Genomic DNA, 60,948 nt, shown 5'->3' on the forward strand with positions numbered 1-60,948 from the left:
CAGCACTTAAGGAAGCTGACGCCAGGCCTTCCAGATAAGCCGGAGATGTGCTCCTGGCTCAGGACTCGGCGCATACATAAACACACACACACACACACACACACACAAACGTGGAGGAAATAAAATACATGCATCTAAAATCATGCATGGAGTCACCAACATGGATATAAAGAATGGCACTGAAGAGCAAAGAGCAAGTAACAATGTGTACAACAAAAAGTCCAGACCAAAACAAATATAAAACTAACAAAACAAATACAAATGCAGCACTGAGGTCTCCGGTGGACCGAAACCATGCGCTCTTCAGCTGTTAATGTGGGGGAAAAAAAACATTTAATACTACTGCTCATTTACGCCTTGAGCCCAGAAAAAGACCTCATTATCTTATCAGCTTTAGGAATACACAGAAGGGCAAAGTTACGATTCTCCCCTTTTCTTGACAACAGAATCTGATCTTGCCTGCAGTGTACAATTAGTGAACAGAGTGACCTGTGGAGGCCTACTTGAAACAGGCTGTGCGGTCCGCGCTAATGACCAAAATGCTCTGCAAGGGGCTGGCATCGTGCCCCTCCATCAGCTCTGGCCATCTTAAAAAGATACCGCTGTTGAGAGAAACGAGACGAGACTCCTTTTCTTTGCTATTATAAAGCACTCACATCATTGCTGTGCTTGGGGCTTGTAGGGCACTGGCAGCTCAAGGTGCTGCTTAAAGAAGGGAGAGCTGGTGTGTAACTAGACCTGATCAGTATCAGCTGTGGTCCCGGCTGCTTGGATGCTGAGAGCAGTTCTGGGCGAGTGTGATTGCTCTGAATCGTCATGTTAGAGTCAGCTGGTGGTCTGTATTTTGATCACCTCTTTAGTTTTAAGCTAGCCCTCTCCTACTGGCCTTTGCTCTCAGCTGGAAAATCCTTTGCTGCAGATGAGACATAAGATGGGGAAGACTCGCCACTCCACGATTCTTCTCTGCCTCTCACTCACACAGGCCAATTTATAAGGTACACCTTTAAACTCAATTGCAATCACACAAGAGCTTTTGCATTAATTATGTTAATTCTACTACAGTGAGGTGACCTTCAGCTACCTCGAAAGGACTTGCTCAAACAGAACATCTAAAACTAGAATCTATATATCTGCATTAAAAAATACTTACAAACAGCATTGGCCAAGGCGAATATGGTTACCACATAAAAGGTTTATTAATTTTAAGCTCCAGCGTATGAATAGAATAGAATAGAATAGCCCTTCATTGTCATTGCACATGTACAACGAAAATATGGGTGCTCCACGCCAACTGTGCAGGAATAAATTATAAATACTAAAACTGCAGAAATAGATACAATTCAAGAGAAATATATATGAAACTAGAGAAAGGCAGGGCATCCAAAAGTTGTTCTAAACTTCTCAAAATTAAGCCCATCTTGAAATTATAAAAGCCATTCTCAAAGCAGAGAATGACTAAGATAAGCAGACTCAAAATTTGGTTTGTCTCTTCCTAAATTGGATCATTTGATTTAAAAAAAAAAAAAAAAAAAAAGATTAAAAAAAACCTAGAACAAAGGGAAAAATTAACATTTTCAGAGGTACATTTTTGCGGCTCTGCTTTGTACCTTTGCTTGCAGCTGAACCATACCAACCTCTGGATGGCACTCTGCAGCTCTATGACACACTCGCGGAGACTTCTTACAGTCCTCTACCAGCTACAGAAAGATAATGGATGGCTGTCAGTTACGCACCTCTGTCCTCATCTCCCCTAATCAGCTCTCTCATCTCATGGAGCCAGAATCCCGGAGTTTCACGAAGGACTAAGTTTTACAGTCACGTTCCATCTTAACTCCGTGGCGAAGATTTTAAGCACATAGGTGGGCAGATGAAAGATACCCCTTATATGCATGAAAGAGATCAAATTGGGATTAAGGAGATTAATTTCTGATGGTAATTGAGAGAAAAACTTTTTCATCAGATTTATCCAACTTTCCAAAAGATGTCAAATGTGGTGTGATTTAATTTGCTAACAGATGAATGGTTGGTAAATTGCTGTGCTTCAGGCTTGTGTCCCTTTGGTTGGTGTTAAATCATATATCGTCAAATTTCATGACTTCAGAAAATCTGACTCATTTCTCTTGGCTTCCTCTGGGGTTAAAAAATAATTACTAGTTTTGAAACACAAATTCAGACTGAAACTAATTCAATTTGGGAGCATGGCTGGAGGGTGACTGTGAGTGGTGTATAAATGGTTCTAGCTAGGCTTCAATCAGAAGACGAGCATGGGGAAACAATCCCCCTTCAGAGATCACAAAACGACCTTGGAAATCAAACAGTGCAGACGCTTGGAAATCAGATCGTATGGCTCACCATATGGTGAACGTCATAAGCGGATAAACACATAAATACAGACAACATTGTTTTCTTGTCACAAAAGTGGTAAATTGTCAGGACTAATGTCTCTTTATGTTTGCAAGCACTTAGATTCACCGATGGTGTTGGAGCTGGGACATTGTCTGAAGTTGCGACTTGCTGCCAATATTGCAACAAGATCAGCTAAGTCATGTTACTGCAAAGTGGAAGTGAAGCAGCAGTCCACAAAAAGTTGCAGAGCAGGCTTATAGTGTGTAAAAGTCAACAATGCTCTGTTGACTCAATATAACTACAGAGTTCTGAACCTTCTCTGGCATCAACATCAAACTGTATGCCAGGAGCTTCACGGCAGATGTTTCCATGGCTGAGCAGCTCCTCTATGTGTAATAAGTAGGTCCAGTTCTTTTGTCCATATAGTGCATATCCTGTACCATTGAAACCTCATATTGTTCCAGTAAAGAGACACTAAATGCAAACCAAACAGCTCAACTCCAAATCATTTAGTTTTTAACTTAAAATAAAAGAACAGGCCATGAAACTGCTTTTTAATTAGATGGCAAGTTACTTTTTCAGGCCTAGAGATAAAAATGTTTAACTTTTAAACAGCTAATGGAATATTTCTGGTAAACCCCTTTAATTAATGTCTGCATTTCAATTATGTCTTGGTTGTTTGATTTAAAAATACTACGGTACTCTTAAGTCCTAGTAGATGTACCAATGGCAGGAATTTTAAAATCCTGTGTCGCTTTATTCTGAAGTCATTACATTCACAATGATTTTCAGAAAACTTGACCTATGACTTTAAGGTCGAGGTCACTGAGATTCACACTCCTCTGAGACTTTTAGTGGATGGACCTATTGTCCTAGGTGACTTGCTTCTCGGGTTATCACAAACTTGGGTGTCCACGCTGCCTCCCTGCTCGCTGAAAGTGATTTGCTCCTCACATGTCGCATTGAAGCTGACAGCTGGATAACTTTGGAGGGGCTCCGAATGCCTAGTTAATCAATGGTATCCTGCACTGTCATTGTTTATTCGCCTGGAAGTTGAGAAAAGTTTATTTCGGTTCCCGCCCACTTTATGTTGCTAACAGTTATTTCGCCTGCAGCCACTTGAAGTCACCAATATGATTAACTTTCTTCTGTGGCTACTCGCCTCATTGTTGTGACTTGGTCCAGTTTGGATGCAGCTTTAGCAAACAAAAACTTGATAAGTCCAGTAAGACAGTACATAAAGTCACTGTCCTCTTCATTTGTCCCTCTGACCCGTTATTCCTGTTGCCTGGCTCGTTTTCAGTACATAAGTACATCCTTTAAATTTAGAAACAGCATTTGGATTAAAATGATTTAAAGTAATTGTGTACTGTATGTGGAAATATCACAAGGAACTGGAAAAAACTGGGAAAAAATTGCACACATTACTGAAAGGAAACCCAAAACTAAACACTGCAAAGGAGGAGTGATTCAAATCCACGGTTCAAAAGCCAATATTGCCACAATTAATGGAGCAGAAGAGGAAAAAGATTTAAATCCTGATAAGATTCCAGCAGATAAAACATGCACAGCCAAACCAACTGTGTGTTTACAGAGCAGTACACTGAGACACTTGCTTCAATCAATATATTGATGCTTTGTAATAGGCTCTAAATGACTCAGGCTAGAGACTGCTGGGCAGCAAACCTCACTGCTTCTGTTTCTGCACTTGATTTCAGCACAGACATAAAAGACTACATGAAATTGCTTTGAAATACTAAACATTGTCAAACAGCAAATTACAAAAAAAAAAGTTTGTTGACTCAAATTACAAAAATGCCAGTGGCAGAGTGGAAGTGTCACAGACTGTCCCATAACACACTGCAAGTTGATTTGATTCCCATGAGTGCCATACTGAACTGTGATTGGTTCTCTGTCAAACTGATGATAGCATAGATCCTAACTGTCATGCACATAGGATGAGATTACTTGGTCAATCGTTCAAAGTGTGTCTGACAAAGGTTCTCCATGATAGACTAGCAACATGTCCAGCCTGTACCCCACCTGCTGCCCTATGACAGCAGGTACAGGCTAAAGCGATTAAGAAAATCGATGGATGAAAGGTTAACATTAAACATGTGCCATTTCCCTGCATGAAGACAAACTTGAGTGTGTCCTAGTTGCTTAGGTATATTGTCTTTCGCTGAAGTTTCTCTGTGGTTGGTCCCTAAAAAGGATGCGACAAGATGCTTCTAATGTGAGCTTAATAAACATTGATTGCAGTGAATCCAGACTGTAAACACTAAACAGTATATGAAAGCAGCTGCACAGTTTATTGTTTTGTTATATCAAAAGGAAGGTAGACAAACATTAGGACGTCTCAATTTTTATACACAGGAGATCAATATTTTCACTGGATAAGTACAAATGATCCCTCGGAATTAAATAAAACGTCATTTCACCAGAACTGAGAATGCAAGCTGGAACCTGCACATTCTGTGAGCTTTACTGGAAATTAATATGATGGAGCAAAAATATTTTAAGCGGGAATGTGACCATAACTCTTAGGGTTAGGACAACAGCTATTTACACAAAAAAAAACTAAAGACAATAATTTCTTTTCAACAGTAAGCCCAACTTTACTCAATACTTACAAATCAAGATCTTAAAATTAACTTCTTTCATGCATCTCTTAATTGATTTCTTCTCTATTGAGCCCAGCCACAGGAATTAAGTGCTTTAAGTATGTCGTGCATGGAACTAAATCAATACAGAGCAGTGTGTGCGTGTGTGTGTGAGTGAATGAGACAGACAATGTTTTAACATTTATTGAGTCTTTTAAATAACTCTGCCCATTATGATATTGTGTACCAGATGCATGCTATTTTTTGATGATGATGTGTCACCGGAGCAAAGGTGATCGAGGCTGGATTAAAAAAAGTATGTGCAAGTGCTCTGACCAGGGTCTCTTCACCAGGTGAAGAAACTAATTAAATATAAGAGAGTATGCAAACTCAGTGGCCTCTCTCCCTCCAACATGAGGACCACAGAGACAAATCAGAGCCCTTAAAAACCCACAGAGACTAATTTTGAGGAAAAAGGCTAGTGAACCTTCTGCAAAGCCCATTTCTGTTTTCAGCTTTACTTCTAGATTTCCTATGAGATATCATTTAGCTATGGAGGAGTTTAGAGAGCACTTCTATCACAATATGCTGTGTCACTGACCGTGTACGCAAGTGTCAGGAGCTACTGGTGGTGAAGGATACTCTGGGAAAAGCCTGGAGCTTTTCCAATGCTCACCTCCCTGTCTTCCATTGACAAGCGAGGTGAAGTAACAGCTAATCGATGGTTAGTGAATTCCCTGTGCACCCCCCTCGCCGAGCTGATCAATATTACTGGCAATTAGAATCCCCTATCTGCATGGCTGTAGGGACCTTGGGGTGGCTCACCAGCCCACAAACACCCAATTTAGTCCTCAGCCTATCACTTAATTACTAAATCCTTCTTAATGCCTATTGGCAGGTGGCGAGCATACTCACAGCAGCCCCGGTCGGTTGATTGAACACAAGACCTTTGGCAAGGTGCTGGTTAAGATGCTCGTGTCCCCCTTCAGCCGGCCAGTTAAACATCTGATTTCACACGGGGCCTCCGACCTGAAATGATCCGCCTATTGAGTGACTGGCCCACACATGTACATGGATGGTTTGGAATGGGATGAATGGGGGGGAAAAAAGGGAGAATGGGGAATATTATGAGTCACAGTGGTAGCACATCAGTCTGCCACAGGTCCGTGAGATCCACAGCAGAAACCTCAAGTAGTTTACAGTAAGATCATTTCCTCCTGCTTTTCTTACTAAGTAGGAATAAAATAAGATATAAATGAAATGTAATCTCAAGATAATACTGCATGGAATACAGCATACCTGCAGCTTTGCAGTTAATGCCCTGGAGCTACCCAGTTGTCATAACTTCTGCCAGCTCCTCCTGTGGCTGCTGATGCTGACAACAAAGACCTCTCCACCTGTCAAGCAAATCCCTGTTTAGATGTACATCTACAAAAGAAATGTATACAAAAAATGATGTATAGAACCTTTCACTCAAACACATATCCTAGATAAACATTTGTCACTGCTGGAAACCTTTTCTTGGATAATACATAAAAAGGTGGTTCCCAAAGTCTTTACAAAAAATTCACTGAACTGTTTTAAACAGACCCCCAACCCGGTGCATTTACCTTTTGAAATAATTCGGTATTTCTGTTTGACCACAGCTTCAGTGTCTTTATTTGCATATGTATTTTTTTTCCATGTGCACCATTGCATTGGGAGGATAGGCATATTTTGTATGTATGAAAAATGCATTACCTAAAAAAGGCCCCAACTGAAACTCATGGGACATTTCCATGCCAGTGATCAGCTGGGGCAACTGCCATCACTCAGGTGAATGTTTCTCACAAAACATTAAAGCCAGGGTTGGAGACAAGCTGAGTGGACACAAAACTTATCACTGTCATTCGCGTCCCTTATGCCCAAGTCCCCAGCTTCTAACATAATCAATCATTCTCTCTGTTTCAATGTCTTTGTCATTACTTTCTTTGGGAGTTTAATAGCTTCTTTTAAAGGAAAACCTCTCCACTAAGACAGGATAGTAAGTTATTGATAGAAATAAGTTACAGAAGATCTAGAACAACATGAAATGTGATGTGTCACAACTGACCTAAACACATAAGCACCACTGCAGATTTGACACAAACTACTGGGAACTATATGACAACATTTTCTCAAACAGTTAGAGAAATCAGCTGCACTGCCTTTCCTGACCTGGGTCTTTGCAGGGGTCTTGTCTGAGCTTCTGTGTAAACCTCAGTGGGTTGACAGTAGAATATGTTGTGCCACTGTCTGTTGCATCAATGGAGTACTCCCAATCAGGCTGTATGCCTCTTTACTTTTGCTACTGTGTAGCGCAGCTCTTTCCTATAGAAACCCTACTGTCTTCAACAGATCCATGAGCCTGCTCCCTCATTCCATCCACTGCACTCCTGCGGAGGAAGTGAGAGGACATAATGAGTATAGTGTGTCAGAGTGTATGTGTGTGAGTTAATTGCTCAATTCATTTGGAGGTAAGGTGCCCAGTTGGTACCTGCCTCACTGGTTAGGCTGTTGCTCCTTGTGCTAACCCTCTCATCTAGAACTGTTACCTCCGTTTGACTGCGCTGCCCCTTAACAGGACCTCTGCCTGCAGCCGATCCCCTTTCCTCTTGAAGGTGCCTGAGCAAATGTAACCTCTTACAATTTTACAATTTGTGAGGATAGAAAGTAGTTCGATAAGAAGCTCTTTTTTTTTTTTTTTTGCAAATGTCAGTCTACCTGCCAGACAGCTGTCTTTACCTGAATCTGGACACTTCCACTCAGGTGGCCCCGCGTTTGCACGATGCGTACTCCACTGCTGGATGCCTTGAGCACACCTCTGGGGTAGAGCCTGCGTACACATGCACGCACACACACACACAAACACAAGGAGCTGTCACTTTCCTGTCACATAACCATGGAAATGGCCTGAGGTGAAGTGAGGACAGGTGCCCTGAGCTTTACAAATTCTCTTGAAGGACAGAGCAGAGGAGCGCCTTCCTTCTTCCACCCCCAAGCTATCTCCACACCTGCTGAACTGCACTCACTCAGTTGCCTGCCCCTAATTTGGTATTTCCACAAAGATGACATATGTATCAGGCAGAGCAGGAAATGTCCTGGGCAGGGAGAGAACAGCTTTCTGACAGGTGTCACCTCCAATCTGCACAGGCCTGCTTCTGATGTGTTAACTATTCAATTAACCATCACATCACACTGAGTGGGTGCCAGCACCTAATTACCTATGAGACCTTGCCTGTGAATGGGCTGAAAAACGTGTGTGCTTGTGTGTGTATGACAGGTCACATATCATGTTACTGTTAACCACCTCATGATTCACATAGAATATATGTAGATTTTTTTTTTTGTGTGTGTGTGTGTGTGTGTGTGTGTGTGTGTGTGTGTGCGCGTGTGTGTGTACACTCCTTTCCATCCTTGGTTGCTTCCCAGCCTCATCATCGTTACACCTCTTAGCACCAACTAAATACTGCAAGAAAAGAGCCTTTTTGCTCAGAGTAAAATATGAGTGCAAATATTAAATGAAAATAAAAACAGTATCATTTAGCCCGTGTATTAAAATTACTCCTGTCGTGTGGCCCCTTCATCTCACACCATTAAAATAACGAGGTGTCACCGAGCTCTGCTTCCACAGCTCCGATGTTGACACCCATCAAGACAAATCTATATTTCATGGCCACTTACAGATGTATAAATAGCCAAATGAGGTGTGCTAACCATCTATAAAATGGCACTAAAAGGTTGCCAGAAGATGGCGAGTGTCATGAGGCAGTTGCGCTGGTAATCAATCTGAGGTGAGAGGAGAGGAAAGGGAAGAAGAGGAGAGGAATGGGCTGCACTGCATGGCTATGAGCAGAGGCGCAAGGCGGCGCAACAAGCAGGGCAGTAAATCACATCTGCACGGTACGCTCGCCCCACTGACACACAGCCACTTCAACTGACACGGGGCTTGCTCGACAGCCTGATGGATCACCACACTACACTCCATTAAAGGCAAACGGGCACGACGAGCACTGACACAACAAACAATTAGTCACTGCTGTGGGCATGGTCTTAAAATGCTGAGGGCCTTTCCCAGTGATGGGCACAAACCACCCTTATTTGGCATGGAAGAACATTAAGTCCTTGTTATTGTAATATTAATAAAATAAAAGTGTTGGATAACGGTATAAAAATGATAAGAATTATCCAGTCATTCAAATGTGTTTCAGTACAAACAAAGAACTGGACTGTTAAAAAGAATATATGAATACTACAAAAGGAGACCAGACACATTATAGATATTACATCTATGGTACAGAGGATATGTTAAAGGAGGTATAGTGACAATAACTGCTATAATACAAACTTACAGATTGGTAAACACAGTCACTGGCCACTTCATTAGCTACACCTTGCTGGTAGCAGGCTGGACCCACTTTTGCTTTCAGATATTCCCTAACCATGGCACAGATTCAACAAGGTACTGGAAACATTGCTCAGACTTTAGTGCATCCATGATGCAAATTTCCCATTGGACACCAAAGGTGGTATATTGCACTGAGATCTGATGACTATGAAGGGCAATGTAGCACAGTGAACTCATTGTTATATTCATGAAATCAGTTTGAGATGATTTGAGCTTTATGACATGGCAAATTATCCTGCTGGAAGCAGCCATTAGAAGATGGGTAGATGATAATAAAAGGATGGACACTGTCAGCAGCAATACTCAGACAGGCTGTGGTGTTTAAACTATACTCAGTTGGTACTAAAGGACTAGCCAAGCAAATATCTCCCACACCATTGCATGACCACAAACAACTTGAACTGTTGATACAAGGCAGGATGGATCCATGCTTTCATGTTTGCACCAATGTCTCACCCAGCACCTGAATCTCACAGCAGAGACTGAAACTTATCAACCCAATCTTCTATTGCCCAACTTTGGTTAGCCCATTCAAATTGTAGCCACAGTTTCTTGTTTGTAGTTAACAAGAGTGTCACCCAGTGTGGTCTTCCGCTGCTGTAGCCCATCTACAATATTTAAAGGTTTGACATTCATAGATGCTCGTCTGCATTCCTTAGTTGTGACAAGTAGTTATTTGAGTTACTACTACAGCTCGAAGCAGCCTGGCCATTCTCCTCCTATCTCTGACATCAACAAGGCATTTTCACCCAGAGACCTGCTGCTCACTCGCTATTTTCTCTTTTCACACCATTAAACTCAAGAGATGGTCATGTGGGAAAATCCCAGCAGATGAGTACTTTCTGTAATACTCAGCCCGTCTGGCTTCAACAACCACACCAAATGTTTAAAATCACTTAAATCATCTTTCATTCCCATTTTGATGCTCAGTGTTGACCATGTCTACATGCCTAAAATGCACTGAGTTGCAGCCATATGATAAGTATCTGCATTAATAAGCAATTGAAACAGGTACATCTAGGTATATCCAGCACTCCTTGTGATGATAACAAAATATAAAAGAAGATTTTAACAACTGTGTAACTGTCCGTGTTGGATGTAAGTCATATGAGAACAAAGGAACAATGTTTCAGTGTTCTTAATCAGGTTTTGCATTTGATGGAGATATTTGGATACTATTCTTACAAGAAGATTCTATTTACTAGGCTTGTGGGTTAGAAGAAAATGACTGTGAATGTAAGTATGTGGGGAGCTGCAATTCCACACTTCAATCACAGATGGAGGTGAGCTCCAGATTAGACCTATAGCCACCTCCACCTTCTCTCCTACTGGTCTCTACTGGGTGCCAACACCCATTATTTATCAATCATCTTTCTCCCTCAGCATGACGTTCCACTTTAGACCATCTGTGCTCTGAGATGATGCCTCCTCGCTGTTGTCAGGAATAGAAATATTGTCCTGCTATTAGTTGCTGCTATTTTTATAATCATCATTAACATTTCAGTATTAATAGTGAGGTTGCAGTTAGATGCATTCAGATGTTCAAATATATGGTTATAGCCTTTATTACAGGTCCAAAGAAGAACCATTTTAAAGGGTTGAGTTGAATCTATAATTTAAAAGTTATTAATGCTTTTATGATCTCTGTGTAGAGGGCAGAGACAGGAAAATACTCTCTGTGCCAAAATGAGACAGGAAACGAAACGCGTCTGCAGAGCATGTTTTGCAGAAGTGAAACCGAAAGCAGAGTGACTGCAAGCCAAAGAGCAGGGTGTTATGCATGTATCGTTGATTAACACACACTTAGTTAGAGGAATCACTGATAGGGGAAAGTTCAGTTTAAGGTCAACTAAGGATCAGAAAGCAGATGCAAACTCTGCACGCACAGACAGACAAATAGTGAGAGGTCATGACACGTACGTAGCATACACTGCAGACACATACACACAGAAATGCAGAAGTGTGCCGACGTACTTAGAGGAAGTGCACCAGACGAGCGACAGCGAAGAGGGGAAGCACCGACCGAAGACAATGTTTTTAGAGCAATGTTAAAGGTCAGGGAACATTTTGTGGTTTGGATTGACGTAAGCTGTACTATTGTCTATTTTTGTAAAAGAGGGGGGCTTTGTTATTGTACCCATATAAAACCTTGTCTCATGATTGTAAGTTCAGTTCAACACTGATTGGGTTGTTGAACTCACACATGTGTTCATTAAAATGCCGTCTAAATTGCACACGCCTGGATCTGTGGTTTTATGGATTCTTCTCTCAACATTGAACCCTAACATTTGGGGGCTCGTTCCGGTGAGAGAGAGGAATGTTGGGGTTTTGGTGAGATCCGGGGTCCGTGGTAATTGGACGGGCAGACGGTAATCAGTGGTGAAAGTGAGCAGGCATTCCCGGGGCATTTAAAGGTAAGACACTGCCTGTTGAAATATATTTCCAAAAGGTGTCACATTGGGCATGTCAAATTAAAGTCTACTCACTGAAAATTACTGGTGAATGTCTGTTTTTAATTTTGGTGAAGTTTTCATGAAGTTTACCGGTTGAAGTAATGATAAGGAAGTATAAGTGACAGTACTGAGTAATGAGAATAAAGGAATGAAAAGAGAATTAAAGCAGTTGGACTGCGAAGTGAACTTTTAGAAGGATAGGGAATTTGGTCATTTTGTGGGTTCAAGTCCCGTTGGTCATTTGGTCTACGTGTGATGGTCATTTTTGTGGGTTCAAGTCCCCTATGTCCACAACGGGAGATCTGCCTCAATCTTAATCCTGTTCCGGATGTAGATTGTTGTTTCAAATTATTCTAAATTTTTCTAGGACGACAGCGGCGTCTGTTAAGAAGCGCATTTTCTCCTTGGTAACGCTTGCACTAAGGCAGGACGCTGACCTTAGACCTACTAGGACAGTAGGGATAGTACCGTCGACAGCGGGGGAGAGGTTGGGAAACTCCGAAATTGCTAGGGGTTCAAGTCCCCTATTCTTGCGCTTATTGGGCATGCTGGCAAATTAAGTTAGGTTTAGAGATCTGGACAGGACAGTCTGGGACCGCCCTGGTGAATTGAGCACAAAAGTCTGGGACTGATCGGTTGGAGCCGTTATGTTCTATTATCGAAATTACATAGGAGTTGAAAAGGCCTAAAAAAAAATCTGTGCAGTTGTAATTTAAGACGTCTGTAATATAAAATATGAGATCTATGAGTAGGATCAGTCTCTGTGTCAGTGATGCACAGCCGGATGTGCACTGATTGTGTGTGTAAATGCAAATGAGCAGCAGTGACGCGCAGAGAGGGTGGTTTCAGTTTTCGAGAGGACTGAGCTTTTTGCTAAATGCCTGTATATAAGAGGTTGGTTTTGCTTATTATGAGAGTATGAATACAGTTTGAATATATTAGTGTGGATGCATAGTAAATGACTGAATTTTGATAGATGTATATTTCGTGAGCCATAAATGTTGGTGTGTTTTATTTTTCAGTTATGTGTGTGGGAGAAGCCGTGAGGATGATGAGAGGTTTCAGTTTTCTTTTTCTTTTCTTTTGACTTGCTCTTTCTGATCATGGAAGGCATGTCCAAAATACTCGTATGAAAGCGTATTTCGAGTGATTTTAACTGTGTGAGTGCTGTCAGTATTTGATTTGAGTGACTCTGCGTGAGTTCTCTGAGTGAGAGAAAGGCAGTGCGTGTGAGACGATTTATGGCGTCTGAAAGAGGTGAGAACTTTTAAAGGTGTGTATGGAATAAAGGAGTGTGAAATATATTTCTTGGGTGATGAAAAAGTAGGATGTGCTAAAGTTTGAAAGTGTTTTTAATTCAAGAAAACAAAAAACAAAGGAGTTAGATTAGTTTGAGGAACAGGAAATATTGCTCTGTGTATCGGGGCTGCAGCAACAGGAAATAGTGAACAGGAACTGTGCATGCCCATATATGGGAACTGAGTGTGTGCAGAAAGAACACAGAGAGACAGACGAGGAAATGGGAGCAAATGAAGCCTTTAAGAAAAAATGAATATAATACTAATTATATGGTCAATACAGGTGGGCGTCTTTCAACTTTGCAACCTTGAGTTCAGCAGCAGAAAAGTAGATTAAAAGAATTGGGAGAATAAGCCAGTTTTGGCTCGAAATTGTGCGGCTGGATCTCTCACTTTGTCCCTGAAGCGGAGAAGAAGTTCAAAGGACAGTTAATCGCCTGATGAAGACCGATAGAACATCGTGGACTTGAATACAGCAGGCAAACGGCAGTGCCACTGATCCAGTAACACTGATGACGACTGACGACCAGCAGCAGCATGTAAGAGTAATGTAACATGTACTGTGAAAATACAGGCTGGGCAGTTGAACAGTGGGATAAAGAATTGTGGAAGAGCACTGGACATTGAGTGATATTTTGCCATGCTGGGACTTAATCTGAAAGAAAGACTGTAAAGAAACAGAGAAGAAGACAACAGCTGAGTTGAGACTGTGTTTGCTGGAGCTTTGAAGCCCGAACAGGACATTGTGCAGAGAGGACCAGTGAGAGATGAAGCTGGACGAGTTTGACTGCGAGAATATAGGATATAATTGGATTGAAAATTGAAACCTGAACTCATGAATTGTTTAGGGATGTCCACTACAGCATAACAAAGAGGTAAACATTAGAAAAGGTAGGAATAATGAACGAAAATAATTGTCATTACCTTAATGAATAGAAAACACACATACAAATTGTTACATGTGAGATTATTTTTGAAATGAATCAGAAGTGAGATAGTTTGAATCTAAAGCTCAGTGGTGAAATGCATAAATTAAATATGAATATATAGGATGCAATGAAGAAACAGCTTACACGTAGTGTACATTAACATGAATACATCACAAGGCAACGAAGAACTCAATGAATTAATTTAATGAAGAAGCAGTTTACACCCAATTAACATAAAATGCAGGGAAGAACACGCTTACATGCATGGCATAATTGGTGTTTCTGATCAGAGATAGAGAAATGGGTTATTTAACCACTGGTGATAATAATGAAAATGTCTTAGTTTGTTATTTTCAGGGGTAAAGCAGACCCAGGCCAATTCTCCAGATGCAGGAGTCTGAAGAAATTACAGGTTAACATGAATGGATATGTTAAGGCAAGTTTCTGGTTGAATTGTTCACAGCATGATGTGTCCAGGAACCTGAAAAGCAAGCCCCAGCTCCTGGCTGAAGACCAGGAGGGCGGTAATTTAAGGTGGGAAATCAAAATGTGGGTTAGTAACTCGGGGAAAAAGAAAACTGACTGCTTAACTGGAGAGTTGGGAAGAAGTCTGGGAGACTGTGAAGTCATAGATGCAAAATAACATATACCCATACACACACAAACAGAAAATGCATTAACCTTATAAAGACAAGCTCCTGAAGCTTAATGAACAGATATTGATTAAAAACCTGGCTAAGAACATAAGCATATGCAATGAAGATCTGCTTGCTGCTTGTATGAGTGAGAGAATGGTGTGAATGGTTAATACAATTGATGGAAAGATTTAAAATAGATGGAAAAAAACAAAAGAAAAGTGTCTATAAGAGTGACTCAGGAGTGCTCTTGCACTGATTTATCAAAGTAAGTGATTAGTATAGAAAGAAAATGAAAATAATTCAATAACGTGATAAAGTTTAAACATGTATTCCTCTTGTTAAGTTGGCTGTTGAGCTGTGGGTTTATGCAAATTAGCTGGAGCAGAGACACTTCCTGTGTGTGTGTGTGTCGGAGGCTTTCAGTTCAAGAGAGATCGGGGCTGTTGAAGGGTATTGGGAGAAATATATAATGGTAAAGTATCAGGATATTTGATTACGGTGGTCAGGTCTGTTCAGAGGGGCAGATTTGGACAGGAAATTTATAATTTAAGGATGATATGTGGTTGAAATTGGTTTTATCTTGTGCTGAATGAAAACGGTCTTTGATCTTTTGACGAGGTTTTCGTGTGTTGAACGGGTGAAATTTAAGATTGTTGAAGATTTTTGAGGTTGTTGTTTTATTTTTAATAGAGGGAGTTTTGATAAACATGGACATGTCTAAAAGGGCCCATAGTTTTTATAACAGTGCACTTAGAAAAAACCTGTCAGGTGATTTTGTTTTGTACTTTGAGGAGCTAATAATCAGCTCTCTTTTTTCATTTTTGTTCTAAGCAGGCCTGGAAGAGAGTGAACGGACGGCGCTGACAAAATTACCAAGTACGAAAATCAGGTGGGCTTTACAGAATTATAATTGATTACAATCAGAGACTGATTGGCGGCAAGTCTCTGTCTAAAAATGGATTGTATCGATTCAATCCAGTCAAAAGTATAGAGAACTATTTTCCTAAACAGGAAAACGAAATAAAACGAATGATAGAGCTCATTTTGCTGATGTGGAGCATCTGATGACGTGCGCAGGAGGCTGCAGATCAGCAAAAATATCATGTGTGAATGCATGTGAGTGAATGTGAGTGACTGGACTAAGGTGGGAATGAATAAATGTGGACAGATTTATCATGTGAGGAAAAGAAAGGGGATGCTTTGTTTTGCTTTTGCCATAGGCAGGACAAGTGGGAGACTTAAATCTGGGGAGGCTGATTTTGGGATGCTGATGTTTGCTTTGAGAAAATTTCTTTTACGGGGTTAGATTATGGGATTACATTATATTGTTGGGAGAATGCTAAATGCTAAAAGGAAACATTGTTTGATGAGATTCAAGTTACCATTAACTGAGGTAACTCAGGATTAATAACTGTTCTGTTCAAGTTTATTTTTTGTTATGACATAGACGGGATCATAAAGGGAGAGTTGAGTATGAAATGTAAAGTACAGGTTTTGTTTCCAGGAAGTTCCAAGGATCCAGACTTTGCATGGAGCAACGAGTTGGAGGAGATTTGACATGATGATTAAATTGATTTTGTTCCTTAAACACAGGTTTTCAGGGCTGGAGCAAAACACCGGAGAGGAGAATTGCTGAGCTGTTCTGAGAAATGAAATGACTAACCTTTTTTTCCTTTTAATTTGTTAAGCTTGGGTGGAGATGTTGAGTTTTTGCCACATGAGATGTGTCAAAAAGAGAGGATTTAAGATTTAATTTGTTTAATTTGAAAGGGTTTTACTAGGATTTTATAATGATTGGGGTTGTTTGATAATCTAGATATAGTAAAACTGAGGATTTGTTAAAAGAAAGGATTAAAATGAACTGAATTAGGTTTAGAAGATAAAATGCGGTGTTCATAAGAAGTTGTATACAAAACTTAAAGGGGAAACTGTGGGAATAAAGGATATGCTTTGGGGAAAATAGTGAACATTTTATGAGTAGAAAATGTGGGATTTTTCTTTTTGATTTTTAGGATAAGTTGTAACAGTGACATAATGCTAGAATGTTGTTATAAGGTAGGCTTTAGGGTAGAGGAGAGCTTTTATGAGGATGTTAAAAGTCTCGCTGACTCAAATGAATAATATTGGAGATTATATATGTAGAAATGATTTTCATACACATTGCATTTTGGTGCCTTTAACGGAGTTGTGGCTCAGAGAGTCGTCTCTTGAGGGTCATAAACTTTGGTTAACGTTATGATTAGCCAATCTACTGTGAGAATGACCTGAGTTTTGAAGGATTGCACACGCTTACAGACATACAGAGTTCATCAACACACAGGACAGTATTGATTTGAGGCCTAGGGCCTGAAATTCCTTTAGCTTTTAACTGAATTTGAGTTGGCCCAATAACAAATGACAGAAAGAGGAACTGAATAGGAGTTTTGCTTGTAACTAAACTGAGTGACATATAAAATATTGAGATAACAGATGCAGCTCTAACTTAGTCCTCTTATATAAAAAGCAGTTACAGAATACAGAAATACAGAAAACAGAAGCAAAGGGAGAAAGCTTATATATGTTGGTTAAGTCTGATAAAGTTTAAGTTAGAGGGAGTCATTACATTAAAAGCAGCAAAATGAAATAAAATGATATATTCAAACAGGTTATTACCCAGAAAATGGGAGTTCAAAATACTGTTAGAGTTCAGTTTTTAGCTATGATGAAGTTTATCTAGGAGCAATTAACTATGTGCTTACACTTAGTGATTAAAGTGGTCGTTTTTTCTTTGATCCTTTTAGTAGAATAAGCCCTTATAATGATTTTATGATGATTTTGCTGGTGAGAGGTGACTTTAGATGAGAGGCACTTGCAGCAGCAGGGACAGTTTTGTGCACAGGATGTTGATGATCAGATAAGGAAAAACAGGAAACGTATGACAGCAGTGCTGTAAGACTGTTAGAAAGCTGTAGATTGAGATGAGTGATGTTTAAGATTATATAGGAATAAAAGTCAAAACCAAATACGAAATTAGGTTCATGTTTTGAGAACAATCGAGGAACAGAGTAACTTAGAGCATAGTAGGGAGAAAGTGTTTTGTTTCCTTTGCAGGTGGCCAGATTTCCACCAGAGTGGGACCCAGAAGAGGAGCAGAGACCACTTAAGCATGAAGTGTTCTCAAGTGGGAGCGGGCATTTTATAACTAAGACCACCTAGATGACATGAGGTTGTCTGATTTGTTAAGTCACAGGATGCCAAGAGAGGGTCAGAGCTAAGAACAGTGATCCTAAATGTCCATGATGTCTGGGATGGACAGGGGAGCAGCTGAAGGGCCAAGGAGTGACCCAACACACAGTATGGTGACCTCTTGTGGTCAAGAGGTCAAGAGTGGGAGTGTCAGGAATAGAAATATTGTCCTGCTATTAGTTGCTGCTATTTTATAATCATCATTAACATTTCAGTATTAATAGTGAGGTTGCAGTTAGATGCATTCAGATGTTCAAATATATGGTTATAGCCTTTATTACAGGTCCAAAGAAGAACCATTTTAAAGGGTTGAGTTGAATCTATAATTTAAAAGTTATTAATGCTTTTATGATCTCTGTGTAGAGGGCAGAGACAGGAAAATACTCTCTGTGCCAAAATGAGACAGGAAACGAAACGCGTCTGCAGAGCATGTTTTGCAGAAGTGAAACCGAAAGCAGAGTGACTGCAAGCCAAAGAGCAGGGTGTTATGCATGTATCGTTGATTAACACACACTTAGTTAGAGGAATCACTGATAGGGAAAGTTCAGTTTAAGGTCAACTAAGGATCAGAAAGCAGATGCAAACTCTGCACGCACAGACAGACAAATAGTGAGAGGTCATGACACGCACGTAGCATACACTGCAGACACATACACACAGAAATGCAGAAGTGTGCCGACGTACTTAGAGGAAGTGCACCAGACGAGCGACAGCGAAGAGAGGGAAGCACCGACCGAAGACAATGTTTTTAGAGCAATGTTAAAGGTCAGGGAACATTTTGTGGTTTGGATTGACGTAAGCTGTACTATTGTCTATTTTTGTAAAAGAGGGGGGCTTTGTTATTGTACCCATATAAAACCTTGTCTCATGATTGTAAGTTCAGTTCAACACTGATTGGGTTGTTGAACTCACACATGTGTTCATTAAAATGCCGTCTAAATTGCACACGCCTGGATCTGTGGTTTTTATGGATTCTTCTCTCAACATTGAACCCTAACACTGTCTCACTACAGGCTTGTGTATGTGCAGATACTCCTACAGTAGATAAAGCCAGTGATGCATACAAATGTATGCACAGAAAACACATTCAGTCTCCATCTCTTATATGTTTTCAGCACATGCAGTTTAAGTTGTCACCTATAAAAACATTGTTTTCAACTTTTTGTAGCCCAAAGCCTTTCTGTAATACATCTCCATACATACATCTCCCATACTCTGAAGATACTCTGTTACATGAAGATATGAAAGACCACAGAAGACGACTCAAGCGGCTAAACATAGAATTATTTCCATGGTTAAGAAAACTTCACAACATCTAACCAAGTCAAGAACACTAGCAGAGGTAGGCATCACATTGTCAAGGTCTACAATCCAGAGATACAATGAAAACATCGAAAAGAGCCTGACTAATAGGGATGGAAGGCAGGAGGAAGAAAGAAAAGTTGATACAATGTAATATCACAATCTTTTTGCATAGCAATATTATATCAATACAGGGACACTAATTATAAATAATTTCTTACATAAATTGCAAATTACATCTTTTAGTAGTAAAATAATAAAATTCATGCAAGACAGAGGCATTCGAGAAAGAAATTTAAAAAAAGCTGTCCATGTTTAAACAACGGAGACAGATATGACACATGGGATTTACAAGGAGTGTTGTACCAAAGTAAAATTCTAGGAATATTATGAAGATGAACACCCATCTCGTGCAGTAACATAAAGTTAAGCCAGGAAGTAACACAAAGCATGGACATCACACTGTTTGGATTCATATGACTATAAACAGCTCATTATCTCAGAGGACTGGTGACTGCTGCCTATTGCTGAAAATACCCGTAACAGTGGTCCACATGTTTGTGTTAATTTAGGATGGACTCATTCATAAAATAAACAGATCAGTTTGTCAGGTGCACAACAAACATACATGATAGCTTTTAATGACAGCTTTGTTCAGACTGACTGCTTAGCAACCTTTAGCAGCAATAAAAATGACTGAAGTGAGAGGCGCCGACCGAGAACTTCATCCTTTTGGATAAAACAGACAGACAAAACTCACCTTTGGGGATATGCTTTGCAGCTGAAAAACAATGACATCACAATATATCTCAATATGTTATTGCAATACTCAGCATATAACTAAATGCTTAAAATTACAATAACATTGTACCGTAAGTTACATTTTGTGATGATATCATATCAATATGAAAAGAATGGATGAGGGGAAAAACTGCCCCTGATCCAAAACTTACCACATCTGTCAAATCTGCTGGAGGTCATGTCATGGCCATTTATGATTGGGTCAATTGAGTTTATTGATGATGTATGTGCTGAAACAAATAGCAAGTGAATTCTGAAGTCAGTACAATATGCTACAGACCTACAAAAGTGAGAAGCTGCCTGGCAGGGGATTTTAAGGGACACTTGGTGATGTCCATGGGTTACAGACTTTGAGAAGTCACTAACTTCAAATGATTTGTATCCAAGAAAGAATCTTTTAATTAAACTGATATTCTTTTGTCCAATTACTTTCGCGCTCCTGAAAATGGATTAATACATTTACAAATGTCTGTAATTCCCAAAATGTTCATGCAATGCTTTTGTTGCTTTTGTTGTATCCTTTGAAATAAAGCTGAAAGTCTGTACTTCAATCACATCTTGATTATGTGATTTAAAATCCACTGCAGAGGCAAAATTACAAATATTTTCTAATTGTCCAGGTGGTTACAGACCTAACTGCATCATCTCCAGAAAGATGCCAAATGCCACCTCAAACATCTGCCTTGACACACAGCTTCTGTTCATTATACTGTTGCTTACAAACACACCGTTCCTTCCCATCAGCCCAATTAATGAGCAGTAACCTTTTTATCAAAATTACAAGCATTCATGAAATGACCAGATCACATCTAAACACTAATTCTTAAGACCTGGAATTCTACCTTTTGTTTTTAGACAGGAATTCAACTGGTAACTTACTGGTATGGTAGTATTTTTAACTCCTTATTTTTATTGTTCAATGTGCCATTTATGAAAGCGGAAAGCTAATCTCATACCTGGAGGCACACTGCAGATGCACTCTGGGTATTATGGTGTATCACTGGGTCCTTGAGAACAAAAGGATACTTTCACACATGCAAGACTGGCACTTGTAGAGCTTTGGAGCTCCAGGGAACTGTTTAGCATCCGTGTCTCATGCCTTTCTCTAGAGCCCGCATATGGCTTTTCTATCTGAGAGAGAGGGGCACAGAGGTCAGCTTTAACTGGCTTACAGGCTGCTGAAAAAAGAGAAGTCTATCCTTAGGTTTGTCAAGGCCACATATTACTCTGTGCCGAACAGAAATTTTAAGGCTTGCAGTCTGTTTATTTGCCTGTAACAGTCACCTAGCTATCGGTTAGTCTTTGCAGTCCCATTCACAGAGAGATCGCTACTATAACGCACCCCACCATTAAGACGACTTTGCTTGTTCACATTGTCACTCCAGCATGTGCTTTCAGGTGGCGTCCTGACATGCCAGAATCGAGACGTAACACAGCATCTATCTCTAGGTCGGCTCTGCTGGCACCAAAGTGAAACAACATTTGTGCTCCATTCTGTCTCTTCACCTTTCACACAGACCAGCAGATGAAGGTGCAACTGCCCCACCTTGAACACACCATGGAAAAGGGCTTCTCTGTGCTTGCCACACATAAATAGAGCTGTGCTACCATGGGCTTCTTATTGCAGAAATCTGTCTAAGACGCTTGTAGCTCACTGTGTGTTTCTCCTTTCTGCCTCCTGCTGGTAGGATCATCACAGCTCCAACAGAAAAGCCTATGGGACAGCATGTGTGAGTGTGTGCCGTACTCCTGTACGTGTGTGTTTTGCACTGGTGCAGCTGGTGGGATAGAATGCAAGCACCAGTGGGGTTTCAGAGAGAGACAGATGTGTACCTACCATCTTCCTACAGCTCCGTTGCCACTTTAATGACACCGGCTCTAGTGTACATTAGATTATTAGACTCCAGAGTACAATATCCCAGACTGGATAATATTGTTTTTCCTCTGGCTGATGATGCATTACAAAAATAAGGAATGGTGTAACAGATGTCTCTCGGGGTAAAAATAATAAATCACACAGACTTGTAACACGGTCGAGAAAAAATGCGCCCACAAACACACCCACATCCATGAAACACTTCAGTGATTCATTTACTCTCTTTATTCCAACTGAGCAGCAAGCCAGGAGAGAGGAAATGAGACAGAGAAATGGGGGGAAAAAAGCGATTAGTTTGCATTTAACTTGCAAACATCATTAAGGCGTTGGTACTAATTGTGTTGTTTTAAACAGGCGAAATTTGATAATGACTTCATTAGTGACTCACTCTAATGATGACTCCTAGGGTTTAGCGAGAAAGAGGAATAAATACAGGGAGGCAACGAGTGGAGATGTGTGTATGTTTGTTCATGAAAGTGCGACGAGACAGGGGAAAGAACAAACGGACTGAGGCTGAATCACCGTTTAGACACACAAAGAAAATGATACATGCAAAAAAAAAAGTCACCACCGTGGGCTGAACAGGATAAACAGAATAATAAAAGCAGAACAGATGTGGCTAAAGAGAGGTGTGTGTGTGTATGAAGGTGTTTCTAAAGCTGTGTACGTGTCCTCTGTAATGCAGGACGCGACTGCTGGAGAAGGGAAGAGGTCTAATCCATAATAAGGTGGCTCGCTGCATGGCTGCATACATTACTGCAAACATTACTGCATCAATCAGTACTAAGCTGCAGTGTAATTTTCTGACTCCCTATTTCTCTCCCTACCTCATCACAAAGACAACACCCCATGGCTATTTCTGATGAGATTCAGAGGTGGAGAGAGGGAATGAGGGTGAGGAGGAGGGGGTGTTTATGTGGAGCAACCTCCTCTCCTCTCCTCTCCTCTCCTCTCTTCTCCTCTCTTCTCCTCTCCTCTATCCAGCCCCCTGATTAATTTTCAACTAGATTGCTTGGCCGGCAGTATTATTAGCATAAAATTTCCATGGATTAAGCCCGGCTATGAAACCCTTTCATCAAGCTGCTTGTCTAACACAAAATTTCAAATCTCATTTTGTTTCTAATATCATTTTCATACTAGGGGTGTGATGAGGAGAGGGTCTACAATGTGGACGGAGTAAGGCTGCTGACGAGGTAGTGAAGGGAAGGGGGGGGGGGGTTCAAAGATAAACAGAGTCATCAATCAAAATTAAAAAGAGCCCGGGGTTTGGAATGAGATCCCATACAAGCAGGCACACGTATGCACTCGTGTCTGCATGTGTGCAGGCCTGTATTTAACATGCAGCGGGCCTATCAGCCAAGGTGAGGGCCAGATGAATAGGTGGGGTGGTGAGCGTAGGTTTAATCTGAGCTCAGACAAAAGAAAACACGTGTCATGAGCTTAATTCGTAATCTTCTGGCGGTTTATGTCACTGTTGTTTACTTCTGTGACCACGCATGGCACCGCCGACACCTCTGCAAACTCTTAAAATGCCTGTCAGAGTGCTGGTGTTTGACAGCCACCACAATAAATAATTCTTGATTATAAAAATATGCAGCGCTGTCAAAGCCCCGCGTCGTACCATTAATTATGAAAAACAAGGAAGGAGAGCGGCAGGGGGTTATTTTAATAAGGATACTGAATCAATGCAATTTAATCAATCCGAGCTAATTAAAAAAAAAACTATATTGTGAAACAATCAAGGTGTATAAACATTATTAAAATAAATGAACTGTGCTAAAAGAAGCGTGCTCTAATTAAATGATACAAATTGTCATTCCATGGTTGTAGTTAGTTTGCTGACACCTTGGAGAAAAGACTGTGACACGCCTGACCAGCCTCGTGCCGTCCACTCCTTCTGCATCCTTAACACTAATCATTACACTAAGGCCATATGGTAAATCTTGCCTTGGCTAGATGACACATTGTTTCTACATTTGGTCATTTGAAGAGAATTGTTTTAGTTAGTATCTGGCTATACTTTTCACACTAACAGTGGATCATATGAGTAAGTGCATCCAAAGATGGTCAATTGTCCATACACACATATAATTATTTAGACAATTAAGAGCATTTCACCATCTTTTAACTCAATGTATTTCTCTACAGGACAATTTTTTACTTTTATTCATTTTTTACAATCAGCATTTCTTTCAGATGGTTGAAGTGTTTTGTTGTAATAAAGAAAGTGTTATGAAAATGTGTATGAAACTATCAAAAACTGTGAGAATAAGTATGAAAAAGACAATGTAATTCCATAGTTTAATTATTCCACATATGTATGTGTTGTTGGAATAAAACTTTAAAAACAACAGTTCGGTTTTTTTCATATTTTTACATACATAAGATGTGATTTAACACAAAAGTTTCAGTTTTAACAAAATATTGTGTTGAGTGTTTGCAGCTGTTTTTAGACAGTTCTCCATTTTCAGAGGTTCAAAAATAACGACAAAGTAACGTGATTTTTAAATATGCTTTTGGGTGAAATCTTTTGGCAATCAACAACTCCCTGAAGTCTACAGCCCATGAAAGTCACCAAACTGTGTATTTCCTCTTTTGCTCTGCTAGGCCTTTACTGCAGCTGCCTTTAATTCGTGCTTGGTTTTGGGGTCTCTCTGCCCTCAGCTTTATATTTAATAACAAAAAATACTCTATTGCTGAGAAATGCTTTTGTGTCATTATCCATTTGCACGCTAAAGCTCCGTATAGTCAGTTTTTTCAGGACTTGGCTGAATCAGAGGAGACAGCATAGCCCTGTACACTTCAGAATTCCTCCTGCTAATTTCATCAGCAGTCACATCATCAATAAACACCATTGACGTGCTTCAATAGGCAACCGTACATTCTAATATTAAAAACCTGCACACCTGCAGTTTTTTCGAGGATGCCAATGTTCATATTTTGGACAGAGAAGACAGATGGTGTGAAAGAGGAGTAAAGAAGGCCATCTATGTCCACTGTGAACACCCATCACTGACACCAACTGTCAGCTACCTACAACGCAGCTTTGAGTACCGTTCCCAGGCACTTCAGCTCCTGCTCACACCTTGCCTCAGGTGACTGAATAGGTCCCGTGCTAGGTTGGGGCGAGGTCTCACAGTGGTTTCACCCTCAACCCCCGGTGATGGTAAAGCCCTACACCTTTTTTCACACCAGGGCTTGTGTGATGACTCACTGATCAACAGTGAGGCAACAACCCTCAGGACCAATTCCAAATGGGACAACCCTCACTACAGGTGAAACACCTGGGACTCTTCAACAATTTGTTTTTTAGAACTGAAGAAACCGCTTGGATTAGAGGTGAAATGTTTTCAAAAGCCTGAAGTAGCTAAGTTGCCTTCTTTTTTCAAGCTTTCAAGAATATATCATGAACACAGACATACATGTTAATGTCATAACACTGCCTGCACCACTGTTAACCCATGATATGGTATCAAGTCAAGTCTGGAGGAGGTAGGTGTATCACTGTCCAAGTCTACAATGAATGTAACAAGATATAAACCACCTGTTACACTAAAGACCAAGAAGGTCATATTAAGGTTTTACCAGAAAGAGACTATAATACCTTTCCTGGTGGAGCTTCTCCAGTTTCTGTCCAGTTCCCATTTGCAGGATTAACATGTTCACTGAAGACTCCTACTACACCGTTTGCACTGCCATCCAAACACACAAACAAATGACTCAAGGACACAGTGCTGCCAAAACGAACAAGTGATCAGTGAATATGATTATGGATGGGATTATGGATGCACAGTGACACACCCATGCAGAACAGTTGCTCTTGTTATATTTAACGCTAATTGGAATTCTATGTCCATGAGCAGTTTGTGACATGGAGCTCAAGTCCGCGGTGCAGAGGCACAAACATGCGTGCCTGCTTGCCCGCACACAAGAACACACTTATTTAATGTTCAGTGATTCGTTATCACTTATCAGGAATAATTGCTGCATGTTTGTGCAACTGTGAAATTGAACAAAATCCCACTCCATATAATTAAAGAAAACACAGTGAGCACACAATAATACTGAGAGGCCAGGAGAGCGTGAAGGCACGAATACAACCAAAGGCAAACATGACCTATTATGTTCTTTCTCTATCTGAACCTCTGCCTCGAATCCAACCTGTGGAGTCTTGTCAGGGTGTTCATAAAATGTGATTTCTTCACCTATCACTGTGTATGTTACATTACCTCAGCTGTCTGAACAAGCTCCGTTTTTGGAAAAAAAACGTTCTCCTTCTCTTGTGTTTCTGATGCTCTTTTCACCTTTTAGCTTCCACTTACTTGACTCACTTCCTTTCTGTCTTTTTCTGTCTGCTTGCATGAAAATGACTTCCTCTGTTGAGTCCAAGGAAACACCACATAAAGCAATTACTAACAAGCCTGATGTGCAAGCCCCTCCTTTCCCTTTGTGTAGGGCAGGGATAGAGTGAGGCCAAGTGCCCTTCAGCAAAAATGAATTTTCCAATTTCAGTTAGTTCTTCCATGAATAAATAAACAAATGAATAATTGAAAGGAGCAACATAAATAAATAACATCACAAACATTTCACCAGTACTCATAAGTATTCCGGAGATAACTTGGGCTGCATGCTAATGATAAAAACAGTACATGTAGCAGGTTGAGATGCATTATTCACCACTCTGCTTTAAGCAAAATTATATAAATAAAAATCTTTCATGGAACTCAAAACATCTTCTCAGCATTGAAGTGACAGGCCGGTCCCATTTATAACACACAAGGACACTGTGGGAAAACAAATAACTGACCAATCAGCTGCAGGCTGGAATAAAGAAATAAATAAAAAAAAACTGGCAGCCGTTGATAGGTTCTCCAAGATTTCAGAAGGCTGTCGAAAGAAAAAACGAATTCTTCCAAGTACTAAGAAAGAGGGAAAAAAATTCAAAGTATTCCAACATAAATGGTGACAAGGTGAATTCTAATCCTGAACAGCTATTGAAATATTTGGACATTTAAAAAAAAAAGCCATTTTCAGCTACTGACAGAGATCGTCTAGAATAACACAGAATTGATTTATATGTGAATTCAATTCCATGAGCGACATTGCGTCAGAGGATCTGAACTGAAAGATGGTGATTTCTAGCGTAATGGTTCTATTCTTGGTTGGAAAAAGCCTCGTTTGTAAAGGCATTTCCGACTGAATCCAAGCGGCGCCACACTCACTCACCGGAGAGCACAACAAATCTGTGTGTGCTATAAAAAGCCGATGTGAGATATGGAATGAGAACCCAATGCACAGATGCCATAAGCAGGTCTGGTAATAAGAACAGACTGAGGCAAGGGTTATAGAATGATAAATCATTCAAAACACAGAGTCGCAGCAGCGTGACACAGGTTGTAGCAAAGTCCTGGATTATGAATAAAAATATTTGACTTAAAACCGCCGTGTTGTTGTTGTCACAAAGGCGATTAATCATTTTTTTTGAAAGAAAGTCAGATGGTGCAAAACTACTGTGAGATAATAAACACTAGTTTTGGCGGTTTTTTTGGCGACCTTGGAAATATTAGTCTGACAGAAATATCTTACAGCGAGCTACACTTAACTGCTTTCGGAAGCCCGTGGATGCAACTTGTGGCCTTCGAGCACAAGGAAAAAACAAGTCAGCTGACCTTGCGATTACCTTTTTTGGTATATATTTCATAGAGGTATGTCCAGAGTTTCCTAATAACTCTGTTAAGTTTGTCAAAGTTACAAGCAGTTTCATGTGTACATAAAAAAAATAAAACAAAATAGCAAATAATGTCAGGATATAAACTAAGTGAATAGTTAAAGTGTCCAACTAATGCACTCAGTAAAAGTCCAGATCAATTCTGGCTCATTCTGCTAATGTCCTACTCAACAGAAAAAGTAGCAAAGGTGCGAATCACATGAAAGCGGTCTTGAATGAGGATTTAAACAATGATTACCAATCTTAATGCATTAGAATAAAGAACAGCACATCAGCAAACACGGTGGGAGGATGGCCTTTGTCCTCTGTGTGGCTCGCTTCTATAAAGCTCATTAAGGGATACTGTTAACATGCTTCCTAAGCACAAACTGTTAATTAAAAACACAGGGCTAATATGCATTTTAACACCACACTTTTGAATGCCACAGAGGGGGAAAAAAAAATCTAATTTTCTCCATGGTTCTGCTGATTGCAGGCTGAAGCGTTGCTGAAGTTAATTACAACCCTGTGATCTGATGTGATGAAGGGGTGACCGCACGGCACGCTGCCACAAGCTCTCCTCCCTCCACCCCACGACTGCAATCACCCTCAGTCTGCTCATCGTTATTGCATTACCACAATACCCATCTCATCCAGACTGAAGGTTCTGCCCTGTTGTTATCTCCTTTTCGTCTCTTCCTCTCACAGTCTTCATCTCTGTCACTAACATGTCCTACAGTCAGGGGTCACAAGGTTTAGGCTCTTGCAGACACAAGTCAATGCAAAAGATATTTTTTTATTCCTGCAGCTTCCTCTGTATTTAGTTCATAATCATCTTTCACATTCTAGCAGGTTGGGCTAAAAAACCTGAAAACATGAAGGAGTAGTGATAATGAGTGAGAGTGTAGTAAATACAAGAGGAGTAGCAATATTTAAGTATGTGATTCCTATTAATTTGTCTGAAGGCGTATACAATAACAATGCAGCTGTTTGGAGGTGTCTAGAGCCTAAATCTGTCTGCAGACGTCCATAGTCTGTGAACTGTGCTGCCCTCACGTCACAGTGTGCTGCCGCGACATTAAAACAGCACGTCTGTAACAGGTCTGATAAGTTTTCACTAAAAGACAGTCAGAGAGGGGGGGCCGTTTTTATGAAGTGACAAACTCACACAGTGACAGGATCAGCCCATAAAAGTCCATGCGAATGAAATGAACGAGTGTTTGCTGGGTGTGAAAATATACTGCGGCACACACCTCTGCAGACCCTTCTATTAATCAACCTGTCCGCACTTTGTTTTGAGAGTAATCTCGTCCAACCACCAGAGAAGCACTCAGCAGTAAGTGGCGCTTGGCTGTGCTTTGAAGGCCGTGGTTTATTGCCATCCCAAAGCACGGCAAGACTGTGTTGTAAAAACACATCATCTCAGGGCTCAACACTTGCCTCCAGTTATGCACTTCACACGTGGTGATCTAGCGTGGGGCCTGAAGAACTCCTGCACCATTCCTGCCCTTAGCTGTGCTATCACAGTTAGATATGTAATAAGCTTTCATTCAAGTCCTTTCCAATACAAAACAGACAATCCTACTTATCATCACCTTTGTAAGGCCAGCTCAGATCTAGCTCACTTTTCTTAATAGGGACAATTAAGTCCAGTTAGGTTTTTTTTTTACCTCAATCATGCCAAAAAAAGAAGAAGATGAAACTCCTGAAAATTTCCTCTATGGATGTTAAAAGCTACTGAGGTGACTTGAGTGTAAAGCTCTTGGCAAGATCAGTCACCTCCTACTCCAGAAACGGGCTTCTTTGGAAGTATCAGAGTCACAGAGTCATTCAGTGTGTGTCTGTGCACAGGTGTTTCTTAATGTTTGCAATCTAAGGGCCACACATTGCCCTTCAAGCATTTGACACAAAGCTGGGTCAGACACACCAAAAGATATATGCAAATTTTCTATTAATTTATTTTATTATGTGAGAGATCGAGGCTCATCATTATCAGAACCTAGTGGCATACTTTGAGCCTTTTCAACAATTCATTTGTTACCAAGGTTTTTCTGCATTTAACAAGTGTCAAGGCAGGGACACCATTCCTTCGAACATACTCTCTCCTCTTAACAAGAGTGAAAGGCACCTTACTCCACAAAAATCAAGTGCCTCTTCTCACGACTTGATGTCCTCAAGAGTGCCTCTTTTAATATTTTAATAATAGGATCAAGAGTGCAAGCGAAATTCAAAGCAAATAAAGTGCTAAAATATTCACAATGACACTGTGCTGTGTGGTGGGAGAGTACAGACAAGCTGGGTGTGGAGGATGGAGTGCTGAGATAAAGCCCATTGCAAATGTGTCCATCTCTGTAATATAGAGGAGCCAGGGGCTAATGAACATTAGCCACCAGTTCATTCCTGACATTAAAGAGCCTAATGTTTTAGGAAAATAAGGCTGGGCTGACTGCAGACACAGAGTTTTAACATGGGAGAATATATAATACTGACCTGACATTTCAAGTCAAGTTAAATTTCATGCTGGAAGGAGTGAAGCACCCTGTCAGATGTTGTTGGCGAAAAATAATGCAGGTCTGAAAAATAGTTTCCTGTTAAATCGGCGACTTCCTATCTTTCACATCTTTCACAGCGGAGGTTATTTTGGACCAAAGTCCAACAATGTACGTCTGAATGCAACATCCAACCTTCAAGGATGCAAAGCTTACATTTTTCTGAATGTACCACTGATGAAAAGAGCCTCCGACCACTGGCTTATAGGTGACACAGCTGCAGTTCCTCTTGAAGCAGAAATACTATTATGTTCTCAAAAGGAGGAGGTCTTTGGGTTAAGGCTTGAAGGTCCATAGCACTCCTAGCCTTTTTCTAGCTTTCCTCTTTAAGATCAACCAAAAGAAATGATTAACTGAGGGTAAAGGTACACATGAGCACTTGTACATAGTGGCAAAGCCTTTGCTCTCTACTGAGGAAAACAGTCACGCGAGTGTATGTGTATTCACATATGAGTGTGCTTTCGGTCAATAGGAGGGCCAGCGACCTTTCTTTGCACCACTTGCCTCTCATCCTCCAGCAGCATCTCTGGCCCGTCTAGCTCCACCTGTAGCTCAGAAATCTCGTCTTTGTTCTGCCTCTTTTGCCTCCTTCTGCACAACACACAGACAGGAGAGAGGGAGCAGAGGTGAGGCGTGCGGGGAATTGAAGCTGTCTGTTTTTAAAGGTGTCAGCACACCTACTTTTGCATAATACATATCACACCTCAGAGATGATCCATTAGCAGGTTACAGCAAAAGAGCCGAGCAATAAACTGATGAGATATGGCTCCAACAGACACACAAACGCGTCACACACAAATACACACACACACAATATCCTCCACTTTTAGAGCCAGATGAGAGGGTGGGATTGTCCCTGCGGAGTAGCCTCGTGTGTGGCTGCATTTAAAACCACTTTTACTTCTGGGCTCTGACCCTACACTGCCTCCAGAGAAAGTGCAAAAGACAAAGTGTGCGATAGAAAGAAAAAAGAGAGAGAAATAGAGCAAAAGATGAAGACAGAGAGAGAGCCAGACTGAAAAAGGGAAAAAGCAAGCCACCACACCCCTCTGTACTTCCAGACACTGATTTATAATTTTAATATCTCTAATTTCCACAGCAGTGCCCATTTTCCAAATGTCATTTTCCAATTTATGTCAAACCGTGTGACCATTTTTCTTAATACAGCTTATGACAAGCTCGGTGGCAAGGCGGATATGCAATTCAGATTGAGTGTTTTACAGGCACAGCAGCAGACACACTAGGGTGTTTGTGTGTTTATCTTTATCAGTGTCTGCTCAGTATTTTGAAGGGGAAACACTGAGAGCGTTATACACTCGGGAAAAATTGGGTTTGCTACAAAATATGTGCCTTCGGGGAAGAAAACCATAATTCTGCCATAAATCTAATTATTACAGTTATCATAATAAGAATTATGATGGTGGCAATGATAATGTATTAAAATATGCATTAACGTTAAGAGCTTGAAATGGAATGTGGGCTGGCTTTATGGCCGTTACATGAATATTGATGTTAATTAAAACAGAACCTCTCTTTTTATGTAACACTCCATCTTGTTGTAATGGTAAGAGTTGTACATGGTGGCGAGCCAGATGGAGATGAAGTCATTACTGGCTGGTTTGCCCCACAGAGGCAGTCTGGAGCTCCTCTTTGATGTGCTAGGGTCTTTCCAGGCAACCTCTAATCTCTGTGTGTTAATCTGGATTTTCCCATCATACATTGACGACTGCAACTGAACATTAACAGTTGTGGGAAAAAACCCTCAAAAGCAAAAACTTTTCTTGAGGTTGGTCACAAAAATTACTGCAAAATATTTAAGCAGCCACACGCATGATTTTCAATGTTTCGATATAACATTTAGCAGTTTTAATGATGGTTGTGTCACTGATCTAGAAGCCATTCAAGCAAAAACAAGGCATTTAACTGAAGAGATGAACCAGTGTTGTGTCTACACATAAAACAACTCTATTGTTTTGTTGTAAACAGTCTGTCAAAGAAAAAAAACAAAACACAAACTGGTTCATGTTTCTTTAACCGGCACAAATAAAGAATATGAGGTATAAAAAAAGAACTCCCAAAGAACTATTACTTGAAAACTTGGCATGTCTTGGCTTTGTATTCAGTCTGTTCTTAAAAAAACTGAGGTGATTGGACAAGTGTCAGGCTTAAATCAATCCATCTATAGCAGATTAACAGTATCTGAAAGTCATGTTGTTAAGAAAGAGGAAAAAATCCAAATTCAAAAAGACCTGATACAGAACCAGAGGGTTTATCTGACCCTTCAGTTGATCCATTTACTCTTCACTGATGCCTCATCAGAAATGGTCTCAGTGGAAGGGTTGCCATTTCCATTCTTAAGGAAAGAAGCAAGCGAAGGCTCAGATATGCCAAATTACACAAGATTACATAAGACCTACTAGCATCAGTGCTAGTAGGTCTTATGGATTGATAAATCCAAATGTGAAGTTTTTGGTTTGTAATCATTATTAATATATACAGAGAGGAGGTTAGGAGATAAGTACAACAGTGAGTATCTACAGACATCTATAAAACACGGCTCTGTCTTGGTTTGGGGTGCATTTCAGTCAGTAGTTTTGGAGATCTTGCGACTGTCAGATTTTGATTCACCATGTAGCACCATCTAAACACCATCTGATTTATAAAGGCTTCATTTGTAAGTATAATAATGATCTCAAACCTGGATAAAAAGTCATGGACTGGCCTCCCCACAGCCCAGACCTCAGTATTACTGAAGCAGTGTGGGATCATCTTCAAGGAGAACAGAACAAAAGGCAGCCAACATCCAAAGGAGAGCTTTGAATGTCCTTCAAGAAGCCCAAAGAACTATTTCTGACAACAAGAAAGCTCGGCTAAGAGAGGCTGTGCTCATCGTACCACACATTGACTTTCGGGCCTTTTTAAATTGTATGTTTGTAAATGTTTTAAGAAATTGAGCTATATATTTTCCTGGGTGGCTCAGGAAATATTCACAGGTGTGTAGGTGTAGAAACTCAATCCCATTTAATAACTGTTTTATATGCATTTTATGCTTTAACAATAATTCTGGGTTTTTATGGTAATAGTTTTAGTTTTAGCAGTTTTAATACTTTTTCTGCTTTTTGTAGTTGTCTTACTTTCTTTAATTGCATGTACTTCTTTGACTTTATATAATTAAAGAAATTCCTTCTCTATTTTCTAGCCACCCTTAAACCCGCTAAACTGTGACTTAAAGACAATTTCATGTTGGGGTGTATAGAGAATATTAACATACTGTATGCAAAATAAGTGTGGTTACTCCAAGCTGCTTGTTGGTAAGTTGACGTGCTTGTGAAAAAAATGACACTGGTATTTAGTGAGCAGGAACCTTTTCAGAATAAAATAAAATTTCTTCATTACTTCTCATAATTCCTTCAAATGGTCTTGCAATTTTGATATGTCATGTAATGATGTACTGGTACTTTCATTAAATGATAAAGGAGAAAGTAAATTGCTTTTATAATAAAACCAGCTTGGGGAATCTGTGTAACAACAGTGTAAAGAGGCCACAAGACAATTAAATGCTTATGAGAATTACCTCATTAAGGTCTACATTCTCCACATCCAAGACTATTTGTATATACATTCCTTGAAATGACACCTGACTCCAGGCTGGTGGCTCCTCAGTGTTGCTGGGTTAAAGACAAGCCCAAACAACAGTTCTTGATCAGTCTACAAAAGCCAAAGAACTGCTGTGGCTCCAAGCAGGTTTAAAAGCATTAATAATAGGTGGGATCTAAGTAATAGAATAAGGACTTTCTATGGCATTGCGGTGTTACGATCTGCTTATGGTAATCTAAACAGTCTCACCTCTATCCCTCATCTCCCCTCTGAGCCAAACACTTATCGACTCTCTGAGTAGCGGCCCGCCAGCACATGTTCCCAACTATTGAAAAAAAGGGTAAAAATAACAGGAACAAGTTGTCGGAAATGAAATTTCAATTCATCCAGTCCCTTTATACACTGGTGCGAGAGCCTGTCGTTGAGAGGGAGGGATCAATAGTGTTTAGACAGCGGGGCAGATTTTCTAAGCGCTGGATCAATAGGAAGGAGAGAGGAAAAAATACCCTGGCTTTTCTCTGGCTGTTGTAGTAAATACGAACAAATCAGTGGCCTTAGGCTAAATGGATTGACCAGCTGTTTCCGAGTTCTGTGTTGTAAATAAAGATCCATTCTGAGGTGTGTAACTGAGGCTCAAAGGCAAAAGTGTCACTATTCAGGTTGGGCCTGCACGGGTTGTGCTGGACCACACAAATGTCCTGATCAGAGGGTGAGGAAGGCCAGGGAACAGAGGACAAGCCAGAGAGCCGAGGACAGCGAATCACAATAACTTAATTAGGGTAGCTCAAACAACCTTTCATACTATTTAAACTTTAATAATTACATACACGGGGAGAACGTAGTTACTTTCTTTATTTTATACATGTGGTTAAGTTTGAAATGTCCAACTTTTGCCACTCTCACTTTTTATCTAGACCTTCACTGCATTACGTAGCACTGAAGTGGGAGGCATTTTTCCACATGTGTTGCCAGGTGTGGCACATTTTATTGCCTTCTGAGAAGCATAGCAATACTCAGCTTCACTCTAATTTGGAATTCTATTGGTGCATTTACTCTTCCTTCCAATCACAAATAAATGTGGCAATGGCAATTTTATTTCTAAAGCACATTTTATTACAAGCAAACTCAGAAGACGTGAAATTTTTACCTCTACTTGCATGTGCCAGCATCTCTCTTCCGTCTGGTAATAAACATTGTACTGCTTCTGCAATGGAAATAGAACATAAGTCATAACACAAGTACATGAATATAATCCAAACACAATATTTCGACTGATTAAAATAAGCTACTACATGAGGAATGTACAGACTGGTTCATGACCTAGGCATCTATGGCAGGTTAAATATCTCCACCAATATACTGAGCTAATCAAGAGGGTGAGATCCTGACAGGATGACTGATGGCCCGATTGCTTTGCACCACCTCTGGACTTATTAAAGAAAAACACCACAGGCCATGCTTTCACAAAACTCATTGGTCAACCACAGTGGAGAAAGTGATGGGTGAAATTCATCACTAAAAACTATCGAGCCCAAACAAAACACACATTGGGGCACAGAACTACACAAGAACCTCTGGTCATCAGGGTACTGATTGCCTTCAGACTCGGGGAGAAGACACTTTAAAGGACATGAGTGTAGGGAAAAGGATGGCTGCTGAGTCTCGCCGCAGGGTTCACAAGGAAAAATAGAAGAAAGAATTCTTAGACTTTGCTGTGCAGCACTTGGAAACACCATTCGTTCCTCAGAAGAAATATGGCTCAAATTCCCTTCCTCCAAACATTTTCTTATGCTCAGAAGAGTAACTGTTGAAACTTTATCAAACTGACGCCTGGAGAAAGGAAACCATATATAACCACATTCTCTTTCATTACACCAATCATATTGTTTTCTAAGGTATCTTTTTAATGTAAAAAATGCACAAAGACGTCACAGAAACATGCTGTAGAACCGCTGTAACGTAACAGTCACACAATCTTCACGAGAATACATAAACAGAGCAGCTAGACATGTTGTACAACTCATTTGAGGGCAATTTCACAGTGTAATTGAGGCTTTGTGTGTATATGCGCCTGTTTGTAAGTGCTGCCTTTCACTGATTAAGGTGACCTTAGATTGTGCACTTACCGAATCTCAGGCTGAGCAGCAGAGGTTAGAGCACAACTCATTGGCTTCCTGAACACATTACCTTAATGATGTCATTCCTCACGCCTCCATTTCAACACATTTAGAGATGGAGCAGTTACATCGTCTATTAAGACATTCAAATGTCTCCCCTAGCTATTTACCCACTGCTCCAGCACAAAAGGGTAGCCCGAATTAACTGTGACAGCGCTGACTCGTTTCCCTTTCCAAACAGACAAAATACATAGAAAAAGTCATCATGCGGGAAAGGTCATTAAAAATTTAGATTACAGCTTCCTTGCTTTCCCGAAAACTCTTGTCTTTCTCTGCCTGTTAATGGGATTGTTTTAATATTAAAGTGTTCATTATGACAGATTGTGAGGCTGACTCTCAATGCTGCTTGTTTTCCTGTTCCTGGCATGTGATCAAACCTCATTTACTCGACTGGGGGATTGAATGAAATGTGCGATTATTAACCCTGTGTCTGCCTCTGGAGGAGGGGGTGGATGTTTGCCTCCTACACATTTTATCTTTTGGTGCACCTGAGTTTAAGCTGTTGCAGTTTCCTGTGTTCTGTGAATATCTGTGAAATCAAAGATTTAAAAAAAAATGCCTTTAAACACACAAAATGCATATAAAGTCTGCCAGAAATGTATTTTTCTTCTTCAGTTCTTGTGGAGGTTACTGTCCAATGAGCAGCACATCCCCAGTGAGTGGTCTTTAATGTGCTCATGCCCCAGCAGACTACATGCTCCATATTCTGGCCCGAGTAAGCAGCTTCCCCCTCCTGTTTTGCGGTATTTGGGGGTATTTTTGGGAGGAGACAAGGGCTATTGAAAGTGTTTATGTTCCTGGCTTGTACAGAGGGGTCTAATGTGTAACACAGAGCACTTCAGTATTCAGACGCCTGGGGCTATTCTCTAAGTGGTCTTTACTTTGAAAACACAGGTGCCCTCCAGGGCTTGATGAGTGGTTGTTGTGTGCATGTGTGTCCATGTATGAGGAAGAAGTAAGCTGGGAGGGCAGATAAAGGGGCCTCACTGTTCTATCCATACATCATCACTCCATGTTATAATTTGATTCAGTATGGTGGTCTTGCAGAAAGCACTATGCTATTATCTTTAATAATGCAAGGAGGGATTAGGTACTCACTCTCTTCTGATAAATACAGACAAATCAGTTAATTCCACTGACACTCCCCACCAACTGCCACAACACATGCACAAGTCCAACTCTCTGATTTGTTTTCTTTTGCTCTATAAAGCAGAATAGTTTAGTTTTTATGTCCTACTCTAAACCAAAACCATACAGTGCATAAAAGATTTGTTATTGTTACAGAAAACTGTAACATAACTTAGATTTTGATATTTGAAAATCTAATGAGGTCTGGAGGGATCTCATAAATTAGAAAAATAAAGCTGCGCATGCCTCGCTGGTGCCGCTGCATAAAGAAACAGCAACATTTTTCATAAAATTAATAGGAGAGGTTTGACACGTCTCTCGCTATAATTACCAGTCAGGCAACCATGACCAAACAAGAAAATGCATTTTATGCCATACTGTAATATAAACATGCAGCTGTCGTGTAAATACAGCATGACTGCACACATATTCTGACAGTGCCCTAGCGGAAAAGTAGTTTAAATGAGGATAATGAAAGAAAATATGAGTTGGCTATGCATTTCACAGAGTTTATGGTGTCAGTGGGTGCAATGCTGATGGAAAGGCCTCTTGGCCATTTTAAAGGCAATGGACCACTTAGCAGATCTCAGCTGGTCCTGATGCTGGCAACCTTGATAATGAGGAGCAGCTGGAGCAACAGTCATTAGGCCTAGCCATCTCCACCTTCAGGAACTATCTTTTATTTCCATAAAACCTTTTATCCATTTCTGTCGCTGCTGCTATACTGTCTAACACCGACCCAGGGCCATTAATGACTACAGCAGTATAGTAAATGTCATTACATAGCTTGTCTCATCAATACTTCTAAAAACAGAACATCAATGGCAAAAAGAGGCAGAGCAGATATAATATGTTTCTGGTGGTGTCACAATCTTGTAGGTCTAATTAAGCTGGAGTTCAGCAGAAAGGCAGCATGAGAGGAGAAGAGGGAAGGAGAGGGTGACCCAATTAAAACCAAATCGAAACTCAGATTCACTCTTCAGTGTGGCTCACGCACAGACTGAGTGGGAATCTGTGAAAACAAGGAGAACAAGCTTTATTAGTCCCTAAAAAGCCCTGTTGCTACATTAATATTCCAGTCTAATGAAAGCTTAGTTTTCCCCATTTCCCTACACTTGCCTGTCAGTGTTCAGTTCATAAATATTTTCTTATTATGATCGTGACGGGTTTTTTTCCCCAGATATGAAAAAAATAAATAAAATTCAGAGCCAATTATCAGAATGACAGGTGAAATGGGAGCGTGCTGGGAAGAAATGAAGGGTTGCCATGGTGATATAGCAAAGAATCATACTGGATACTGTATGTGTGGTCACGTGACCGATGTCTGGCTGAACTGCAGCTACGCTCGGGCCCCTGCACACCAAAGGACACTTAACCTCAATCGCTGGTAGCAATCACAGGCCGATCAAACTGAATTTATTGGCTATTTCTGTCTCCGGGTCAGACCGCCGTAGTGCCTGCAGACTCGACCGCATCCAAATTCAGAACGTTCTCAAACCTTTTGACTAATGACAGCTTTAGAGGGCTGGGTACAGAGCTGAGGGATGTTCATGTATGCATTTATAGAATCTACATGAGGAAAAAAAAAGTCTTCTGACGGTGGCAAAAACCTCTGCAAAAATGTAAACTATAAAATTATGGTTATGGTTTTGATGGAGTTACATTTAGGTACAAAAAAAACCAAAAAAAAAAAACAGGCTTTTGTCAGTGAATTCTGTGAAAATATCTATACGTTCTGATTTAAGAGACTACAGTCCTGAGATAAAGTATTTGCTGTATTTCTAAGTTTGTCACACTTAAATGTTTCAGATGATCAGAAAATTCTGATATCAGACAAAGAAAACATGAGTAAATACAAAATCTGGTTTATAAATGAAGATTGCATTTATTAAGGGGAAAAAGTTATCCAAACTTTCCTGGCCCTCTGTCAGAAAGTAACTGCCCCCTAAACCTAATAACTGGTTTTGCAAGTTTGGCAAGGCGTTATTCACATTGCTGTGTGGGAATTTTAGCCCACTCTTATTTGGAGACTTGCTTAAATTTAGCCACATTGGAGGGTTGTAAAGTACGAACAGCCTGTTTAAGGTCATGCCTAATCATCTCAGTCAGATTCAAACTAGATTCTGAACTAAACTGAACTAGACCACTCTAAAACCTTTGTTTTGGTTTTGGTTCTTTTTAGCCATCAGAGGCAAACCTGCTGCCGGTGTTTCAGATCAGTGTCCAGCTGGAGAACGCAAGTGAGTTTGAGCTTCAAGGCACAAACTGATAGCCAAACGTCTCCTTTAGGATTTCCTGGTAGAGAGCAAAATTCATGGTTCCATCAATTATGGAAAGTCGTCTCGGTCCGGAAGCAGCAAAGCAGCTCCAGACCATCACACTGCCACCACCATGTTTGACTATTAGTATGACGTTCTTTATATGAAAATAAATTAACTGTAATTAACCACATATTTTTGGAAAGCTGAGTTCAATTTCACTAGCCAAATCCACACCTGATTACTACCAGACCAGTTGAATCAACTAATCACTTAAACAGATCCTTTAGGACAAAAGGAAGAAGGCTAAAAGATCTAAAAAAGCAACACATCATGCTATGATCTAAAGAAACTCCAGAAAACACGAGAAACCAAAGTCACTGACATCTATCATTGTTGAAAGGGATATAAAGCCATTTTTAGGGCTTTGTGACTCCAGCGAATCACAGTGAGAGCCTTTATCTACGAATGGAAAAAACTTGGAACAGGGGTAAATCTTCCCAGGAGTCGCTGGCCTATTAAAACTACTCCATGAGTGCATAAATGACTCACCCAGGAGGTCACAAACAAAACCAGAACAACATTTAAAGAACAGCAGGCCTCACTGGTCTGAGTTAAGGTTGGGGTTCAACAATTAGAGAGAGATTGGGACAGCAACGGCATCCATGGGTTCCAAGATGAAACCCACTGCTGACCAAAAAGAAAACAAAGGCTTGTATCACATAAATAAAAACAACAAAGTTTAGGAAAATATTCTGTGGACTGACAAGACCAAAGTTGACCTTTTGCTGAAGGCTGGAGTCCCATTACATCTGGTATAGAAATGACACAGCATTTCATAAAAAGAACATCATACCAACAGTCAACACGGTGGTGGTAGTGTGATGGTCTGGAGTTGCTTAAGACCGAGACGGCTAATTGATGGAACCATGAATTTTGCTCTCTACCAGAAAGGTTTTGGAGTGGTGTATTCAAAGCCCAGAGTTAAGTCATATTAATATGCTTTGGCATGACCTTAAATAGGTCGTTCGTAGTTGAAAAACCCTCCAATGTGGCTGAAATAAAACAATTCTGCAAAGAAGAGTGGGGTAAAATTGCCCCACAGTGATGTGAAATATTCATTGCGGTTCTTGCTGCCAAGGATCACACAACCAGTTATTGGGTTTAGGGGGCAATTACTTTTGATACAGGGTCAGGTAGGTTTAGTTTGAGCTTTTGTCTCCTTAATAAATGAAATCATCATTTAAAAACTGCACTTTATATTCACTAAAATCAGCCCTGTCTAATATTGGAATTTGTTTGATGATCTCAAACATGTGACAAATATGCAAAGAAATCAGGAAGGGGGCAAATACTTTATCACAGCACTGAATATATGTGTGTATTTGTGAACTGTGTCCCACTCTGTGATCCCCTTATTAAGAATACAAACCTCCATGCATGGACAAGGATTAATATTTGAGAATGTGTAAAATGGAATTGGAAATGAAATGACTTGGATCAAAAGTTAATTAAGAAGCACCTTGCACAAATATATCTTTTTAGATTGCGCCTGCTCTAACGGTGCTTTAGCATGTAAGGCTTAAACCAGTATAACTGAACCAGTCACCAGTAGACTTGCATTAAAACTGCTCTAAAACTAGAACAGAACCGCAAGCTGGTGTTTCAGTCTTTGTATCTGCCTCAATGGAAAGACAAAATCTGCTTGAGGATGCACTTAAAATGCTATTTTTTCATACTGAATCACTTAATACAAAGGAAAAGAGTGAAGCTCAGAAGCAGCGTGGTAGGTTTTTAAAAATAACTCTCTATTATCATATTTATAATTTTAGAATATGTATGCACTTTATTAAAAGTCATTCAAAAGTGAAATTCAGCATACAGAAATGCAGATGTGCCACTGATAATGATGCCAGAGTGAAGTGTGTGTGGAACAAAAATTATACAAATAAATGAATAAAAAAAAAATCATCCAACCAGAGCAATTATGGATCTAATCAGAGCTTTCTGCATGAAGGTACAGTTCTCCTATCTCGCTCCCATTTGCATCATAACACAGTGTGCAATATTAATTTCCGAGTTTACTGCTTATTGGAAGTGCAAACTATGAAAGCCATTAAGGCTCCAAATAGGAAAGCAATTTGCTGTCACATGGATTCGGCTCTATTAAAAAGAAAAATCTTGTTAACCATTTGGAATTAGAGTCATTTGGCAAAAGGCATTCTGCAGCACTCCAGTAAAATAAGTAATTATGCTTCTCTTCCTTCTGTCCCTCTCTTTCATTTGCACAGGCAAGGTGGGGAGCGGTGGATGGGGAGAGCGACTGGATGCAAAGGTAATTAAACTTGTTGGCTATCTGTTTGGGTAATGTAAGGATCAGGCCAGTTGAGAGCCTTGGAGGCAAAAGCAAGATGAGAAACACATCTATTTTTCTTTTTCAGTCTGCCAGCCCCCAGGTTTACTTTCGTCTGGTCCATATATCACCTATCCCACAATCTAAGCAGGCAAGCAGCCATTAAGAAGAAAAAAAAAAACTAGATGTGACTATTCCTCACAGTTTACTTCAGTTTCATTCAGGTTCCAACTGGGTAAAATCTCATTAGCAGTTCTCAATTGTAAGTAGCTTACTATTTAAATTAAACCATCTCCACAGGTCTTGATGTGCTTGCCGTAAACATAATGCGTACTTTAAATTCTGCATGTTGCATATATTTGTCATTTCTGCCGTAACTTTTCTTTGTTTTGAGAAAAACCAGTGCAGCTTAATTGGGATCCAATAATAACATAGTTGGCATTCTTTTTTTTCGTTGTGTATATATACCAAACAGCCATGAGAACAAAACTATCCTCTTAATTAGGTCCTTATCGTAATGCCAACATATGATCTCTGGGATGCCCTGTGGGTTCTGAGGTGGCGCTTCCATAGATCAGGCTGGTTCCGACATGTCCAACAAATGCATAATAACACTGCGATCTGGATAGTTTGACTGCTATTACCGAGTCTGATTGTATGTCCAATAGAAGATGTGGGTCCATACAGGTTACACAAATCTGAGTCTGAATACAGTAGAAAAAAGCCCTGCAGGTAGCTCAATTGTGGAAAAGCTCCACCACTATGAGTCTGATGTCGCTTTTCTGTAACACGCAACTGTCCAAAAAATACAGCAGCACTGACAAAGAGGATCTGAGAAGCCCAAGGACGGATCAGATAATTGGAACTGAAATCAGTTCTCGCTTCCCACCCCCATCACTTGGGCCTTTTCTTGTTCCTCAACAGTTTTTCTATACGCTACTCTTGGAGAGACGGAAAAGGATCCATTTATTTGATAATGATGATGGGTGGAGAGCACTGTTGGTCCAAAATCTTTCCTTTGAGGTCTCTTGGTAATTGTGATTGTCACTGCAAATATTCCCCGTCATTTTGATATTAATGCAACCGTTCACCCCTTGGTGTTTTTTTTCCTGTAGAATGAGGCATCATTACCCTGAACTTAAGCATTACAGTCAGTTCTGCTGGATTGTATCATTGTCCAGTAGACTTATTTTTGCTTTTAGTATTTTTTTTATCCCCCTGCTATGATCTAAATACAAAAATTCCTAGGTTTGGTTTAGGAAAAGGTTTTTGGTTAAGTTTTGGTGTGAGACTGGGCAACTTCACTTATTCTATCAAATCATTTTCACTTCAAAACATGTAATCTGCCCACAGGTTCCTAACCCTTTGCTTGGCTGATGATCAAGAGAAGCTCCAAACTCTTTCATTTCTATGCCAACCAGACTCATTTCAAGTCAGCTGTTACCCTGAACCTTTGGTTTAGCAATATTTTCTGGATACTATCATAACCTCTGAATCATCATTATTCCAGTTCAATAGTTACTCTACTCATGGCTCCCTCACTCCTCCATAAGACTGAAAACAAAAAAATATATAAATAAATAAAATAAAGGCGATTTATGGGGTGGCATGTTTAGCCTCAAAGGTGTTTTATGGTCGGACCTGGAGGGCCTATTTAGGAGGCACTGCGTGCTCTGTCCTGACCACAGGTATTGATCGTCAGCAATGGCCATGGCGTGGCTGACTAGTTAAAGCCCTGCATGTGCCCTCACAGGGAGATGAAAATGAGGCCTTTGTGTGTAATGATCTGTGTATGAGCAGGGAGGGGAGGCCACAGAGACAGAGGAGGAGAAATTAAATCATTCCTTTGCTCTTTCAGGAGAGGCACTGCACCAAGCCATGCTTGGCTGCTTAATGTGGGATCTGTTTTTGAGAGGAAAATTAAAAAGAGAGAAAGAAGGGAGTTAGAGAGCAGAGGAAAGAGAGATAAACGGCTGGATGTGGAAAAAGTAAATGAGAGCATCCTGATTCGGGGAGCTGTGTGTGGATGTCCCTAATGGTGTAGGCTGATGTGTGCTGTCTGGTAGCTGACCACCACAGTTACAACTACGGTTACACTGGCTTCTACCGATCTCACACCAGGCCCTGCCAGCATAGAGATGAACGCACTCAATGCTAATTGGCAGAAAACGCTGGTGCATAACAAGTGCAGTGGAGACGCTGGTCTAATTTGAGAAGGGGTGAAACGATGGATAAAATGCTTTTAATCGTACGAGGCATTTTCTTGTCTGTGAGACAGTGACTGCAGCCTTCTCTCCATCCTCTGGAGAGCCAAGAGAGAAGATACACATGGTTGTGAAGCCACACGAGTCTCACAATAGAGAAAACAAGCACTTCCTCAAATTGGTCAGTTTGCAAACAGCCAGGTTGGGAGAGCTGTGCTACATCTCTACTTTACTGTGAAGTCATTAGTCACAAAAAAAAGAACAAAACTTGAGTCACTCGATTCCACTGTGATTATGACGTTTATTGATGGGCTGAATTCATGAGTAGTCTACAAGACACGTGAATTGGACAATCAAGCAGTGTCAAAATGACTGGAAAAATAGGCGTAGTTTGGGAAAAGAGTGGCACTTCCTTTACAACAGTTGAATGAATCACCTTAAAGCACAGTGATGGTGGGTGTGAAGGCGCCAATCATTGACAACAACTGACACTGTACTGTATTCACTGCTGTAAGTAAAATGATTCAAAAGATTTTTGTGGCACATCGTGAACAAACAGAATCAAAAAAGGCAAGAAAATAAGCTGGAAAACTGTATCCTCTGCCTTGAGTGAAACACTACAGATTTGGGGTTTGTGTTAAGAGATGACAAGGTTAAAAAAAGAAAAGAAAAGAAAAAAAACAACAACTGTGGAAACTGAACTGCTAGGGTTGCACGAGACCCTCTGCATGACCCCATCCTCAAAGCCTCTAACATCCACCCCACAGGGGCGAGTGCCTGTTCATTTTACCTCACAGGCCTCATTAACGCAGCCCTCTGCCATCATTAAGACGTTTGCGGTTAAATTAATTGAAAGACAGATTAAAAATAAATTAAGAAAAATGCGTTGCAGAATGCCTACGTGCACTTCATAAATCACCGGGGCAAAGCCAGGAGCCGGCTTCCCATAATTAACTGCAGACTATTTATTTTATCCTGACGGTATAAATTAGAATTCAGACGCACAGATTATATTAGGGCTGTCTGCCATGCGGAACTGCTGAGGGGTGTGCAGAATATTTTAAGGATACAAAGAGGAGAACAGAGAGAGAGAAGAAGAGAGGGAGAGATAATACGTAGAAAGGCAAACAATATGTAAATGCATACAAAGCAGAAAGATAACATTTGCGTCCCATAGAGAAAGAATTTACTCAGGCAGTGCATAAAGAAACAGCAGACAAAGCAATTAACAATGACAATCAAATGCATGATTAAATGAAACAACAAATGCCTGATTAAATGAACTGTGCCAATTGTTCCATCGACTCCTCATCGGTAAGAGCAGGATACAAATTCAGCTGCAAGTTTAACCAACGCTCCTTGTACACACCGGTGATCAGTAATAGAGCTGGTGACATAATACTGGCTAGCCCTTCTCCTCATTCTTCCCTGCCGTTTTCCACCCTCCTGTACCCCAACCTGACCACTTCACATGCAAATGCAAACTAAACCTCTTTTGCCAGTCAGTCTCAGACACCCCCCACAGACGCACTTGTGTCTCAGTCTCTCTGTTGCTATCTGTTCGTCTCTCTATGCTACAGTCAGTGCTAGCCACACACTGCCTCCTCGTGGGCACAGTGCCCAGACTGGCATGAAGCCAGACCTGCTCTGCCACACTGGACTGGCAAAATGCTGCCTCTCTCTCTCTCCACACTCCAGATTCCCCACACATCCTTTCACCAGAATGCCTCCGGCCCTCTCCTCCTCCTTTCCCCGTCTTTATTCTGCACCACAGCTGAGATCAACACTTTGAAAGTGTGCCCTCCAACCACCCAGAGAAAAATAATGCTACCACTAGCACTGCCAGGGAAGAAATAAAGAGCTCACACATTTGAATGCTTGGCTATTATGCAATCACATTGAAGGCAAAACCTAGTTATCTATAAACAATGTTACATCAAGGTAGCGTATCAGGTATTAGGTGCATAGTAGGGGGATATGAACAGGCAGTGTGAGCCCTGATATGTATTCAGCTTTGTATGTTTTTATGAATCAACACAAAAAAGCAACTTGATCGTTCTTGTTTGGTTTGACTGTACACTTCTAGGTGCGGCAATATAATGTGGGACTATTTTTGATTAAAAAAAAAATATATATATATATATATATTTAATGTTCACAGCTGCCCACAGACAGTGGTATATAGAGGCTGAATTTAAACACAGAATATATCTAAATAATGATAATAGTCCATGTAAAAAAATGCATACACTGTTACTCAGTGTGTAGTACACTTTTTCTAATAAAAAGTGTCAAAAGAAAAATTTTATGTCAGCAAAAGTGTATGCAAGTTAGCAGCTGCCATTTGATTTCACAAGTGGTGCAATAAAAACTGTCTTTTCTACAGTCAGCTTCAAAAATCAATTCATACAGACTGGATCATACTTTTATGTCACGTCTGCAGCGGACTCCCTGATTTTGTTATAGTTATTGTAGCTTCCCACTGCACCTTCAAATTTCCTGCTACCTGTTTCCCGCTCGCTGTTGATGTTTTTAAACTCATCACAAATGAGCGAAGAGGAAATTCTGGCATTTATAACTGGACACAATAACAAAATTAGGTAGTGTATCTTTAAGAGGGCTTTGTTCCCCCCATTGTCTCTACAAATCTGCAAGTTTCCCACTGTGACAGCCTCTCAGAGGGAGACTTGTGCACCGTGCTGCTCTCAGCACAGAATCCATTTAAATCCTACTGTTTCACAGGGTTAGATCTACTTCCCCTCTGAGCATAATGTCAATTTCAACCGATGTGTGTATGTGTGTTGTATATTTGTGTTTTGATTTTGGAGAGTTCTATATTTTTCCAGGACTATTGGAGGGGGGGGGGGGTAGGGGGGGTAGGGGTAGAGGTGAAGGTAGAAAACAGCAAGTCGTGATCAAACTGTGCTGATGGTGGCTGGTTTGCTGGCTGGCTCGGTGTCAGTTATGCGAGGTGTATTTTAAGTATACACATTGCACAAACCAATCACTTGATCAGCTACCAACATTGCTGGAAATGCCACATGAATTACCGAAACTTTACCCGGCCGTCGTTTGCAAGGCTTATATCCCAAAATACTAAGAAGGGTTTTAACAGTCATAGCACGAAAAAACAACCAGTCTGCCTCAGATGTATAATTTGGTTTCCCCGGTGAGTAAAAAGCCTTGGAGGCGAGTGCATACGCAGCAGTCATGTTTGTTAAGATACATGGCTAGAGTCGGCCTTTCTTCTTAAGCACCAGAAAAACCAGTAAATCACCAGCAAAGAAAATAAATATATACTTATTACATTCTGCACACTGCATATATTCACCTCCTTAACATATTGCACAGGCACAGTATAAATGTGCAGTGCTGCACATGGGCAAAAACATGCCATGAAAAATGACAGCAGGGAGGGGTAACTGCAGACCTGGAATATAATGGTGCGGTGGAGCGGAGGAGAAATAATCATACCTAGTGGTGGGGGAAAAGGGGTTGGGGGGGGTGGGAGGAGCAATAGGAAGATGAGCCTGTGCCCTGTAGCAGGGAAATGGAGCTCCACTGCTCTGATGCTAGACGCCTGATTCCCCAATAACGCTGCAAAAGAACTCCCTTTAGCATAAAGCAACAGCAGGCAGCATCTGTACTCAAGAAATACATTTCCTTAACACTCCATAACCACATGACGCACATATTCATGTTGCAACACTAGACCATGTATTTAAAGCCGATACCGTGGTGTCATTTGAAAAAAGACAAAACATGCTTAATAAAATTCAAAGTAAACTATCAGACAAATTGCAGCAGTGACACTGATATTCCAGCTGGCATCCATCCTTCATAGAGAGCTACAAATCAGTCAGCAGTTCCCTCTAAGGCCTTTAGGTGTCTCTCTTTCACTTCGCATTGCCCGAGCGCTCTCTCTCACTGAACGGGGCTCCTCTACTCCCATCTGCACATAATATATACACCATCATTTGAAAATGGCAGCTTTTTGAAAATTCACCTTGATTATCAGACATTAAAAGTGACTTCTCCAGAGCTGAGTGTCTGGCTAGGGGGATGGCTGCAGACAGCAGAACAATGCAGCAGGCTTGGTATTAATGCCTGGCTGTGGTGTGCAGGGAGGAGAGAGGAGCCAGCCCTTTGTTCTCTCCTACAGCCAATTATTTTTTACGTGTGCCTCTTTTCACAACAACAAGAGAGAATTTAATTTTAATGCACTCTCTGGAAAGAAGGGGGGAAAAAAAGCATCTAGCTACACTTTTCTTAAACAGAGATGGAGACTAGCGTCAGCAGTTAAGTATATGTGCACACAATTCTGCATGAGGCAGAGACGGATGACAGGGGCAACAAGAATGACATCAACCCAAACACGCACAGCAGCATGAATCCTCTCATGCAATATGCTAAAACACACACACAGCCTCAGTCCTGAACCCATACCAAAACACAAGCGTATGCAGCCCCACCCTTACGAAACAAAGACCAAAATAAAAATACCCTAAAACACCATTATTTCATTATACAGCATAATGGTGTTGCTGGAGGGTGGGGAGGGTTGCATATTAGCATGTGCATACCCAGGACATGATGATAAAAAAGCATGCTGTAAAAAAAAAAAAAAAAAAAAAAAAAAAAAAAATAGCAAGGATTCCTGATCAAATGGCATGAAAAATAAAAACCTAGGATCATTGTTGGTAGGTATGTGGCCAAATATTTTTCTAATTGGAAGGGCACTTTATCTTGCTGTCAGAGAAGCAGTAAAAAGCAGCGCTGTTCCCAGAAGGAGAGGAGCACAGCTTGCTGGCCTTTTATTAGTGCTGGAGCTCTGATATATGCCTCTGCTCTGGGCTTTCATCAGGAACCTGCACCTAAACACATAAACAGACGCGCACATACACACAAAGCATAGTTACAAAGCAGCCAGTTTGCGGAAAACCCATTGCAACTACTGTTAAAGAATTCAGCTGTTATATTTTATAATGTCCAATCAGCATACACTCTAAAGTAAATTACAGCCAAAAAGTTTTCTACAACAAACTGATGATGCCAACAGTAACTGGGGGCATTTTTCAGGTTTACAGTGATAATCAAAAAATAAATTAATAAATAAATGAGTTTAAACAAAAACAAAAATGAATTCAAATCCAAAAACAACAGAGCAGTGTGAGCAAATAAACGTCTCTGTGCAACCACTGTAAAATGGTAGTGCAGTAACCCAGCAGTGTAAAAATGATTAAGTCACTAGAGAATAAAAGATCACAAAATAAAGCAAACACACAGAAGCACTACAGCACAAACTCTTAAATATGCAGTTCATGCATATTTTTTTTTCTACACAGAAGCACTAAAAAAACCCCAAAAAAACAGACTCATACTGACAGACGCACGGGCACATACAAAGATAGTACAACAGACACACACACACAAACAGAACACATGCACAGGCACGCACACACAGCCACACTAACAACACACTGGCTAAATTAAATTTCAGTCCTTGGGCAGACAACTAAACTGCTTGTGTGTGGGACCTACTCTACAGCACAGCAAAACCAATTCTCAGGAGATGGTGAAATTAAAGGGCAGAATCCTGCCTGTTTATGGTTCTCACTCTCTTCTTCTCTCAATCAAATGTTTTATTAGCAATCATTGGTCCTAAAAGTCATGTTCTTGGGAGGCAGCTGGCATGATGACAGCAGCTGCTGGACAGACAATACCACTTCAGCACAAACCGCTCCTAATTATTTACAACTGCGCGAGAAGCCAGAGAAAATCTCTAATTAACCACAAGACAGCCGTGTGACGAAGGGTTATCCGTCCTGGTGCTTCTGTCATGTAAATGTTTTCAGAGAATATCAAATGCAGTTTAAATAATCGTCAAAACTGAGTCTGCATATTGGAAGCAAGTAGCAGCTAACCAAGCAGAACATGTATAGCAGTTCATAGAAAAGCCCAGCAGGCCAGAGAGTGTCTGGCTGAGCCAAGAGTAAATATAAAAAAAACCCAACAACAACAACCCGCGATCCCGCAATGGCAATAATAATGTGAACAAAACACTAAAATAAAATAAGGCTATATGGAGGATGCCCTAACACAGAAAATCACTATTTTGACTCTCTTGTGTAAGCAGCTGGGAGAACTGTACCTGCTGAATAAGGCAGCCTTGTTGGGCACTCTGCAAGTCATGCTAAGGTCTTTGCTCAAGTCTCAAGTCAGAAGAAAGCAAAACAATTAGATTTCCACTGTCCTTGCTTTACAACAACAACTTATATTTTGTATTTTACTTTCTTACAAAATGCATTTATGGAGATTTTCCAATCCCTGTTGCATTGTTAGATGCTATAAATCTATTTAAATTAATTCAGTGGTTATTTGCACTTAAAGGGAAAATAAAGGAAAATGAACATGCGGTATGAAAAAAAAAGAGGCAAATGCAGTGGGTTATGTTTGTTATGTTAACCATCTGTATGTGAAAGTGCATACATATGTATGCACATTCACATGCACGCGATGACCTCCTCGATTTGCCTGTATATTGTATCACTGAGGCATCTCTTTCCCCCTCCAACCCCCACCTTTCACTACTCTTCTCTCCTTTGGTGTCTGGAAGCAGTAATCTGTTCCTGAGCTAGCGCTGCTGGGATTAGGCAGCGACTGGAGATAGGATATATGCGTCATTAAAGCAGGAGGGCACAGTGTTGCAGCAGCACAGACAAAGTCAACAAAGGTGACACGAAGATGGAGGAGACAAATACCAGAAACCCACATGTGCCCACACACGTGTAAAAAAAAATGCACATGTGCGTGAATAAAAACAAAACCTCTACTGTATGCCTGCAACAGCGTGCATGCATAAAATCCTCTTTTCTCTCACATACAATTTCCTAAACCTCCAGTGAATAAAATAATGCAGTGTTGCCATAATGGATAACTGAGAGAGAGGCGATGCACTAAACCTAAGGAACTAATGTGAAGACATGTACAGTATGTATTGCTGTAGACATCACAAATAACTATGAATATTCTGTGCAGTCATGCTGGTGCTCTTGCCTGTTTACCACGCTGCAGATGCACCCTTCTTATGAAATGCAACAATAATTTCATTGTTTTTTTTAATAAATAACCACAACAGTGACAGGATTACTTTAGCAACCTAGGAACTCACCGTTATTAGCAATTACCGTGTAGGCTAATGAATGCACGTTTTCCATTAATAATAAAGTAAACATGTCCAGGATGAGGACACAGGAAAAACATTCAACATCATTTTAGATGCCAGAATTAGATCTATGACCTGTTTAAGTAAAATATAACACATTTCCTCAAAAATTAGCAGTAAAATCACAATTTACTTCTTTTTTTAAAAGAACATTGCTCCCGATCTGTCTCTTTTATCCTGGCACTGTATAACTCCGTCATATCTTTGTGGTAGCTAATGCTCATGGTCCTTACATTCAAGCCCCACTAGGGGACTTTCTGCAGTCTTTCTTCCACGCCGTTACAACTGAACAACAAACTCACTTAAGTGCAGAATGACAGTTGCAGTTCATAGTCTTTGATCTATTTGGAATTACCAGGACTTTTTAGGATGTTTATCTGAATCACTTAAGCTGTGCCATATCATATTGTCCACAAAAATACCTATATAGTTTTTTTGCAATAGGAAAATAGTAGTAATAGTAGTAATGGCATACCCTTAAGTTTCCTAAAGCATACAACAATGAGACACACCCAGGCATGTCTGAGAGAGCCACAAGAGCCACGTCTCAGCCTCCAATGACTATTCAGAACCTAACAATGAGCTGGTTCAACAATCTCCAACAAAGTACTTTGCAAAATATGCAGAAAACCGTTTCTACTGAAGGTGGAAACAACAAACTTGTTTCGCCAGTTGAGGCAAAAACACACCGTCAAGTACAAACAGGCTATGAAGGAGGAGATGCTAACAGCTGGTGATGTGCAACCCAAATGTAAACAAATGACCGAGTGTCGCTGTGGCACTCACTAGCTGCACTCCATATGACAGGAAGTGCAAACAGAGTATGGAAATTAATGATGTGGGAATGTGGTGGAAAAGCAGGGCTTTAAGCAGCTGGTTAAAAAGCTCGACCCAAGACACGGCATCACAGGTAGAAAAATATTTTTCTTTTATTATGTGACGATCCTGTGCAGCTTCTGAAGAGTTACAAGGTTAAATTAGTTATTGTTAAGCAGTTCTTTTATATTTTTACTTAAAACTTAGAGGGAAAACATTACTTAGGCTACTTTTGTGCTTGACTTATGTTCTGCCACTAGATATAATGCTGCCGCCACTATTGCACTATAATGCAGCTGCTGCTGGCACCTTGTTTCAATAGATTCATATTTCAAATTAGGAAGTGTGTCGTCAATGACAGTAACTCAATGGAAAAGAAAGATACACTTCATTTACTTACACTGCTGCTGCCTGCAAGCTGCAAACATCAATAACATTTTTTGTTTTTTCAGAAATGTTGTATCTCGAATTTTCTTCAAATATTGCAATACGATTTTGAGGATATATCGTCCAACCCTATAAGTCTAGCTGTATGTCTAAGATTTATAACTCTATAAGTCACAATCATAGAAAATGTTTTCTGGAAGTCATCACTTAATGAGTACAGAGTAATCACTGACAGCCCAGGCAGAAAAAGCAAGTGAACTTCTCTCCTGCTGTTTTCTCCAAAAGCTATTTAGAGTCAGGTGTTCCAGTTACTGAGATGCTCTAATAGGAGCAAAAAAGAATAGGAAAAGAAATTGTTTTGGATGATTGTGAATTTCCCTAAAATTGTAACTGTTAAGGTCTAATGTCATTGTATGTTTTAATATGATTTACTCCGTGGCCACTTTTTCTCATACAAAATTGCTTCCTTGAATTATTTTAACTTCTAAAGATAACTGAAGTAAGCATGACTTGTATGAGAAACATGCAACTTGGGAGGGGATGTTTTCATTGAGTAAATCACAGTATTCCTATGTGATATTCAACATGTACATTTCATTAAGTTTTTCTGTTTCTTTTACATATGAATTAGATGGAACTGTACGTTGCAGAGGTGTCACTCCCTACAAACAAAGTCACATGAAGACTGGTTACTGCTCTTCTCTAGAATAATTGGTTTGGGTGGACCCTGGTTTGATCACAGCAACTTTAACAGTAGATGAAGTTCTCTAGAAATACATGAATTGTGAAAAGGCTGCGACAGAATTTATAAAGACCTGGATGTTCATGTATCCACAATAAGACAAACATGCAAAGCAACAGCAAAGCTCCTGCCAAAATCTATACAGCACAGTAAAATCTTTAATTATCTACTTTTTTTAAATGAAAAACAAAACAAAACATTTCAAATTTCTGAGTCCACTTAGATGTTCTACAACACATCTGGAGTTAGTTTCTATGGACCAAGGGGAAAAAAAACAAGATTTACCTTTAAGAAAAAGAGCCTGCAGATCACCAGCCCCACCACCAAAACACCACCTTTTAAAGGAGGAACCACCATGTTTTAGAGCTCCTTTGCTATGTTATCGCCTGGATGCCCTGCAATCAGCGAGGGAAATGTGAATATCAAGAAATTTTTACAGGAGGATGACAGAGTAGTAGTCCACAGCAAGAAGGTTGGAGGAGGTCGGGTGATGCAGTAAGACATAACAAAAATATAAATATAATAACAATTTTAAAAAAATGAATAGAATGGATAAAAAAGAAAATTTGTGTTTTGAAATGTCAACTCAGAGTTCTGACCTTAAACTAACTGAAATGCTGTGGCATGACCTGAAGAAGACTTTTTGGTCAAGACACCCAGAAATATTCATGAGCACAGCTGAAGCAGTTTTGTAGTGAGAAATGGTTGAAAATCCCACTGTATCATTATTAAACTCTGATAATAAGCTACAAGAAACAAATGATGGCGATATTGCTGCTAAAGAAGGTCCAACAGACTATATTCAAGAAAAAAACCCATACTTTTTACAGATTGCACTGCAGTTGCTTGATGTATTCACTAAAGACAAACTACAACTATTTGTTTTACAAGTTTACTCACACTACATTAGTCTATAATCGTGATTTAAATGATGGTCAAACCAGATTTTATCACTAATTACTGGAGAAATTCTGGTCATTGTCAAATGTTCTCAAAACCTTCCTTGCAGTTGTCATTAAAAACTGGATGAAAAAAACAGAAAGGTGGGGGAATACTGTATTATTCTGATATCCTGAGAGTGCGACCTGGTGATTTACCATCTCCAGTCAATGAAAATTAATGGCAATCTCATCATGTATCTGCCAGTTCCTGACAGAGTAAATGCCTGTTTTAAATGGAAAAAGTCACAAACATTACACTCATATGCGATTTAAAATCTAATTTCAATGTAATCTTCCTCATTGAAAAACCAAGGGCATTAAAATGGAGTTGTCCTGGTCCCTTTCATTACAACAGCACAGTCAGACAAACAGGGAGGGAAATGACAAACTGATGAGGTGGAAAGTGGAAATGCTGTTTTTTTTATATCTTATCTAGTAGCAATGGCTGAGGCGTTTGAAGCCACCAAGAAATACAGAATACATACAAAAAGGTGAATATTTTGTAAGTATTTTGCAAAGTGTGCATTATTTATTGTTTTCTAACCCTTACCACATTTTTTATAACAATGGAAACAGTTTTAACCAGGTGTGTCAAACTGTGGGCTACTAGAATTTTGTCTCTTTTTTTAATGTGTGAATGATGAATTGCTGCTACAGTTTTAAACAAAATAAAGCAAAAATGATTATTATTCCACTGATAGCTTCTCTTCAGCATTTTAAAATACTCATGTTTCACACCCTGTGGAAATTCTGTCATTACCAATTGGCCTACAGAGAAACTAAAACTTCTGTTCCTCTGTTCAGACTATCATAATACATCTAGAGCAGATTGGCACTTTGATTGCAGGCACCTCTTTGAGCTCCTCGTGCAAAGGTTTGGCTAAGGCATATTTGCACAGCTGACCATGAATCATTTTGTTATAGGCTTCACTGAACGAACAGCTTGGCTGCTGTTGCTGAACTTTTTGTTCGTGCTGAGGGGATACTTTCTGTAAAACAACTCATGTTTCTATACATGTTTTAACTGGCAAATGAATCCAACAGGATAGTAGAGAAAACTGGCAAATATAGTTTTGCAAGGATTCATAATGAAAGAGATGCAAAATCTCAGATTAAAAATAACCAGAAAAGAACTCAATGACTAACAAAGTTTTCTAAAGAACAATACAGTGCATGGTCAGCATCCCGTTAAATTGCAGGCAGACACTAGACCCACTTTGAACCTCTTACATATTATCAAATCAAATCAAATCAAATCAAATCACCTTTATTGTCACATCACATGTGCAGGTACACTGGTACAGTACATGCGAGTGAAATTCTTGTGTGCAAGCTTCACAAGCAACAGAGTTGTGCAAAATACAATAACGTGCAACAAGCAAAATATAAAAATGGTTAATCTAAAAAGTAATAAATATATGTACCATATATAAAGGTATATACATTACTGAATGTGTGTACTAAATATGTTTTTCTACGTGTGTGTGTGTGTGTGTGTGTGTGTGAGTGTGTATATACATGTTTTACAAATGAAATAGAGTAAACAATAAAATAAGATATATAAAATATAAAATATACAGAGGTAGGTATGTGCAAAACAGTGGCATTAATGTACAGTATGGAGTGCATAATGTTTCTATTACCATAGATTCAGGTGTAACCATCCATTCAAACCACTTGCAGCATTTCACATTTCCAGAATTTAGCAGGAGAGCAGATTGCACTACAAAACTCATGCTGAACTTCTTCTCAAAAAATACTATAAGGCTGGCAGAGATTGTTTTGCAATAAAAAAAGAAAAAAAAAAACATTTTTAATATATCCTGTATGCTCATGCTGCTGCAAATAGCCTAGAATCTATGAGAAATCCCATGTATTCATTGATGAGCCTTGGCTATCTAAACTCACAAGATGCACTGAGAAGAAAAAAGTATTAATAGAAAAGAATAATACAAATAAGAAAACTCCCAACTTCTCACACTAAAAAATTTCACACTCAGTCCTTGTCCGTGACAAAAAATACCTGTGATTGGTCAAAGACTATTGTGAACGGCCACATTTTTCTAAAGCCTGAAAACTGATGCAAGAGGAGATGCTGGAGTCTAAAACCATCTCAGACCATTTAAATTATACTATGTTTAAATGTTATGTATTTTTGTTTGTACACTTACACAAAAAAGATGTTTCTTATCCATGTTTTAACTAATGAAAAAAAAAAAACAGAAAAAATATGGTGAATAGTAGAAAATCGTTTGTAAGTCTTTTGTAATTTTGCTTAAGCATTTCGAAAATAACATCAGAAGAGCAAGTAAATCTTAACCCTATAACCCAAATCTATGCTAGGCTCTTACTAAGGCTAGACGAGCACTAAATATTGCCAGATTCGTAAGTCTGTGAGAACGTAAGCCCAGCGTTAAACTAGTCAAATATAAAACAGCTACAGCAAGCAGTATAATCTCATACCAAAGCCTGTTTTCTGAATGTCTCCTCCTATATTGTTAAGTTTGTGTACTCCTGCACAAGGGGATGTATTTTGAAGCATGTGCATGGAGCGTGCTGGTCAGAAACTATGGTGGTGAATTCTTCAAGATCTGACCTGAGAGCTCCACTTCTGCTGCTTATACTCCATTAGTGCTTCAATTCTCTGCTCCCATTTGCACCAGGCATCCATTACCTGCAGCTAAAGAAGATGACAGAGAGAAAAGATGGTGTTACTGTACTGCAGAACATTACAATTCAAATGACCTATACAAAACAGCACATTTGATATTGGTGTCATTTATTGGATTGGATGATTCAACTCTGAAGAAACAGAACATAATGGCAATTTAATATTTTATTCATTTAACAAACAGGGACATATGGAAGAACCATACATAGCCACAACAGTCTGGCTCCTCCTCCACATGCTGGTAACCAGCTTGGTCACACAATGCTGCTCGATGACGTTTGTTGCAGCGAATGTTTTTGTGCTAGTTACTCTGGCTCAAACAGCATGCCCAAGCTGATCCCTAGAGTTCGGTCCAAGACTGTGGAGATATGGGATTTATACTGGTTTCAGTCTCTCATCTCGATATGTCTCTGCATTGAGATTGCTTTCAATGATGATAAGCCTTGTTTTACCAGTGAGCGAGATGCCGCCATACACCACACTGCCTCCACCAAAAGCTTTTTCCATATCAGTGCAACAATCACAATAATGTTCTCCACGTATTCTCCACATTATGACCCAAAAATCCCACTGCCGAAGATAGAATTTGGATTCAGTGCTGAAGTTAACGTTCCCCCACACGTTTAGGTTTCAGTGCACATGTTGCCAACACCAGCACAAAAGGGCCAGATGGTGAAAGGCAATGGCAGACCTCCTGGCAGTCCTATGAGACCGGAGTTTGGCTGTGTGCACTCTTTTCTGGATTGTCTGGGTAAAGACTCGTCGGCCATATTGTCTTGCAAGCGTTGACTGTAAATCTGTAGAAGTCTGCCTATGGTTCTGAGAGGGTGAGGAAACAGTCTCGTTGTAGTGCCGTCTTCTTGGGACACTTTGCGGCTTGTCTCTGACATCCCCTGTTATATGGAACTTCATTTTGGAGATGGTACTAAAGCTTACTCCAAGTAATGCTGAAACTTGGTTTTGGGGAACTCCAGCTTGAAGTTGCCTTATGGTATGGCCCTAACGAGGTCAGTCAATCGTCAGTCAATATGATGTTAAGATGTTTGGCAATGGCAGAGACGATTTGGCAAGTTTTTCATGAGTGCAACCCAAACACTCAACTCTGTTGCTTAACCAAGAAATGCATTTTCCTTACAAATGTGGCTCCATTTAAAGGGAAATAAACAGGCCTTTCAACAGTATAATATTTATTCCCAAGAAACATTTTTACAACAAAGATAAAAATGTCCTTACTTTTTGTGCTAAGCTCATAATATTGATTTCTATTTATTCTACAATACCGTAACCCTATAAAAGCTGATTTCAAGTTTAATTCAGTTTAGTTCCTAATGGACATAATTAAATCTACAGTAGCCAAAAATCTAGTGAGGGAAAAATGCCAGAATTTGAAAATAGACAGCCTGCAGTTCCCCTACACCACTAACAGATCAGCCCTGGCAGGTGCTTAATTTGACTAAAATTGAATTGGTGGTCAGATTTTCTTCTTTTTTTAATCCAGTCTTCCAGATGAAACTCATCTGCTTAATCAACTGGGATAGGCCAATGTAGCGAGTGGTGACTTACACTGTCTAAAACCTAAAAACATACCCCAGAGGAGCTGCCGGAGCCTGGATTCCCTCTCAGACCACACGAATTAAAATACATTTAAAGGTTATTATGGATTTTTTTTTTTTGATGAAATGATGAATAATGTGTTACCTGTTTTAATTCCAGAAACAAATTACAGTATGTTACTCCTATTGTGTTTCAATGAGAGAGACTAAAGGATTTAATAAACATGGTCAATGATGGCTGTAAAAGTAGTATGAAAACTAAGAAATTATGGGGAGCAGGTAAGACAAACAACAAAAACGTTTCCAGCTGAAAACACTTAAAGTATGACCATATAATACAAACAGTCTGTCTCCTGGGGATTAGCAACAAGTCAAACAGTCCTCTCAGAACAGTCAGGGAACAAGATTTTTTTGTTAAAATTTGTTTAGTTTTTTTATTTCCAGATTTTTTTTTTAATTTTCTTTTTGAGGTGGCAGGAAGCATTTTATTCTCTATGGCTAACAGTTAAAAACCAAAGGCATCCATAAAATCCAGAAAGTTGGCTGTATATATTTGTGAATTTGACTATTTGCCAAAATGCTTGTTGATTCCACTGCTACAGTATACATCTTCTATACTATATGCAACTGTTTGTGAGATAGAGTGAATCCTTTCAGAAGAAAAATTGCATTCTGCATAAATACATTTAAATTTAAAGTAAAAAAAATTTGCACTTAATAACGTGCTTTTTAGTCCTATAAATATACAGTCACTTTATTTCCACAGCAAAGCTACCCAAGTCTAGGTCAGATGGCATCAGAAAACTGCATTTAATCAATACGAAGCAACAATGGGATGAAAATTATTCAATGTGCTTATCGAAATGTTGTTCTTCTTTAAAAGTATGACACAGATAGGTGCATGAAGCATAATGGGTTTGAGTCTGAGGCCTACTGGAAAAAAAAATTACACAAAAACCTTTGCTTAGCAGGGAACACTATACCTGACTCTGCCGCTCCTGGGCCTGCTGAGTTGGACTCTGTAGCTGCTTCTAATTTTGCTGCATACGACTGTTCCTCTCGAGATCCAGTCAGCTCTCGTGTAGGTCGGGCAGCAACTGAGAGATCCTTGCTTCAGGATGTCCAGCTACTAAACCACAAAGGAGGCAGGGCGCCGAGAAGAAGGGAAAAATCAATCCAGTGCACAGAGACTACACTGTCTGTGCAGCCAAACTGTTCACTCTGTAGCTAAGGCTAAAATGCACCATGGTTCCCGATTCTCCAAGGTAGATACTCAAAGATTCTCCCATGCAGGCAGAATCCTGTGCTTCATGGGCAGGCCTATGGCTTTGCTAAATCTGTCATGACTGTAGCAGAGGATGAAGCTTCATTTTCTTATTTAAATCTAATGCCTCTTTAAACAAACATTTCAAGTGCACACACCGAATTAGTAAACAATGCAATGCAATGGCTTAGATGGAACCTTAGTCGCTGCATTGCCTTAGTCTTGAAAAAGGACAAGGCTAAAACTGTCTGAGCAAAGATTCTCTCACACAAAAGATTTCTGAACAAAATAACTTTTAGAAGATAACACAAGAGTGTTTTAAGTGTAACAATATGTGGAAATCCTGAAGCAACACACCAAACACAACTGCTTCAGCATGAAGTCTCGCAAGGACGAGACAGACTGTAAAACAGGACACAAACAAACATTTTCCTGACCAGTAAGAGTGCCAACCATATTAAACAGGCCGCTAATTAGTATAACCTTCTTGTGCTAAATCACAAGAGGTGAAGGCAAGGAGGGGGGAGAGAGAAAGAAAGAGAGAGAGAGAGTGAGAGAGCGAGAGAAAGAGAGGAAGAGGAGGGAGCTTGGGTGAAAGGAAGGGAGGACAGCAAACGGAAGACAAACAAACCTAGATCGTAGGCTTTAGACCAGTCTGCCTGATGCTGCTGCAGTGTCGCTGATGCAGAGGGAGTCCCAGGCAAGATGGAGACTCAAACAAGACCCAGGACAAACCACACAGAATACTCCATGAAACCAATCAAAAAGAAGAATTAAAAAAATATTTTATCCCCATTCCTTTTTCTCGACGAAGCTCTGATCTCATCTCACTGTCCGTTATCGCTTCTCGGAACAAGTCAAACAAGTCTGACGGTTATTCCTGAATTAAAGATAAAAATTATGCAGAAATCCATTTCACGAAATCGCTTAAAACGTGTCTCATCCGTTAGCACTCTCTTTCTGTGTGCGATCCACACCGATAACCCTGGTCTTGCTTTCTTTCTCTCACAATCGCTCCCTCTCTCTCTATTCTCCCCTCCTAAACTGATCAATACTTCATTTAAATCATGACATTAGCACACTACTACAGGAAAAAGAGGGCGAGAACAAATACAAACGAGCATCTTATGTTAAGCGACACAGTAAAGGATGTTTTATGTCCGAGGACTTCAAGATATGTTGAAAATATAATGCGAAAAACAAAGAGTACATGCAAGTGTATGGGTTGTACTGCTGTTTTGATTTGAGGTCCAGAGCCTCACACTGATCAATACACATTTAAATTGAGGCTGAGAGAACCATCACAATATCTCATCTCATCAGAACAAGGCAAACATACTATCCCAATTATCATCTCAAATGACTAGTGTCAGGGGACACCAGTCGGATGCTGATAGAGGCATATTTCATATTTATTCAGCAGAATTTTTACATTAGCACCTGAGCGCATAATTGCCTAATATATATGCACACTCACAC

General features: G+C 40.0%; 1 long non-coding RNA gene across 1 annotated transcript; it reads right to left on the reverse strand.

The window, feature by feature from the left end:
- Positions 1-30,661: 30,661 nt before the first annotated feature.
- LOC120441207 lies at positions 30,662-59,317 on the reverse strand. Its single transcript, XR_005613883.1, has 4 exons — positions 59,189-59,317; positions 56,578-56,661; positions 34,898-34,954; positions 30,662-30,744 (listed from the first exon to the last, which is right to left on the reverse strand). It is a non-coding gene; the product is annotated as an uncharacterized LOC120441207 (long non-coding RNA).
- Positions 59,318-60,948: the final 1,631 nt, after the last annotated feature.

This window comes from Oreochromis aureus, linkage group 1 (genome assembly GCF_013358895.1).
Source record: "Oreochromis aureus strain Israel breed Guangdong linkage group 1, ZZ_aureus, whole genome shotgun sequence".
NCBI lineage: Eukaryota > Metazoa > Chordata > Actinopteri > Cichliformes > Cichlidae > Oreochromis > Oreochromis aureus.